Here is a 68,297-nt window from a genome sequence, read left to right as displayed (position 1 = left end):
GTCTGTGAACTGAGAGAAAACTCCCTGAATGAAGCAAACTCTGGAACATCTGCTGTTGGAGAAACAGAACTGCAGCACTGAGATTGGAGGAAGCAGATGGAAGAAGAATGGGAGGAGTTGAAGGAACCTGAAAAATGTTAAAGCCACAGAGAATGACATTTCAAACAGTTTTGCTGTTTCATCTCACAGAAGCTCTGGAGATCACCTGTTCCTGTCTTTGTCTTCACAGACTCACCAACTGTGGACTCTCAGAGACGGACTGTGGAGTCGTGGCTTCAGCCCTGAAGTCCAACCCGTCCCACCTGACCGAGCTGGACCTGAGCAAGAACCAGCTGAAGCATTCAGCAGTGGAGCTCCTGTGTGCCGGACTGCAAAGTCCAAACTGCAGACTACAGATTCTGAGGTCAGAAGAGTGAGGCGGCTGGTCGGTTCGTCTCTCAGAGGACCTCTTTCTCTAGCTTTTCTCCACACTCCTTGTTCGTCGGGGCGTGGTCTTACCCTGCTGACCTTTTATTTCTTCTGCACTCATTAACACAATCTTTGAAACCATCAAGGTGGGATTGTTCTGCTGTTGTCCCACCGCTCTGAAGACGTCAGCCTTCTGACAAAACTCCTGTCTGGAGAACTTCCTGTTTGCTGTCCTTCCAGAACTTCTGACTATCTTCAGCGGTTTCTCAGGTCAGACACCTTTCAGTCACCAACCAGGTTGTGACTCCTCAGCTCTTGACCTGTCATTACCCAGGTATTCTTGAGGACCAGAAAATATCACACAAAGGAATGTTGGAGTCTTGAAACCTGTGATCAGCTACATGGAGCTCCTCGCCTGGTTCCGATGGACCCGGATCTCCAAAGAGCTTTGATGGAAATGTCCTGAGAACCTCTCAGAGGACGTCTGCCTTCAGTCTGGAGCTTTGGCAGAGGTCCATGCTGGAGTCAGCTGAACTAATGAAGTCTTCTTCTGCAGCAGAAGAGCTCCACCCACAGTCAGAAGTGACAGCAGAACCATCAGAACTCTGCCGTCCGGGTCTGGCGTTTAAATGCTATCCTGCAGATGCCGAGCTGCTGGTGATCACCTGAACTCACCTGTTCCTTCACAGACCTTCTCTCTCTCTGCTTCCATCAGGTTGGAGCGCTGCAGTCTGCTGGAGAACAGCTGCGCTGCTCTGATCTCGGCTCTGAAGTCCAACCCGTCCCATCTGATCGAGCTGGACCTGAGAAACTGCGACCTGCGGGATTCAGGACTGATTCTCTTGAGTGGTTTGGTGGAGAGTCTTGACTGCAGACTGCAGACTCTGAGGTCTGTATTTGAGCTGGGGTTGTGATGATCAAACGTGTCTGAAGACCACCTCAGAACATTCTGGTCTGAATGCTCAGAGGTTCTGGATTTGACCGAGTGGCTCCAGAAACTTCTTCTAACTAGAGTGTTGTTCTGTGGTCAGGCTGGAGCGCAGCTCCTTGTCGGATGTCGGTTTTATCGCTCTGGGAACAGCTCTACAGAAGAACCCGTCCCATCTGACCGAACTGGACCTGAGCATTAACAAAAACCTGCAGGATTCTGGACTGGTTCATCTGTGTGGTTTCCTGAAGGACCCCCTCTGCCAGCTGCAGGTTCTGAGGTCAGTTGTCTGTTTGTTCCTGATGTAGGTTCTGCATCTTCTACATGAATGTCCCGGTGACGGTCAGAGGTGGGTACCAGCAGCCACAACTCTGTCAGTCTGCCCCAGTATGAATCAATGATGGACACATTGGAAAGACTTTGAGCATCTGGAAAAGCACATAAATCTAATCCATTATTATTATAATTATTATTAAAACATGTTCTGACTGTCATTTGTGCTGATGTGCCTCGTGGAAGTTCAGACTCTGGAGCAGGGGTGTTAAATCAAATCAAATCAAAACTTTGTTTCTAAAGCACTTTTACAACACGAGATACTCAAAGTGCTTTACATAAAAACCATAACATTTTTTAAAAGAAAGGACAAGACAAACAAATCCGTTGTTTGAAACCCGCACAATGCCCCCCCCCCCCCGCCCCCCCAACACACACACACACAAACACCATGATAATAAGAATAATATAATGTAGAGAGCTGGCTTTGTACTGAAGTGGGGAAACAGTGTTTTGGGGACATGTTCACATCAGTAGCCCCCACTCTAGTTCACAGAAAACACTACCACAGGACCCCCCAGATCTAAACAAAGAGCCAGACCAGGGAGATCCCACTGCAGCGACCTCGTTTACTGAGAAGGGTCTTCACTGATGTGGAGGATCCCCCTGAAGAAAACACTGGAGTTGCAATAAAATGGAAGAAAATACAAAAAAGTAAAATATTTTTAAAACAAAAAGGGACATAAATAAACCTTAATAGACATAAAATGGTAAATGTGAATAAATACATTAAAATAGCTAAATAAAAAATACAAAAAAACATAAAATAAGTAAGTGAAAATAAATAATATATACACATACACATAAATCAAATTGGTAAAAAGATAACATAAAAATGTCAAGTAAGTTCTTACATTTCAATTAAAAACTAGATTAAAAAGGTAAGTTTTGAGCCTTCCTTTAAAAACTTGAACAGTCTCTGCAGACCTGCGGCATGCTGGGAGGCTGTTCCAGAGGTGAGGTCCATAAAAACTGAATGAGGCCTGACCGTATGTTTTAGTTCTTACTTTTGGCAGAACCAAAAGGCCCGCATCTCTTCATCATCAGGAGACACAGCCATGTAGAGTTAAGTGTCATCAGCATAGCTGTGAAAACAAACGCCATGCCTCCTGATGACGTCCCCCAGTGGCAGCATATATAGATTAAAAAGAAGTGGGCCTAAAATTGAACCTTGGGGGACCCCACAGTTGATGTCAAAGACCTTTGAGGAGCAAGTATCCATACTAACATAAAATCTTCGATCTGTGGAATGGGAGTAAAACCACTTTAGTACCAGAGATGCCCAAACCTCTCAGCCTGTTGAGTAAAATACTGTGATCTACTGTGTCAAATGCAGCAGTCAGATCCAGTAATACCAGGACTGAGAGTTTCTGACAATAAAGGTTACATCTGAAATCATTTACTATTTTAACAAGGGCCGTCTCTGTGCTGTGGTTTGTTCTAAAACCGGACTGATATTTTCAAAGATGTTATTTCTATTTAAAAACGAATGGAATTGGATTTTCAATCAAAGAGTTTTTCAATCATTTTACTTAAAAATGGTCCGTGGGATACTGGATAATAATTGTTATAGTTGTTTGGATCTAGAGGCCTCACCACTGCCGTCTGAAGAGAGTCATTTACTGTATTTAAAGCTCAAACTCAAAGAAGTCCTAACATGTTTTCAACAAAGATGTGGGGATTGGCTCTAAAAGGCAGGTGGTTGGCTTCAACTGGGAGAAAACATGACCAAGTGCCACAGCATCAACCAGGACAAAACTTTCCAGTGTTTCCTCTGATAAATGCAATGCTATATATATATAGATTCATTCAAATCAATACCTTTTTGAATTAAAAAACTAGATCTACTAGCATTGATTTAACTCCTGAAGTGGTCTGCAAAACTCTCACATGTTCGATGCTGCTATGGAGGACCTCTGAGAATGTCTTTTAGTTAGAGTCTGTTGTTTTAAAGACAACTTTAGAGTCATTTTTGTTTTCTATAATTAAGTTTGAGAAGTGGAGGGTTCTACCTTCTTTTTATTTACGTGGTTGTAGATTATTTGCTGTTCGTTAAAACTGTTGGGATGTACAGTTAATTTAGTTTTTCTCCACTTCCTCTCCACTTTCCTGCATTCATGTTTCATGGCTCTGAAACGTGAACGTGTCAAACTCCAATTCACCGGGGGCCAAAAGAAAGCAGTGAAGTAAAGTCACGGGCCAAACTCAATATTTATTGAAAATTAACTGCAACTGAGATGTAATGTTTAACCTTCTCATATAGTGTCTTCTTATGTTATCTTTATGTTTGTGAACAGATAATTTACCTCCACCTGTCTTCAAAGCTCCTGTTGTCCATCTTTCTTTTGATCATTTTTGTGAAGGCTGAAATGAATTTTTCCGATGTGATTGGAGCATGGCCATCAGTGACTGTCAACGGAAAAAAGAAGCGCTTGCCGATTTAGACTGCGTGCCGTTATACTAGCAAAGCATTGAGGGATTTGCAGTGTTAGCGGTACCGTGTATACCGCGGGCTTTAATGCCCATTTGATATGATCTTGTGGGCCAATTATAATTACACTGCAGGCCAAACTTGGCCCCCAGGCCTGGGTTTGACCCATGTGCTCTGGAGATTCTCCAGCAGGACCACATGGTGATGGTGAAATACTGGAACACTTGACGACATCACTTCCTGTTTCTTCTGGATTCAGGTTGAGGGGCTGTGAGTTTTCGGCAGTCAGCTGTGCAGCTCTGGTCTCAGCTCTGAGGTCCAACCCGTCCCATCTAGCAGAACTGGACCTGAGAGACAACTTTTTGGAGGATTCGGATGTTCAGCAGCTCCAGGATCTGGTGGAGAGTCCAGACTTCAAACTGCAGACTCTGAGGTCAGTAGAGCGCTGGAGTCGGTCCGTCTCCTGTTGGCGGTTTCCTCCTCAGAGCAGCTGCATCACTGATGTCAGACCAACCGGCTGCGCAGATGTTTCGTGCTTTTTGGTCTTCAGCCGTAACCTGAACCTGCTCTGTCCTCTGAAGCCAGTTAATATGAAATCAATGATGCAGAGGTTTGTGAAGCTGCAGCTTCTCAGTGAAGCCCTGAAGAGAAGCTCCAGCATCTGAAGGAGACGTGAAGCTCCTGCTGGTCTTTCTCCTGCATCGCTGACTAACAGCAGAGGATGAGGACAAACCTTTGTCTTCTCTGCAGGACGGAGTCCTGGTGACAGCCTGATCCTCCTCCTCCTGGAGGAGCAGCTGAGATGTTCTGATGAACCGTTAGGAAGGAATGAAGGGATGACTGTCGATACTGGAGCGCCACATGGTGGACAGATGGAGAACTGCAGCTCATCGTCTGATTCTGATGTCAGGAAGCAGAATTCTCTCTGGCAGCTGATGTTAAAGGAAAATGTTAACTTTTATTTTGTTATATTACACATTTTAAAACATACTCTTCTATAAAGTTTTCTTCAGTGCAGGTATTTGGACATGTGTGTTTGCATGTGTAGTATGGCAAGTACAAAGGATCATTATACACCTGCTTGGAAAATGCTGGATTGTTTTAACATTTAAAAAAGGTGAATGTAATTTATATCACATGATGCACATAAGAAATTTTATTTACTGAAATGACCCATCATTTGCTGTTAAGTGTGTTTAAAAACGGTTCTATTGGAGTCAGTGTTCGAGCTCAGGACAGGCGGTCCGGCGTTTAACGTCAGGATGCTGCGTGTGTTCAGTGTTCAAACCCAACGGATGAGCAGCGGGTTTTGGTCCATCCGTTTGTTTTGGTGACTCATGAAGAATGTGTTTGATTTCTGTCTTACAAATATGACATTTTCAGAATAAATGTCATTTATTTAATCCTCTTTTTTTGTGGCCATCAAATCATTCGGTCTTCATGCTGTTAGAAGACAAAACAGTTCATCTGCATTTATACGTCGCTAAAATTCGTCTCCTGAAAGGAGAAAAAAAGAAAGCGAGACGAGCTCTCTCCTTATTGAGAGCATTTACTCCAATGAGTGACAACAAGGCGCGTTCGCCCCCTACTGGTCGTTCTAAGCACAAACAATCGACCGCTGAACAGCTCGAGAATTATTGACTGAGCATTCATTAGCAAAGGAGCATCCCCCATGCCACGTCGGGAGGGCCCAACGCGGGGCCCCGCCCTTGGAGAGCACCCCACTACCACCCAGGAGTTTTGAGCAAATTATTTTTCTGTGATATTAAAAGAAATATAGTCAAGTGTTTACTACACTCTCCTGCACAAAGAAAATGTTGCCCTCCATACAATTCAAAGTACAACAAATAGCTTCTGTAGGAAAGAATCTGTCCGCTTAGCAGATGTCTCCATGCGTCCGGAGTTGGGAGAAGAAAACCAGGATTCAAATGGATAAAAATACAGTTTTATTTCCCTAGCAAAAGTTCTAAAACTGATTAAGACAGATATTTCTGGGTTCTCAAGAAGTTTGTCTACAATGCACATGAATTACACGCGGCTGATCTGCAGACAAAAGCAAGAAGAACAAAAAAACTTCTGAATGTAAAGTTCTTATGTGGTGCTGCTCGGGTCTCCTCCCCCCGAGGGCACATGGCTCTGTCGTCAGCTCAGCCCACCTCCTTCGGTCCATATTTATGGTCCGCAGCAGCAGTCACTGACTGCAAGGACCATATTGTTTTCGCAGCTGGAACGACGACTTCGCCACCTTTCAGCGAGAATGTGACCCCCGCCACATGCTCGAAAAATGTCACCAAAACGTGCACACACCTGGGATAAATTAAAAAAATGAATTTTCCACAAAGTCAACGTCACCTGCCCCGAAGACGATGACATCACGGCCAGCGATCCCGTCAAAAAAATGAATGGGCCGAAAATCGCGTATGGGGCCGAACAAAATGTACTTCAGAATACAGTTGCGAAACCCAAACACACGTGTTGGGGATATCCCAAAGAAGTTTTGAAATCATTATGGGATGGCCACACGACCTATGGCCTGGCGGCCATTTTGTGGCGAACTCTGAGAATTGGCGATTTTTGTGTTTTCCCACGATATGGGAAAACGACACTTTTGTTTGAGCGATTTTCACGCAATTGCACACACTTGCTGCCAGCTCCAGTCTACAGACACCACAGTAGTGTCGTTGACCTTTGACCTCGGGAAAAGGTCGCCATCCTGGATTTTCTATAAAAAACACCTTTGCCACCTGATTCAAACGTAAACTTCTCGTTGGAATTTTCATCGATCGTCTCGAAACTTCTCGGGCATCAATGGCAAGCAACTGTGGAAAAAATGTTGGAATTAGAAGTTGTAGATTTTAAATGGCGTGCGCATGGTGAGCTAGCAAGGAGGCATACTGTTATAACTCCTATGTTTTTCAATGGACTACTGTGAAATTTGAATGCATGCATTCATTCCTGAAACTGAATACATTGAAAAACACTGGATATGGACATATAAGGAATGTGGGCGTGGTTAGCATAAAACCACTGTTGCTAAGGACAACAAAAAGTTTACTTTTGCCGATTTGTCTGAAACTGACATCGATCTGTTCGTCATCAAAAGGCGACCAAAACACAAAATGGTTGCTATGGAGATAAAATCAACAGAAAAGCAGCCATTTTGACATTTTTTTTTTTTTACTAACTTACATATAGCTCTCACCAATGGAGCAATGTGTTTTTCTGAGTCAGTTGATGATCCTGATCGCTAAGCTAGCACTTTTAGCTATGTTAGCATAACTAGCATAGTTAGCATAATTAGCATCTTAAACAATGTGTTTTTCTGAGTCAGTTGATGATGTTGATCGCTATGCTAGCAATTGTACCCACATTAGCATAGCTAACATAGTTAGCATTATTAACATTTTAAGTATTGTGTTTTTCTGAGTCAGTTGATGCTGATCGCAATGCTAGCACTTTTAGCCACATTAGCATAGCTAGCATAGTTAGCATAATTAGCATTTTAGGTAATGTGTTTTTCTGAGTCAGTTGATGATGCTGATCGCAATGTTAGCACTTTTAGCCACATTAGCGTAGCTACCATAGTTAGCATAATTAGCTTTTTTAATAATGTGTTTTCCTGAGTCAGTTGAGGATGCTGATCGCAATGCTAGCACTTTTAGCCACATCAGCATAACTAGCATAGTAAGCATTATTAGCATTTTATGTAATGTGTTTTTCTGAGTCAGTTGATGATGCTGATCACAATGCTAGCACTTTTAGCCACATTAGCATAGCTAGCATAGTTAGCATAATTAGCATTTTAGGTCATGTAATTTTCAGAGTCAGTTGAGGATGCTGATCGCAATGCTAGCACTTTTAGCCACATCAGCATAGCTAGCATAGTTAGCATAATTAGCAAATGCCCTTTTGACTAGCCTTTATCAAAAGTGGGCAGTGAGGGCAGTGAGGGCAGTGAGGGCGGTGAGGGCAGCGGTGGTGCTTAAAGTTGGGCGTGGAAGGCGGGTTGCGTCTGCAGGCCAAACAACGCCGCTTGCGGCTTTAATTGGAGTTGCAGGCTCTGGATTCGCTCTGTCTTAACGCCGGACCAAATTCGAAGGCGGACACGGTGCAACTATCAAAAGATTTCCCATCTGGACAACCGAAAACTCCATCACAGGCATTAGGGCAGGGGTCAGCTCCGTCCTCCACATGAGATCGTGAATCTGGACGGTTTCCCAGGAATTAGATCTTCAACCCAGATGGTTGAAATGTAGTCCATGACATATTTACTGCTTCTCTGCAGAACTCCCGTATGTACACACAGAGAAAATCCTGTCTCTTCAAAGGGGTTTACAGGTGTGGCATATTGACTAGTTATTGTTCATAACACTAAAGTCGGATTTTATTGTAAGGCCGTGAATATTGCACTGTTAAGGAGAAGCACGCGCTGCATTCTTGTTGTTAAAGAGTTGTAATAATGGTGGAATAAAGAGCCAACCTAAACCAACGTCTCATCATTGAAGATACTACAACAGGGGAGAAGGTTTGCCTGTTGCAGCCATAAACCAAAAGGAATGTCACAGGAGAATAAGTCTTCAGAGTTCAAAAAGAGTTCACTACAGACTAAAGATTAAAATCTCAAGTAATAAAAAGAATAAAATGAAAACATACATTTCTTCACTTCTTCAAACCATTCCAATTCAATGACAAAAAACAGTCAAAAACACTCGTCATCGTAGACCATTTTTCACCACATTTTTTTTCCTTTTCTCAAACAACAAGAACAACCAGTAATAGTACCCAATGCCTACACATAGTCCACCGCTCAATACAGTGTGTAATGTAATCATATTAACACAACGTGGAACTTTTTTTTTTTTTATACTTTCAGTTTATAGCATTTAGTATCCAGAGGGGGAAAGGTGGTGAGATGTGGGCACATTGTACAAGTGAGGCATAGATAGGCCAGTCCATGTAACATGAATGTGTGGCTCATTTGTAGCATGTTGGTGTGCCAAGAGTGTCATACGTGAAAACTTTAGGCCATCCATGAGGTCGCTCAGGTCTTTGATGACTTTCCTCACCACAAGAAGTCAAAGCGGGGGTGAAGCATGTCCTGCATGTTGGTCAACAGCAATATCGTCCTTTGTGTCTGGGCAGTGTTGGGTTTCACCAGCTCTTTCCGGGTCCTCCTCAAGTACAGGTAGTGTGTTCTCTGTTTGGTGTCTGTGTTCTGAGTTCTCAGGTGTAGGATCACAAGTTCCCGGTGTGAGCTCAAATGGATCACAGCAAGTTTCACCTGGCTCAAGAGGTATTGGGTTGTAGTCGTCCTCATCCTCAGAATTCTCCTCCTTGTCTTCACGTTTCTGCACGATTTTTCTTTTTGGTGTGATGGAACAGTAATATCTGCTGGTAGAGAGTCACAAGGCGAAAGAAGGTTTCTGTGTAAAGTTTTTAACTTTTTTGGACCTTTTTCAGGTTTGACTTCATATACAGGAACATCCTCATTTATCTGACGAACGACTGCATGTAGTATCAGTAGTACCAGTAGTATCCGGTGGTAAGAAGCCTACTATTACTATAAAGGAGATGGCTAACACTGACATAAACTTGAGTGATGTCGTGTGGTCATGCAGTTGTCTGAAGGAGACACAGAAATGACAACACTGGGGCACAGTTTGCAGAAATGATCAACTTTGAAAACGCCTCTGGTGCTGATGTTAATGAATTAGTAAACTCTGTTACTTCTAGCATTTGGAATGTTCTGGATGCCGTTGCCCCTATAAAGTTGAAAATCAGAAAAAGTAGACCGAAAGCTCCCTGGATGAACGATGATTTGTTCAGGGCACAGAAACGGCTGAGTCGCAGAGCTGAGCGAAAGTGGCGCAAGTCAAAACTCCAGGTTCATCATGAAATATATAAGGGGGAGTTGAACACATCAAAACCAAATCTTATGCAGAACAAGGGAAAAGTACTTTTCTGAAATCATTGGAAGTTGCAGCAGCAACTCTCGTGTCTTGTTCACAACAGTAAACAAATGAACAAAGCCTCCAGCTCAGCTGCCATCAGAACTGGTTTGCACATCTAAAGGTAATGAGTTTGGTGTATTTTTCAACGACAAGGTTCAGGGCATTAAAAAAGCCATAAACTTCACAACACAAATAATTACCCAACAGCCACCTAGTCGCTCTAAGCTGACTCACCTGTACCTGTAACTTACAAAACTGTCCAAAGATCATCACCTGTCTTAGCTCGTCTACATGCTGCCTTGATGCGTTGCCCACTAGATTTCTAAAGTCCATACTGAACATTTTGTCAGCACCAATGACTCAAATAGATAACATTTTGCTTCAATGTGAAAAATTGCCTTAAAAACTGCAGTCATTAAACCTCTGTTGAAGAAGAGCCATCCTGATGTCACAGTACTGAACAATTACAGACCCTTCTCAAATTTCCCATTTTTAGGAAACCCTTGAAAAAGTTGTCTACAAACAGCTCACTGACTTTCTCTTAATACACAATTCATTTGATGTTTTCCAGTCAGGCTTTAGACCCATCATGGCACAGAAACTGCTCTTATGAAGGTAACTAACAACATCCGCCTAAACACTGACGCTGGTGAAGTCTCTGTTTTAGCCCTTGTGCTATCTTAGATGCACCCCCCCCCCCTTCCATTGAGGTGTTCTCCCTACCATGACAAAGGTGGATAAAGGTGGAAACATTTCATGTAATCCATGGACACCAGTGAAGATCACAAATCATTGAAGCAAAAAGGTTCAGAGCACTGTCTAGTGGGTCTAGATGACCCAACTCCCAACGTTAAAGTGCCTAGGATAGCACTAGGGTTACTTCTGCTAGACCTGAGAGCTGCTTTTGACATTGTTGATCATAGGATCCTTTTACAAAGACTCCAAAATTGGTTCAGGTCCTATCTAGAAGACAGAACATATTTAGTTGAAATTGGGGTTTGTGTCTCAGACTGCATGGCCTTGCCCTGTGGTGTGCCCCAGGAATCACTCCTGGGACCCCTTTTTTTCAACCTTTACCTGTTGCCACTAGGTCAGATAATTCACAGTAATAACATATCTTATCACAGCTATGCAGACGATACTCTGATCTATGTGTCACTGACAGCAGGTGAATGTGGGCCAGTGGATTCCCTCAGTTGTTGCATCCAACAGATCACTGCTTGGATGCCAAACAACTTTCTCCATCTAAACTCAGACAAGACTGGAGTCATCGTCCACAGAAACAAATAGAAAGTGTCAACAGTTCCCTTCACATCAAGGACTCTGACCTGAACTTTAACAGTAACATCAGCAGCATTTTACCATCTAAAAAACATTGCCAAAAATCAAAACCATAGTGTCAAAGCCAGACCTGGAGATACTAATTCCTGCATTTGTCTCCAGTAGGTTAAATTACTGTAACGGCTGGCTCACTGGCCTCCCCAAACCAGCTGTAAAACAGCTTCAGTACATCCAGAATGCTGCTGCTCGAGTCCTGACTAGAACCAGGAAGTACCGTCACATCAGGTCTCTGCACTGGCTCCCTTTAGCTCAAAGAAACGACTTTCAAGCAGCTCTGCTTGTTTCCAAGTCTCTCCATGGCCTTAAAGTACATCTCTGACATGTTAGCGCCACATGAACCATCTGGGACTCTGAGGACCTCAGGGACCGGCCTCCTGCGGGGGCCCAGAGTCAGGACTAAACAAGGGGAATCAGCGTTTCAATACTCTGCAGCTAAAATCTGGAACCGTCTACCTGAGGCTGTGAGACAGACCTCTGCTGAAGGGGCCTTATCCCCACCTCTGTTCATTTTCCCTTTTCTTTCCTTTCTTTTGAAGTACCTTTTATAATGGTTATGTATGTTTTTCATCTTTTCACTGTTATGTATTGTGATTTTAATGCATTTTCCTGTTTTGGATTGTGCTACACAAATAAACTTGCCTTTCCTTGCCCAGAATCTGATTGATTCATGGAGAAGATGTGAGGAAGAAGAGTCTCCTCACAGATGTTCTTCCACGCTGAGGATGCTTCGTCTGAACATTTCTGCCCATATTTGGAGTTCAGAGGCTCATGCATGAACACATCCTGTCAGGTGACCTGTTGTTAGGGGGTGAAGCTAAGAAAGAGAAAGCAGTTTGCAGACGTGTTGCAGTTGTGTGTTGTTCTGCTGTGGAGTGTCAGATGTCTTTTTGTTTTTGTGCTTCCACACTGACCGATGAAGATGAGTTGCTCAGAGGAAGAGGAGGCACACAGCCGTGGGCTGAAGGAGGTGCAGCCATCTGAAGAAGGGCCTGAACCCTGTAGGCCTGATCCTGGATCCTGGGACTCACAGTAAGTTGGGGTTTCAGCAGAAGCTGCGCTCTCAGCCTGGTGGCTGCGCAGACGTCTTCTCTTGGAATGCAGACAGGAACCCTCAGGTTCTCCTCATGTGGTTCCTTTGGTCATCATGGTCTCCTCCTCTGACCTGTGGGAGGAGATCCGTGTATCAAATGACGCCTTGACATGATGATGTTCATACTCTTCCTCCTCTGAGTTTTGGGTTCCCGCTCCGGTCTTCTTGTTTCAAAACTCGTACCTGAGTTCCGGTTTCGGTTCCGGTTTGCTGGTCGTTGATTCGACTCAGAGTTCCTGTTCTGATCTTTTGGTTTCCGTGTGAGACGACAGTGTGAATTCTCAGACCTAACGGACCAATCAGGCTTCAGACCAGCTTCAGACGTTCCTCACAAATGTGTTTTTCTTTGTCCTTTTAGCTCAAATGTTCTCCTCTAAATGATAGCAGTTCTAATCCAGTTGATCATTTGAGGCACAAACAGCTTTGATTGTGTTTGTTGACTAAAACCAGCCGGATGTCATCGATGAGAAAGATTAGCGTCAGAAACCTGCTTCAAGGTGCGTTCAGGTGGGTTCATGTAAGGGATGATGCCTGACGAGGCGTCCATCACAGAAATGAACGGAGGACGCTGAAGCAGAGGACGGTTGCTTCTGATGATGGACACCTGGAAGGACATTTTCCCGCCTAAACCACGCCCACTTACTAAAAACATGTCAATTCCATCCATTATTCTTGTTCTTTTTTAGCTTTACATCACTTTTTCCCAAAAAGCAGACTGCTTGATGCGTGTTAGGACACGTTGTCACGGTAACGGCCGCCAGTGCAGCAGAGAGACCCCTCAGCCAATGAACTACACAGCCCAGGAGCCCCGCCCCCTGCACATATCTGGACAATAAAACTAAATAATTGGGGACATTTTTACTTTACTTTTTTGGGGTTGTCATTGATCAGAATATGATCTGTAATCCTTTTTATTGATTGATTTTGTCCTCTGGTCCTTTTTTTTAACTTTTCTGTGTGGTGTTTAGATGCCGTGTGTCTTTCCTCCTCTTTGTTAAGAAAGTTGATCAAAAGACGACAAAAAGACCCACCTGACCAACAAGAGCGGTTTCTGATGGAGCTGGGGGCGTGGCCTGACTCATGTCATTTAGAGACTTGTAACGAGTTCCTGAGTGCAGGATGTCAGCGAACGTTGATGTTTCAGGCCCTTCATTAGAATCATTTGAACAGAAATCTCTGATCTCATCTCTGATGATCTTTGATTTCTCTCCCCGTCACACTGAAAGCCCAGTTTGGTCTCTGTTCTCCCCTGGAGTCCTGATGAAAATCCATGAAGAGTTTCCAGGAATGGATTGGTGTGAGGAGACGGGGGACGTTCAGAGGACGACCATGGAAGCTGAGAGGAATCAGACCTCACCTCCTCTCTGATGTTTGTGTCTGCAGAGGTCAGACGCTCCCGTCTGCATCGTCCAGCTGTGGATCCATGAAGAGCAACAGATCCAAAGGTCAACCTGAAAACTTCAGTTCTGGATGTGGATCTGCAGACTCAAAGTAAACCTCAGACCCTTCCATCTAAGTTGATTTTTCATGTTTTTGGTTTTTAGACTCAGTGGTGGTCTTTGAAGGCCTCCCTCCGTTGGTTGAATATGCCCCCCCCCCCCTTGGTTGGATAAGTTTCTTCTGTTGAGTAAAGGTTGTAAATGTGTCTGCAGAGCTCCGCCCCTCACACTGGAGGACCGCCCAGCAGCATTCATCTGTGAGTCCTTGAAGAGCGACAAATCCAGAGAATACGTCATTAACTTCAAACATGGACCTGGACCCTTAAAGTCCAGGTAAGAACCAGTTCTCTGAACTGGTCCGAGCTCAGGCAGAACACAGTTCTCATGAGTAGTGAGTGATCATCAGTAGGTCCATTCCGGGGTTCTGTGTCTTTAGGGAAGTCTTCATGATCTTTATTTACTGTCTTTGCCTCAGTCTTCTCTTGGTGTCCACAGAGAGAGGAAGAGGAGATCTGTTAGTGAAGAGGAGCCGCAGTCCGGCTGCGTTTTATGTCAGGACGTCCTGAAGGATCCGGTCTCCACCAGCTGTGGACATTGGTTCTGTAGAAGGTGCATCACCTCTCACTGGGACCAGTCTGCTGCATCAGGACACCGGTCCTGTCCTGATTGTAGTTCAAGGTCCACACCGGGTGAGTTTGATCAGACTTTAGAGGAGCATCTCTGGAAAACGTTTCCTTCATCCCTTAAAGAATTCAAAAACGCTAAAACCACCAGAACCTTTAGGGATTTCAGAATCCGGGTTCTAGATCAATTCTTCTCTATGATGGTGAACCTGTGAGTTCCTGAAGAGGAAAAGTCTTTCTAAAAGAAACTGGAACAACTGGACTGTAGTATAAGAGAACTGGACTTAGTGACCCTTCCCCCTGGCGTTCCAAACAGGAAGTGACTTCTTTAGAGGACGTGTCTATGAAGACTCTCATTCAACCAGGTTGGTTCTGTTGTAGTAGGTTTTGGGGATGTCATCTGGACTTGGTTTTTAAAGTTAGAAGACGTTTCGCCTCTCATCCAAGAGGCTTTGTCAATTCTGAATTAGCTGGTCTAAGAGCTGGTATATATGCGCTCATGGGGGAGGAGTCAGACCTGAAACTGGAGGTATTGTCCACTTAGCCTACATGGTTTCGGGTCGTTAATAGTCCTTTGTCCTCAGCTGGGGGTTGGGGAGCCAGTGACTCACTCTCCAAATTGGTCATCTCTTTCAGCGGTTAACGACTCAGGTGGCACTGGTTTGGTCTGTTTAGGTTTCAGAACACTGCCGGAGATGGATGGAAGAATAAACCTGAGACCACCATTCTTATTAAGAGAAGGTTTATCAAATCAAATCAACCTTTATTAATATAGCACTTTTTCAACAACATATGTCACTCAAAGTGCTGTGCATAAGAAACAATAAAATTTAAAAACAAGATGACAAGACAAACCGTGCGACAACCCCCCGCCCCCCCGCAAAAACACACACACACACACTCCCACACACACACACATCAATAAATAAATAAATAAATAAATGAATAAATAAATAAAAATGTGATAAAATGATAGAATGTAGAGACCAGGCTTTGTCCTGACGTGGGGAAACGATATTTTGGGGACATGTCCACACCAGCGACCCCCCAACCCAAGTTCACGGAGAGCACTACCACAGAACCCCCCAGATCCGATCAAAAGAGTCAGACCCAGGAGATCCCACTGCAGCGACCCCGCTCACTGAGAAGGATCAGTCACTGATGTGGAGGATCCCTCAGAGGGAAACACTGGAGTGTAATAAAATGTAAAAGGAATAAAATTAAAATATATATAAAACATAAACAAAAAACAAATAATTACATAAACCTAATAGGCATATGAAATGGTAAGAGCGACTTAAAAATTAATAGAATAAATAAATAAATAAATGTATTTACATATACATATAAAACTAGTTAAAAGAAAAATAAATAAATAATTAAAGTATTTAAAATAATAATAATAATAAATAAAAAATAAATAAATAAATAAATAAATGATAATAATAATTTTAAAAAAAAAATTTAAATCCTAAAATTCAACTAAAAGCTAAATTAAAAAGGTAGGTCTTAAGGCCTTCCTTTAAAAACATGAACAGTCTCTGCAGCCCTGAGGCTCTCTGGGAGGCTGTTCCACAGGCGAGGTCCGTAAAAACTGAATGAGGCCTCGCCGTATGTTTTTGTTCTTACTTTTGGAATAACCAAAAGGCCTGTATCAGAGGACCTCAGGGTCCGCGAGGGCTCATACTTTAAAATCATGTCAGATAAATATGAAGGCCCGAGACCATAAAAACATTTGTAAACCATTTGTAAACCTGTCCATGGCCAAACCACCACCTTCCAATCTTTCCTCAGATGAAAGAAAGGCCTTGACAGCACTGGATAAGGACCACAGTATCAACATTTTACCAGCGGATAAGGGGAGATGTACTGTGATCCTGAATGCGGCAGACTATTAAGCCAAAGTTACCAACCTACTCAGTGACACCACCACATATGAAGCACTGAGAAGAGACCCAACCAGCGGCTACAAGAAAAAGGTTATAGGCTGCCTACAAAGACTGGAGAGAGATCAAATCATCGACAAGCCTCTTTATTACAGACTGTACCCGGAGAATACCCCTCCATGCATTTATGGCCTCCCAAAAATCCACAAGGAAGGAATACCACTGAGACCCATTGTCAGCAGCATTGACTCAATAACTTACAACATGGCTAAACACCTGGCTACTATTTTGGCTCCTCTTGTTGGCAACACAGAGCATCATGTTAGGAATTCACAAGATTTTGCAAACAAAGTCAAACATCTTCAGCTGGATTCTGCCGAGACGATGGTGTCTTACGACGTAACTTCCCTCTTCACCTGCATTCCCACCACGGAGGCAGTGATTTCAGTGAGGAAGAGATTACTGCAGGATTCTCAGTTACAAGACAGAACAAATCTGACACCAGACCACATCTGCGAACTGTTGGAAGTGTGCCTCAACTCCACATATTTCCAATTCAGGGGAAACTTCTACAGGCAGAGGCACGGCTGTGCTATGGACTCTCCAATCTCACCCATTGTGGCCAATTTGTACATGGAAGAAGTCGAGAGAAGAGCCCTGGACTCTTTCCCAGGTACTACTCCAAGCCACTGGTTCAGATATGTGGACGACACTTGGGTCAAGATCAAAAGCCAGGAAGTGGAGACTTTCACAGATCATATCAACGCAGTCGACAAGAACATCAAGTTCACCAGGGAAGACACAAAGGACAACACCCTAGCCTTTCTAGACTGTGCTGTGATCATTGGAGAGGACAGACAGCTCCAGGTTGAAGTGTACAGAAAGCCTACTCACACAGATCAGTACCTTTTATTTAACTCAAATCACCCTTTACAGCACAAACTAGGCGTCATCAGGACATTACAACACAGAGCCCAGGAGGTGCCCACAAGCTCTGACGGAAAGAAGAAGGAAGAGCAACATATCCACCAAGCCCTCCGAACCTGTGGATATCCCTAGTGGGCATTCACCAGATCCCAACATACAGGAAAACAAGACAAGAAGGAACAAGAGCCGAAACGGAACAGTATTTCAATTCCGTATATCTCAGGCCTGTCTGAAAAACTTAAAAGGATTTTCAAACAACATAACATCCCAGTTCATCTCAAACCAGTCAATACCCTCAGACAAAAACTGGTTCATCCAAAGGACAAAATTCCCAGCTACAAACAGAGTAATGTTGTGTACTCTATCCACTGCAAAGAGAACTGCAATGAACAGTATATAGGAGAAACCAAACAACCTCTACACAAGCGGCTTTACCAACATCACAGAGCCAACCCAGGTGGACCTGAGTCTGCAGTGCATCTCCACCTGAAGGCCACAAACCACTCTTTCGAGGACAGTGAAGTCCGAATTCTAGCCAGAGAGAAAGGATGGTTTGAGCGAGGAGTGAAAGAAGCCATCTTTGTCAAGAAGGATAAACTTTCTCTTAATAAGAATGGTGGTCTCAGGTTTATTCTTCCATCCATCTCCGGCAGTGTTTTGAAACCTAAGCAAACCAAACCAGTTCCACCTGAGTCGTTAACCGCTGAAAGAGATGACCAATTTGGAGAGTGAGTCACTGGCTCCCCAACCCCCAGCTGAGGACAAAGGACTATTAACGACCCGAAACCACGTAGGCCAAGTGGACAATACCTCCAGTTTCAGGTCTGACACTGCAAACACCACAACATCCAAAGTCCAAAATGAGACTGAAGATCTGCTGATGGACTCAGTTATGAAAACTAAACTTCTGTTTTGTTGGAGACTCATGACATTTTTTTCTCTGCTGTCTTTCTTCTTCAGATGTTGGACTGAAGGAACCATTAGATGAACATCAGATCAGTTTGAGGAGGAGATGTGAACATGCAACTGAAGAATCAGGAAAAGAAATGCCCCTGAACCGGATCTACACTGAGCTCTACATCACAGAGGGACTGAGAGAAGAGGTCCAGACCCAACATGAGGTGAGGCAGCTGGAGACCTCCTCCAAGACCAACAGGCGTCATGATGCTCCAATCAGGAACCAGGACATCCTGAAACCCTTACCTGACCAGCATGGATCCATCAGAGTGGTTCTGACCAGTGGCGTTGCTGGAGCTGGAAAAAGCTTCTCGGTGCAGAAGTTCACTCTGGACTGGGCAGAGGGCTCGGAGAACCAAGACATCAGTGCTGTGGTTCCTCTGTCCTTCAGGGAGCTGAACTTGATCAGAGACCAGCAGCACAGTCTTCTCTCTCTGATCCAGCTGTTCCATCCAACGTTCCAGAAGATCCCAGCAGAGCAGCTGTCTGTCTGCAAACTTCTCTTCATCTTTGACGGTCTGGATGAAAGCAGACTTTCTCTGGACTTCAGCAACAGTCCGGCGGTGTCTGATGTTACACAGACGTCCTCAGTCAACGTGCTGCTGATAAACCTCATCCAGGGACGTCTGCTGCCCTCAGCTCAGGTCTGGATCACGTCCAGACCTGCAGCAGCCAATCAGATCCCTGCTTCATGTGTGGACAGACTGACAGAAGTACGAGGCTTCAATGATGCTCAGAAGGAGGAGTACTTCAGGAGGAGGTTCCCAGATGAAGAGCAGTCCAGCAGAATCATCTCCCACATCAAGACCTCCAGGAGCCTTCACATCATGTGTGAGGTTCCAGTCTTCTGCTGGATCACTGCTGTGGTTCTGGAGAACATGGTGTCCACAGAGCAGGGAGCGGAGCTGCCCACCACCCTGACTGACATGTACTCCCACTTCCTGATGGTCCAGACAAAGAGGAAGAAGAACAAGTACCAGCAGGAACATCAGACAAGTCCACAAGAGCTGGCAGAGGCGGACAGGGAAGTTCTTCTGAAGCTGGGGGGGCTGGCATTTGAAAATCTGGAGAAAGGAAACATCATGTTCTACCAAGAAGACCTGCAGCAGTGTGGTCTGGACGTCACCGAGGCCTCGGTGTACTCTGGAGTTTGTACTGAGATCTTCAGAAGAGAGTGTGGAATCTTCCAGAAAGCGGTCTACAGCTTTGTTCATCTGAGCGTTCAGGAGTTTCTGGCTGCAGTCTACATGTTCCACTGTTACTCCAACAGGAACACCAAAGTTATGAAGGACTTCCTGAAGGATCAAAGAAACATCTCATCTCTGGATGAGTTTCTGAGTAGAGTCATGGAGAAATCCCTGCAGAGCAAAACTGGACATCTGGACCTTTGTGTTCGATTCCTTCATGGCCTCTCTGTGGAGTCCAACCAGAGGCTCTTAGGGGGTCTGCTGGGTCAGACGGACCAGAGTCCAGAAACCATCCAGAGAGTCACCAACAACCTCAAGATGGTACAGAAGGACGATGAGACACCAGAAGACTACTCTCTGCCATGGCAGATGATGAGTGGAGATCAAATCTCTCCTGACAGAAGAATCAACATCTTCCACTGTCTGATGGAGATGAAGGACCTCTCAGTCCATAAAGACGTTCAGGAGTTCCTGAAGTCAGAGAACAGAGCAGAGAAGAGACTCTCAGAGATCCACTGCTCTGCTCTGGCCTACATGCTGCAGATGTCAGAGGAGGTTCTGGATCAGCTGGACCTGGACGAGTACAACATGACAAACGAGGCTCGGCGGAGGCTGATCCCAGCTGTGAGGAACTGCAGGAAGTTCAGGTGAGTCCAGAAGTCCTTTGTGTGGAAACAAACCTGTTAAATCAAAGACACAAAGCTTTATCACGTCGGTAAAAGACTTTAGTGTGTGGCCTTGAACTGGAATAGAGCTTTGAAAGAAAAAGTCTGGAGCAGATTCACCAGATTTACGTCGCTACGACATTTCACACCGAGCCTCTTCCAACTGTAGGTACATCATGCACTAGTGCCGGGTCGCCACAGTCCTGCGTGAAGGTGCATCCCATGGGCGGTGTGAACGTGGCATCAGGGTTTGTCTGTATAACAGCAGCCTCTAGAAGCGACCCACAGGTTACATGGAGTATAGTCTGTGAACTGAGAGAAAACTCCCTGAATGAAGCAAACTCTGGAACATCTGCTGTTGGAGAAACAGAACTGCAGCACTGAGATTGGAGGAAGCAGATGGAAGAAGAATGGGAGGAGTTGAAGGAACCTGAAAAATGTTAAAGCCACAGAGAATGACATTTCAAACAGTTTTGCTGTTTCATCTCACAGAAGCTCTGGAGATCACCTGTTCCTGTCTTTGTCTTCACAGACTCACCAACTGTGGACTCTCAGAGACGGACTGTGGAGTCGTGGCTTCAGCCCTGAAGTCCAACCCGTCCCACCTGACCGAGCTGGACCTGAGCAAGAACCAGCTGAAGCATTCAGCAGTGGAGCTCCTGTGTGCCGGACTGCAAAGTCCAAACTGCAGACTACAGATTCTGAGGTCAGAAGAGTGAGGCGGCTGGTCGGTTCGTCTCTCAGAGGACCTCTTTCTCTAGCTTTTCTCCACACTCCTTGTTCGTCGGGGCGTGGTCTTACCCTGCTGACCTTTTATTTCTTCTGCACTCATTAACACAATCTTTGAAACCATCAAGGTGGGATTGTTCTGCTGTTGTCCCACCGCTCTGAAGACGTCAGCCTTCTGACAAAACTCCTGTCTGGAGAACTTCCTGTTTGCTGTCCTTCCAGAACTTCTGACTATCTTCAGCGGTTTCTCAGGTCAGACACCTTTCAGTCACCAACCAGGTTGTGACTCCTCAGCTCTTGACCTGTCATTACCCAGGTATTCTTGAGGACCAGAAAATATCACACAAAGGAATGTTGGAGTCTTGAAACCTGTGATCAGCTACATGGAGCTCCTCGCCTGGTTCCGATGGACCCGGATCTCCAAAGAGCTTTGATGGAAATGTCCTGAGAACCTCTCAGAGGACGTCTGCCTTCAGTCTGGAGCTTTGGCAGAGGTCCATGCTGGAGTCAGCTGAACTAATGAAGTCTTCTTCTGCAGCAGAAGAGCTCCACCCACAGTCAGAAGTGACAGCAGAACCATCAGAACTCTGCCGTCCGGGTCTGGCGTTTAAATGCTATCCTGCAGATGCCGAGCTGCTGGTGATCACCTGAACTCACCTGTTCCTTCACAGACCTTCTCTCTCTCTGCTTCCATCAGGTTGGAGCGCTGCAGTCTGCTGGAGAACAGCTGCGCTGCTCTGATCTCGGCTCTGAAGTCCAACCCGTCAAATCTGATCGAGCTGGACCTGAGAAACTGCGACCTGCGGGATTCAGGACTGATTCTCTTGAGTGGTTTGGTGGAGAGTCTTGGCTGCAGACTGCAGACTCTGAGGTCTGTATTTGAGCTGGGGTTGTGATGATCAAACGTGTCTGAAGACCACCTCAGAACATTCTGGCCTGAATGCTCAGAGGTTCTGGATTTGACCGAGTGGCTCCAGAAACTTCTTCTAACTAGAGTGTTGTTCTGTGGTCAGGCTGGAGCGCAGCACCTTGTCGGATGTCGGTTTTATCGCTCTGGGAACAGCTCTACAGAAGAACCCGTCCCATCTGACCGAACTGGACCTGAGCAGGAACAAAAACCTGCAGGATTCTGGACTGGTTCATCTGTGTGGTTTCCTGAAGGACCCCCTCTGCCAGCTGCAGGTTCTGAGGTCAGTTGTGTGTTTGTTCCTGATGTTGGTTCTACATCTTCAATCACCAATAACCCAAATGATGCGGTCCAGGCCGTTGTCGCCAAGGCGAACTCGTCTTTGGTGACAGGTCATTGACAAGAAGGCTTTGAAGCAACATTACCCTGAACTCTGGAGCCAAGCCCGGAAGAGGGGCTTATGGGTCACTCATGGTCTTGGAGGTTCTCGTTAGCTTTTCTGTCGAGTTCTGGACCAATCAGCAGGAAAAGATTGGAACGGTTACATCTTGAATCTTGACAGGGGAATTTTTCAGTTGCTCAGGGAACGAGCCGGTTGGGGACTACCTTTGGCCCCCCGGCGTTCTTCACAGCAGATGAGAACATTGAGGGAGTGGTTCCACTGGTGTGTCTATGTGTATGAATGTCCCGGTGATGGTCAGAGGGCCGTAGACGCCAACCGGCAGCTACGCCCCCATCAGTCTGCTCCAGAGCAGTTGTGGTACATCAGTAGTTACCATCATCAAGTAGGAAAGAATGATGGACACGCTGTAAGAACTTTAGCGTCTGGAAAAGCAGATAAATCTGATCTATTACTATCATTAAAACATGTTCTGACTGTCATTTGTGTTGACGTGTCTCATGGAAATTCAGACTCTGGTGTTAGGATCCTGGTCCTTCCCCACACCTACCAGGGAATCCTCATCACACCTGCCACCCATCACCTCATCAGCCTGCAGCCTTCTTATGGACTCCTCACCCATCAGGCGACGTCAGTCCGTCTGCTTCACGCGGAATCACCACCAGCTAAGCCTCCAGTCTTTTGATCACCGTTTGTCACTCTTCTGGACTCCAAGCAAGGTTCAATTCCGACATCCTATCAAACCCACAAAACATCCAAGCTTGAAGGCTCCACCACCACTGGGACTCAATAAGTATCACTTATCCAGCCACCTTCTGTTTCTGTCCTGCTTCTGGGTCCAGCCACCCTCATCATAACATCTAGAGATTCACACAGATCCGTGTTCCTCACAGATGCGTGTTCCTCACAGATCCGTGTTCCTCACAGATGCGTGTTCCTCACAGATGCGTGTTCCTCACAGATGCGTGTTCCTCACAGATGCGTGTTCCTCACAGATCCGTGTTCCTCACAGATCCGTGTTCCTCACAGATGCGTGTTCCTCACAGATCCGTGTTCCTCACAGATCCGTGTTCCTCACAGATGCGTGTTCCTCACAGATGCGTGTTCCTCACAGATGCGTGTTCCTCACAGATCCGTGTTCCTCACAGATCCGTGTTCCTCACAGATGCGTGTTCCTCACAGATCCGTGTTCCTCACAGATGCGTGTTCCTCACAGATGCGTGTTCCTCACAGATCCGTGTTCCTCACAGATCCGTGTTCCTCACAGATGCGTGTTCCTCACAGATCCGTGTTCCTCACAGATGCGTGTTCCTCACAGATGCGTGTTCCTCACAGATCCGTGTTCCTCACAGATGTTCCTTTTCAGTGAATGTGATTGAAGGTCAAATATCACCATGTTGCTCTGTTTCATCAAATCCTCTCTGTTCATTAGGCTCATTGGTTAGAAGGTGAAATACTGGAACACTTGACGACATCACTTCCTGTTTCTTCTGGATTCAGGTTGAGGGGCTGTGATTTTTCGGCAGTCAGCTGTGCAGCTCTGGTCTCAGCTCTGAGGTCCAACCCGTCCCATCTAGCAGAACTGGACCTGAGAGACAACTTTTTGGAGGATTCGGATGTTCAGCAGCTCCAGGATCTGGTGGAGAGTCCAGACTTCAAACTGCAGACTCTGAGGTCAGTAGAGCGCTGGAGTCGGTCCGTCTCCTGTTGGCGGTTTCCTCCTCAGAGCAGCTGCATCACTGATGTCAGACCAACCGGCTGCGCAGATGTTTCGTGCTTTTTGGTCTTCAGCCGTAACCTGAACCTGCTCTGTCCTCTGAAGCCAGTTAATATGAAATCAATGATGCAGAGGTTTGTGAAGCTGCAGCTTCTCAGTGAAGCCCTGAAGAGAAGCTCCAGCATCTGAAGGAGACGTGAAGCTCCTGCTGGTCTTTCTCCTGCATCGCTGACTAACAGCAGAGGATGAGGACAAACCTTTGTCTTCTCTGCAGGACGGAGTCCTGGTGACAGCCTGATCCTCCTCCTCCTGGAGGAGCAGCTGAGATGTTCTGATGAACCGTTAGGAAGGAATGAAGGGATGACTGTCGATACTGGAGCGCCACATGGTGGACAGATGGAGAACTGCAGCTCATCGTCTGATTCTGATGTCAGGAAGCAGAATTCTCTCTGGCAGCTGATGTTAAAGGAAAATGTTAACCTTTATTTTGTTATATTACACATTTTAAAACATATTCTTCTATAAAGTTTTCTTCAGTGCAGCTATTTGGACATGTGTGTTTGCATGTGTAGTATGGCAAGTACAAAGGATCATTATACACCTGCTTGGAAAATGCTGGATTGTTTTAACATTTAGAAAAGGTGAATGTAATTTATTCAATTCAATTTTATTTCTATAGCTTCATATTTACAACAACACTCGTCTCAATGGGCTTCATACCGGTGAATGCATAATAAACATGAATCGTAAAGAAGTCATAGAGTTCCATAGGTAATGGCTAAACTAAACTGGACATCCCTGCCCTTAGACCCCCCCCTTTACGGTGGGGAAAAACTCCTAAAAAAAACGGATTCCAGAAAAAAAAGAAGAAACCTCAGGGATGTCCACATGAAGGAGGGATCCTCCCCCAGGACGGACAGGGGAATGTAATTTATATCACATGATGCACATAAGAAATTTTATTTACTAAAATGACCCATCATTTGCCGTTAAGTGTGTTTAAAAACGGTTCTATTGGAGTCAGTGTTGGAGCTCAGGACAGCTGGTCCGGCGTTTAACGTCAGGATGCTGCGTGTGTTCAGTGTTCAAACCCAACGGATGAGCAGCGGGTTTTGGTCCATCCGTTTGTTTTGGTGACTCATGAAGAATGTTTTTGTTTTCTGTATTACAAATATGACATTCTCAGAATAAATGTCATTTATTTAATCCTCTTTGTAGCCATCAAATCATTCGGTCTTCGTGCTGTTAGAAGACAAGACACCTCATCTGTATTTCTTTATTTTTTTGTTTCATTCACCTTCTTCCGTTTGTCCCTTTCGGGGTCACGGGCTGCTGGAGCCTATCCCGGCCACTCGTGGGTGAAGGCGGGGGACGGCGTGGACAGGTCGCAGAGCCACAACCACACCCCCATGCACACCTAGGGGCAATGTAGAGTCACCAATGAACCTATGAAGCCTTTGTGTTTATACGTCGTTAAAGTCCCAGCATGAACAAATGTTTCATCGCTCGGCGTTTTTGTTTAAGTCTGAGGGATGAACTTAAAGTCGTTAATGTAAACCCGCTCAGTCACTGTTCATCTGTTTACATTCTGGCAAAAAGGTTTGAATAATAAAGTGGCTGGACCTGCAGGGCATCCAGAAGGACCTGGAGGTTTCACGTTGGTCTGGACGCCCTACAGGTCCAGCAGGGACCTTCAGAACCGGGACGGGTTCATGTGGTGAGGAGTAGAATCTGGTTGAGGATCCACAGGATCTCGGTGAGCGTCTTCTGCTCTAATGATGCTGGTCCAGGCAGAACCACAAGCTGAGCAGGAGAACGGTCTACAACACGCCGGGGGCATGGGGGGCATGGGGGGCATGGGGGGGTGGATAATGAAAATGAGCTCTTGTGAAAACGGTGAAACTTCTGCAGAACAAGAACAAACACACTCTGAAGCCCCCCCCATAAATCACATTGAGAGGCTCATCACACACACACACTCCACAGGTGTGTGTGAGTGTGTGTGAGCCTGGTTAATCCTGAGCGTGCCCCCCCACCCCCCCACCACCCATGGAGATGAACCAAAGGTGAGGCCAGACTGCAGCACACTCACACATGCGCACTCATTAACTACCCCCCTGAAAACACAAACATGGACTGACCCCCAACACACAAAACCCATGCATGATTTCACGTGTGGGTGCGTGTGTGCGTGTGTGTGTGTGTGTGTGTGTGCATGTGTGTGTGCATATGTGTGTGTGTGTGTGTGCATGTGTGTGTGTGTGCATGTGTGTGTGCATGTGTGTGGGTGCGTGTGTGCGTGTGTGTGTGTGTGTGTGTGTGTGCATGTGTGTGTGCGTGTGTGTGTGTGTGTGTGTGTGCATGTGTGTGTGTGTGCATGTGTGTGTGCATGTGTGTGTGTGTGTGTGTGTGTGTGTGTGTGTGGCCCGGCCCTCGTGCTGCTAAGCTTCTTTCCTGTCCAACAATGGCGGCCCGCTGAGCGCTCAGGACCAATTACAGCTCAGGGAAACAGACAGAACTCCCGCTGACGGGACTCGCCTGTGGTTCTGATCCGACTGAGGCGGGTCGACCAGCTGCTCCACATCCACTGACTCTGTGAGAAGTCTGGTTTTGTTTTGTCAGGTCTCTTTGCTGACGATGACTTTCCTCTTCATCTGGGTCACTAGAACCTGAACAGAACCTGGAAGTTCAGAGCAGAACCTCATCATCTAAAGTGACACGCGTGTGACGTGTTTCTGCGTGACCAAACCTCCTCCACCTGTGTTTGTTTCTCTCCACCTGGATCGCAGTGATGCTGACGGCAGCGACACACAACCTGTGTCCACCTGCTGACATCACCGCAGTGCAGCCCTGTCATTGGCGGAGAGGACTCCAGGTAGCGTTCAGGCCGGGACTCAGCTGAAGGCCGTCACTCTGGAGGAGACGTCTTCTCGCTTAAACCAGTGTTTTTCAACCTTTTTTGAGCCACGGCACACTTTAACCTTGACAAAAATCCCGCGGCACACCAGCATCCAAAAAAAAGAAAAGCAGTAATTCATGGTCTGTATTGATTGACAGCCCCCCCCCCGCAATCTCACATGCATTTTGTGATAATTGTGGCCGAAAAAGCAGGAAGTTGCGGCTGTTTTTTCTAAGACATGAAATAAAAGTTAAATTAGAAAATTTAGAAACTGTTTGTTTATTCGTTGAGGTTTCTAGACATTTTACGCGGATGACACGGGGACACTGGCCCTTTAAGCCAATGCATCATGGGAGATGTAGTGATGGCAGACAGACTCTCTTCTCTGAGCTTCATGGTTTTGTTCTCTTGTTCCACGGTCTGACACCGGATTCTGTGGAAAGCTACACCACTAAAGACGAGCTTTAGCTGGTATTTTTGTTAGAACTGAGCGACTTTATCAGCAGAATTAAGAACAAGGAAGTGAAGACATTAACCACTTCTGATTGGTCAGACTGATGACATGTGATTAAGCCTTCAACAATGATTGGCGGAGACAGTTAAAGGGGCGGGACTTTTCCGCAAACCACTATAGCTGCAGGTAAATCGCGGTACCGTATTCTTATCAAAATGTCTTTAATAGAATCAAATAAACACAAAGAAAAAAGTAATTTTAAGATCGTTTATATTCCTAACTACTCAGTGTTTTATCAGGGCCTGTTTGGATGAACAAAGAGCTGATTTCCTGGAGATGGAAAATGTTTTTAGATTAGTTAATGATTAATGAGGGCAATTTCCCACGGCACACTTGACCATCTCCCACGGCACACCAGTGTGCCGCGGCGGCACACTGGTTGAAAAACACTGGCTTAGACGACATGAGGTTGAGGGTTCAATTCTGTCTGCGGCGACGGACGCACAGCAGGAGGACCTCCTGAAAGACAAAGTTTCACCGTCTGGACTCTGCTTTTCTGTCCTGAATGATTCTTCTGGAAGTTGGACTGAGCTTCCTTTTCCTCCATCAGCCGATGTTCTGGATTCATCTTCATCGTTGCTGCAGTGAAGAAGCCAAACGGACAGATGTAAACAGCTGGACTTCAGTCTGTCTTTGCCCCCCTCCCCCGACTCTGGGACCCTGTCGGATGCTGTGCAGCAGAGGGGGCGTGGCCGCCGGCGAGGACCTCCAGTGGTGACCCGGCTGCTGGCTGACAGGCGGCCGCCGCTGTTGTCCAACAAAGCCCTCGGCCCCGCCCACCGTCATTAGTATCACAGCAGGAAGTAGCGGGGGGGGGGGGGGGGGGGCAGGATTTGACATCTGTCCCACTGAACCTGAGGTGGACCACCAGGTATCCCACCTATAGCCCCCCCCCTGCTGAGGAGAAATTATTTGTTTCTGCAGCCTGAAGGGTTCTGGGTAATTTACTGACCTATGAGGAAAGAAGAAACGAGAAAAAAACGGAAATTCTACGTCTGTCTACGATTCTTTTAACTTTTAGAAGAATTTTGTGTGATTTTAAGTCTTTAGTTTTCTTTCTAAGATCAAGGTAAAAAAAAAAGACGGGGAAACCAGAGGAGACCAAGACAGGAGCTCCTCAGGGAGCCCCACGAGGTGCAGGTTCTGGATTCAGACGTGGAGATCTTCAGGTGGTTCTGGACGAACCAGTGAGGCTGGAATCTGTCAGACGGGAAGCGGCTCAGACGGGACTGGGGGGGGGGGTTCTTGGTTCAGGGTGACGTCATCAGTCCAGGAGGACTGTGGAACCGGCTGCCTGGCTCAAAGGCTCCCCAGCAGGATCCTGTTTCATTCTCAGGTGAAAATTAAACAGCTGCCCCCCCCCCCCCCCCATGCTCTCTGCAGTTATTTGATGAGCAGCAGGTCCGCCGTGGGAGTAATTACCCCCCTCCCTGCCTCCCCCTCCCCTTAACCAGCCTCTGCTGAAGCTAATGGGGAAAGTCACATTTAATTACAGGTCAGCGTTCCCGGGGGACGGGGGGGGGGGCAGATTAACTTCAGATGGAGGTGAAGCTGTGGCACCTCCTTCATGAGCCTCCTCTTCCTCCTCTTCCTCCTCTCAGTCTTCCATGATTGTCGTTTTTTCTCAGGAGTCACATTTCTTTCCTTCTTTAAGCCTTTTAAAACATTTGACTTGATTTTATTCCCTCCTCTTCCTAATCTTCCTCTTCCTCGTCTTCCTCATCTCCCGTTCATTCTACCTGCCGCTCTTCTTCCTCCTTCTTCCTCTTCGGGTTAATCTGTCACTTTGCTGGTATGTCAGATTGTGATTTAGGTTCCTAATTGTTGCTGCATATTAACTGACCTGCTGTCAGATTACAGATTAACCTGGTGGGGGAGGGGGGTCGTTTAATCTGAATTCTGCAGAATCTGATCTGACCAGTTCAGGTGAATCTGCTTTGTCCTCAGATTCTGTAGACCGTGGTCCTGATCCGCACGTTGACCTCCTGACCTACAGCAGGAAGTTCTGCGTCTGAGTCTGCAGCTGGTTAAACGTCTGTCAGGTGAGAAGGGGCGTGTCTAGAAGGCGGGACGTCGGTACAAGACCGAGCAAATGATGGAGGGTTTGGAAGATGTCTGTCTGCGTGTCTGTCTGTCCATCTGCATGTCTGTCTGCGTGTCTGTCTGCATGTCTGTCTGTCTGCCTGCCAGGCTGTGTGTCTGCGTGTCTGTCTTAATCTATGTCCGTATGTCTGTCTGTGTGTTTGGCTGTCTACATGTCTGTCTGCGTATATATCTGCGTGTCTGTCTGCATGTCTGGCTGCGTGTCTGCCTGGATGTCTGTCTGCATGTCTGGCTGCGTGTCTGCCTGGATGTCTGTCTGCCTGTCTCTCTGCATATCTGTCTGTCTGTCTGTCTGCGTGTCTGTCTGCATTTCAGTCTGCGTGTCTGTCTGCATGTCTTTCTGTCTGTCTGTCTGCATGTCTGTCTGTCTGTCTGTCTGTCTGCGTGTCTGTCTGCATTTCAGTCTGCGTGTCTGTCTGCATGTCTTTCTGTCTGTCTGTCTGTCTGTCTGTCTGTCTGCGTGTCTGTCTGCATGTCTTTCTGTCTGTCTGTCTGCATGTCTGTCTGCGTATCTGTCTGCATGTCTTTCTGTCTGTCTGTCTGCATGTCTGTCTGCGTATCTGTCTGCATGTCTTTCTGTCTGTCTGTCTGCATGTCTGTCTGCGTATCTGTCTGCATTTCTGTCTGTCTTCCTGACTGTCTGCCTGTTTTTGTTCTTTTATGTACAATTTTTTAGTCTTTGCATAATTTCTGCAGAAATTGTTTTCAACACAGACAAAAAAAGTTTATTTTAACATTTTGCTGCTTCCAGCCTTGAACATTTGTGTCCACCATCAGTCACATGCACGCTCGCACGCACGTACCCGTATCATGCCCACAGAAAACCGTCTCTGCTGGTGACCCGGGTCCACCTGGACCCTGAGGAGGTTTGTAGCCCTGCGGCTGATTGTCGCCCCCGTCTGTCAGTCACCGCGCGCGCGCCCTCACGTGCACGCACCTGCTGCACGGAGCCGCTCTCTGACTCGTGTCTCAAACACAGGTGACGCTCAGCCGCGCAGGACGCGCCGTTTTCGGCAGAGAACGGCGGGATTTCTGCGCTCTTCCTCCGTCAGTTCTGGAGGTTTATCTGATGCAGGATTGAAGAGGAGCAGCTTCCGAGGAAGAACCTCTGCTGGGATCCTCCGACAGCAGAAACATCTGCAGAGACCCGCGGAGAAAGAGTCGCTTCCTGCTGTTGGACGATCAGATCCTTTCATGATTTTCTAACAAGTCCACTCAGTTTGGGAGGTGAGTTTTATGAACAGAAGTTTTTTTTTTATTATTATCAACTTTTATGCCAGAAAAATATTTTTTCCTAATTAAAAAACAAACAAACCAGAAATCCAAAGAAATGTTGAAAAGTTAAAAACAAACCAGCTTTTTTTGTCCTTCTACAACAACATTTCATCCAAACTTTAGGAAGAAATGAAATCTGTTCCACCAGATAGAACTTTAGTGAAAGGAGGATGAAGAGGAAGATGAAGATGGTTTGTTCTAATCATGAAAAAACATCAGGAAGGTTGATCTTCTCCTCTTTCCATCTTTAAACTTTATTGACAGAAACTTCTGATCTGGATTTTTTGATCTGCAGACAAAGAGACGCTTTGGTTCTGGGCAGAACCGTAAACAGCTGTTTGTGTTGGGCTTTTATTTTGGTAAAAACCTTCTCTGGTAACTTGAGCTTCAGCATCAACGTCCTGAAACAAACTGATAATTTCTGTCACAGCTTCAGTCCTGATCTGGTTCTGGGCTGATCCAGGTCTGGTTTCCTCCGATGGTCCTTTTGGTTCTGCACGTGTGAAAGTTCACCTGAACTCTGGTTTGGACCAAACGGGAGAACTCTGGTCCTCCTCGAGGGTCTCTGCTTTCCTCAGATGAACTGTGGTACGATTCACTTCAGAGTTTGAAAATGTATGCTGGATGCAGGAGGTACAATGGGGAGGAGCTGCAGGGGAGGAGCTGCAGGGAGGAGGTGATGCAGGGGGAGGAGCTGTTGGGAGGAGGTGCTGCAGGGGGAGGAGCTGCAGGGAGGTAAGAGCTGCAGGGGGAGGAGCTGTTTGGATGACGTCCCTTTTAATTCGTAGAAGTGCCAGTCGGTGGAGGATCATGGAAGAGAAATGAATAACGCGGTTTGTGTCCGGCTGGAGTCCTAGGACACCAAGTCTGTCATGTTATTATTATTATTATTATTTTTATTATTATTGTTATTATTAATATTATTTTTATCATGGAGCGAGATTCACCAGATTCCCACCGCTACTGCTTTTCACACCAAACATTTTCCATCTGTAAGTGGTGGACATGCGCTGGTTGACAGTAGCAGAAGCCCTGATGTGCGTCTGATGCGGTGTGAACGCATCCTAAAGGCCCGTACACGCCGGGACAAATATTCGCCAGCCGTTTTTCGCCACGTTTTTTGTGTTCACACGCAGGCGATTTTCGCTGACGGTGAGCCGAGCGAACATGCAATTTCCTTCCCTGACATTAGATGGCGCTTAATGTAAACAGAAATACTCCTGTACACAAGGTGGCGCTGCGCAACTTTACGCTTCTTAAAGTCGCTTTTCACTCAGAAGAGGAGAGCAAGTATTTACGCGCTTGTCAGAATCAAACAAAGAAAACATGAATATTTCAAGCACCAGTAGCTCCGCTCCAGTTCCAGCGATGAAGAAATTATTGTTCTGTTGAATGATGAAAGACGCCAGAAAAGACGCAGATTTTGGGTACATCCCATAGTTACGAGAAGAGAAGAACTTGGGAAGTTTTATCGACAGGTACAAGAGCTGAAAATGTATCATGAGCGTTTTCGGGGATATTTTAGAATGTCCGTCATTATTTCTTTGCGTCAGTGTAGACGCTACTTGGCGTCTATCTTCTTCGCTGGTATGTGTGCTCAGAAAGGCAGTTTTGTGTTTGAGCGCCCCCAAGTTGTGTTTTAGTGTAACTTCAGAAGCTCCAGACACGTGTGCAAAAGCGCCATTCTCATTGGTCGGATAGTTTTTGACGCGGCGCGTCAAACCAAAAAAACGAACCCGAGGCGTTTTGTAAAAAACGACGCTTTTATGCGTGGCGTTTTTTCGCGTCGGTGTGCACACTCACATTGGTGCCCTTTGTTTAGTCACGAGGCGTTAAACGTCGGCGAAAAGCGCGCGAAATTCCTCCCAGTGTGAACAGGACTTTAGAGGACCAGAGAGACGAGCAGCTGTCCTTCCTCCTGATGTTTTATGTTTTACTCAGAGTTTTTCACGACAGCAAACAACAAAACGACGAAAAACATCAAAAAGTTCTAAAACTTTTTATTTAAAGTGACATTTTTTAGACATTTTGACATGGAGATCAATGGAAAGTTGCTTCCCTCTGCAACCTGCCCTGTTGCTCGTTTGTTGCAACATTTATCCCCTCTGGGTTTCCTCAGGTGTGGAAACAGGAGGCGGGGCTTCATCTCTCTCATGAGTTAGATGTACCAACAGATTCACAAACAAACATTTCCTTAATCTCTGGGTTTACCTCTGTCTCGTCACCTGCAGGACCGTTTCCATGGCAACGCCGACCTCTGTTTGGGCGGGGGACGCCAGTGACCTCAACGAGAGAAGACACGAGCTGTGTGGTGAGCTGAACCGGTTCTTCCCCCGGCCCGGTTCTGACCCCGAACCATCGGCCAATCAGGACCCAGGCTTCATTGAGATGATCCTGCTGACTCAGCCTTTCACTCTGGGGGGGAGGGAGGGAGGTTTCTATAAATTCCCTGCAGATTCTACAGATTCAGCAGAGCACCACCCTGCAAACGGGGGGGGGGGGGTCATTTATCAAAACAGAACAGTTCTGTTCACGGCAGATGAGAGATTTTCAAATTCAGCCCATAGTTTTCTTTGCTTGGATGACCAGGGACCTCATTTCTAAAGGTTGCGTACGCACAAAAGAAGGCGTAGGCCACTCTCTACGCAATAGTTGAGATTTATAAAAAGCAAACTTGAGGGGAAAATGTGCGGTCCTCCACGCTCTGACCCAGGCGTACGCACAAAAACGGGTGAAATGAGAAACGGCGACGCCGTCGGCAGATGGAAGAAACACGTGAAAGTGAAAATGACAATACTGCCTCTCAGAAATAACATGAAGACTTCACAAAGCAAGTCTGACAATTAACAGCTACACCAACACCCGTTTGATCGATCAGCAGTGAAACAAATAAAATGCCCCATCACAATGCGTAATGACGCACAATGGCTGATCTACAGCATTTACGGCGTCTGCCACCGTCTGCCACTCACGTGCCTTTTTGGCATTAGTAATGCCCACACTGTGCCCTCCAAACAACACTTTTCTCCTCTTTTCCACCTCGCCAACGATAACTTCTACTTCACATTGAGTGAAGTTACGTTTTTTTCATTTCCTCTCTGTGTTTGCTATGGTTTCCCAATCAATGAATATTCATTTGTGGGCGTTTCACGGACTATTTATGGGCAACTATTGGCGTGTCATGAAGCCTCAAAAGCTGCGCTGCATTTAGAATCGGTTGTGATTTATTAAGGGAAAGATGCGTAGGATGTGTGTGCGCACGGTTTTATAAATCGGAATATTTCTGTGCGTACGCACATCCTATGTTTCATCCGTACGCCACTTCTGACGCAAATCCTACGCAAAGTTTTAGAAATGAGGCCCCAGATGTCAGCCTGCAGTTCCTCTGACGGCCACAGGAGGCCGCTGCAGCTCTGCTGTCAGGTTTTTCATTGAATCATGCGACAATCACATGTTTCATAACAGAAAAAATGGGGGGAAAAGAAAATGTATTTCATTATTTAAGAATTTTACTTTCCTTTTTATTTTTTATACAGACACATAAACGGTTTTGGGATCATTTTTAGAAGCTTTTAACAGAAAAAGTTTCTGGTTTGACGTTTTTTTTCTCGGGTCCATCAGACGGGTCCTCAGAACGGTTTTGTTTAAATTTGTTTAAGAAACATGTTTGAGATCAACTGGATTTTAAAAATAAAGTCTAAAAATAATATTTAATAGACCTGCTGATAAAAAACACAATTATGTGGTAAAGAACATCGTCGCTTTTTACATCTTTAGTGACTTTACATGAAAACATTTCACTGATTTCGTATCAAAAAGGATTTTATACTTTTTCTATTCATGTAAAGGTTCTCTGTGATTGATCATAAAAATATTCCTGATGTCTGAGGTCATAACATCTGGATGTGATGTCTCCTGTTCTTTAAACGGTTGTCATGCCCTTCAGGTGAATTGAGTGTGTGTGTGTGTGTGTGTGTGTGTGTTTCCATGCATCAGGGCCACCCTGTGTTTGGAGTAGTTCCCCCCCTGCTGGTTGGACGTGGGAGCAGCAGTTCTCTCCCCACCTGCAGAGAAACAAACAGGTACTGATGTTGACGTAGTGTCATTGAACGCATCGCAGGAGCTTCAGCAGCTGTAGTTCAGGTTGAGACTGAGGCAGGTTAAGCAAATTGAATCGATATAAACCGTCATAAAATCATTTCAAAATGAGAGAAATCATAACCAATCTGGAAGATACCATCTGGATTGAGGTACGGGAGGTTTAAGTTACTTTAACCCTTGTGCTATCTTAGATGACCCCCCCCCTTACATTGACGTGTTCTCCCTACCATGACAAAGGTGGATAAAGGTGGAAAGATTTCATGTAATCCATGGACACCAGTGAAGATCACAAATCATTGAAGAAAAAAGGTTCAGAGCACTGTCTAGTGGGTCTAGATGACCCAACTCCCAATGTTAAAGTGCCTAGGATAGCACGAGGGTTAATGTAAAACCCACCAATCACAGCAACAACACACGTGTGATGTCATTAAACGCATCAGTCCATCATTCCAATGTGTGGACAGACTTTGAATAAAGTCATGTGACCATCCATACGTGTTTCCTTCACACTTGATGATCTGGAAGAAATCTGGAAAACTGTTCAGTAGCAGGAATTTCTGTCCGAGTCTCACTGCTGGAAGTTTGGATGAAGGTGATCTGGATCCACTTTAGGTCAGAGAACCGGATTGTTGTTGAAAGGAACCGTTCCAGCCTAGAAACTATGTTAGGAATGTTTTGGAGGAAGTTGGGAGTCATGGAGGAGGAGGAGCGTGTAGAGCTTATGGAGGAGGTTCTGCATGTGGTCCATCTCTGAGGTCTGGATCAGACTAAGTGTTCCTTCTGGATGTTGCAGCTGCAGGACGCTCTGCTGCAGAGGGAGGAGGAGCTGGCCCGCCTCCAGGAGGAGAACTGCAAACTCAGGGAGTTCCTCAGCTCCTCCTTCGTGAGGAGCCTGCAGGAGAAGGCGGAGGTGAGCACCAACGTTTACAGAGACGCCTCAAAGCCAGTCAGACGTTCTGTCGTTTGACTCAAACGGATCTTAGGACCTTCCCGTTGATGGACCGTGACTCAAATCAGAACCAGGTGGATTTTTTACGACTCTTCTAAGATCAAAGCTTTATTCTGTCCCCCCTCCCTCCACAGAAACTGGGCGTGGCCAGCCGGGTGGCGCTGAAGAGAACTCTGATGACCAGGGACGTCGAACCCCCCCGGCTCTCTACCCATCGCCTCCTGCCCTCCAAGAAAGTCAGCAAGAGGGTCTGCAGGAACCTCATGGCCGAGTTCTGCTCAGAGACCCAAGAGTCCCCCTCAGAACCGAACCTGGACCTGTGGGTCCTACGGACGCTGGGCCTGAAGGACCGGGACACCATCGACACGTCCAGCCAGTCAGCTCCAGACTTCAGCATCTGGGAGGGGGATTCCTCCGGTTACACCCCCGACTCCACCTTGGACTCGCCCGTCTCCACGGCGACGCCTTCATCGGTTCACAGCTGCTGCCGAGGAACCGCATCCGAACCGGACCACGGGTTCTCTGCAGATCCAGAGACTTCGGAAAAGTCCAGCGCATCTGCAGGGATGGCCCCCCCCCCAGGATCCGGGATCAGGAGCTTCAGCACCTGGACCACCTTCCAAAGACCGGACCTCTGTTCCATCACTGGCTCAAGTCCGGCCCACAGTCCGGACAGGGACCCAGCAGGGCTGTCGTTCTGGTCTCCACCTCCTGACAGGTGGACTCCCCCAGAAAATGTCCTCCCACCCCCCCTCCTGACTTCAACTCCAACCTCCAACCAACCCTGGGCGTCTCCTGGTCCCTGGAACCGCACGAGTCCATCGGATCATCCTGAAGTCCGGACGCCCCGCAGGTCCACAGACGTGGCCTTCAGCATGTTCCTGCGGCCGTCCAGCAGCGTCAAGACCCACAGCTTCCCCCAGGGCCAGGCCTTTGTCAGGAGGGACACAGGGGGGCGCTGCAACTTCACCTGGGTGCCCAGACAAGAACCCTAAAGAAGGACTGCCAGAAACCTCCAGGAAGGAAGAAAGATGCTGCCGAGGAGAAGAAACACAGCTTTGTCTGGCTGCTGAACGGTACACTGGATCTGAGTGGAGCCTGACGGACACAGATCCATGAAGTCCTCAACTGGACCTGGACAACATCAACAGTTCTCTGGGATCAGTGACACCCACTGGGCTCCAGCCTGCAGACCTTTGGTCCTGGGATGACACCAGGCGTCTGCAGATCCTGTGGACTCGTCCATGTTTCCATGTCAACCATGAAGCCAGACCAAGACCACACAAACATCTACCAGGACTGAGGTCTTCCAGGAAGCCTTAACCTGGATTTAACAGCATGAACCGGATCTGAGAAGACCTGATCTCCTAATGATCATCTGGAGCAGAATGTGTAGTAAATCCTGATCCAGAACAAGTCCACATCATCAAACTTCCACCGCCATGCTTTAGAAAGAACTTTGATCCAGAAGTCTTGATGTTTGTCTGGAGGTAGTTTGGTGAACGTCCTGTTCTTCTCTCTTCTTCTGCCTCTTTTGTCTTCTGAACTTTCTGAGATGCTGGTTCTGTCCTTCCCTCCGAATGATGGACGGGTTCTTCTTTCTCTTCACGCTGATGTGGAGGAACAGGAGGGTTCTTCTTCTCTTTCTTCATCACTCTTTCATTGTCAGAAACCACAAGGATCAGCTTTGATTTTTAGGCTTTAAGAACATTTTTTTCAAACAAGTTTTCTCACGAGCTGAAAACAGCAGATGTGAAAACGGGGAACCAGAAGAAGTTCACCTGTTCAGGTGTGATGAAGCTGCGACAGAACTGAACCTGTGACGGGTTCCTGCCTCTGATGGAACAAATAAAACTTGCTTCCCACTTAAACCTGTTTTCGTGTCTTTAGTTTCAGTAAATCAGAAACTCGTCTGCCGGAGAACCGAAGAACATCCTGAAAGGGTTAAACCATGGAGGTTCTGTTTGGATGCCGGTGCAGAACCACAGCGGGAACCAGGATCCATCATCAGCACCTCCACGGTCAGAGGAAGACCTGACTAGACAGATGGACTTGAAGGGAACCCAGGAGCAGCTCTGGTCCAGGTCCAGTCCGGATCAGGTCTGGGTCTGGTCCAGATCTGGTCTCCTGATGGTCCTCCTGGTCTGGCTGGTGTGAAACCTGAACTGAGGTTCTGCCGGATGTTCTTCTGGGTTTTCATGTATTCCAGAACAAACTTTGTCATCAGAACTTTTCCTCGTTTCTGCTGAACTTCTGTCTTCGGAGCAGAAAACCTTCAGAACTCCTGAACATCTTCATCTTCATCTCGGTTACCAGGTAATCCGGTCAGACACTGCCCCCCCCTCCTCCTCCTCCTCTTCCTCCTTTCTCACCCTCGTCTCTTCAGAGCAACAAAGCAAAGTCATCAGAAAGCCCCGCCCCCACGTCCTCCCCCCAGTTCCGGCCCACAAAGATGGTAGGTTTCATTTCCTCCCTCGGGCTTTCCCAGCACGGGGTCCCCCCCCCTCCTCCCCGGGTCCCTGGAGGGCTGCTGTGGGGGCCGGGGGGAGGACTTGGGGTCCCTGTCTGTGGCGGGCGGACCGAGCGGTGTGTGGCTAATGACACGGTTGGACGGGCCGCAGATGTCTGACAGATTGGGGGTGTTTCATGGTGGGGGGACCCGGAATCAGGCCGGAATGTGAAAGGAGGGCCGGTTTGGATCACAGGCTCCGGGCCCCGGACCGCGGAAGGGGGTCATTAAGGAGGCCGGCTGAAACTCAATCCTCAAACGTCCTCGACATCTGCGGCGCCGGAGAACCGCTAATGAGCAGAAAGCAGGGGGCGTGTTCCTGCTGGTCCTGCTGCTGGGATCAGCCGCGCTCAGAACGCACAGAACCGGACTCAGATAAGCGGTCATGTGACCACGGGGTTCATCTGGACCCGCTTAGGGAGAACCTTAAACCTCCTCCGGTGCTCCTCAGGGCTCTTGACTTCCTTCTCCTCTCCGTCCAGAACATCTCTGAGATCCATCGTTCAGTTCTTCTGGTTCCGTTCAGACCGATGACCCTTCCTGACCTCAGTGCCTGACCTTTGACCTTCATGAAGCAAAGCTTCTCCATGAAACCGTGGACCACCGCTCTCCTCCAGCTCCCAGCATGCATCTCTGCTGCCCCCACCATCAGAAGAGCAGAGTCTGTCTGTTTCTGCAGATCTTTCCGTCTTCCTGGTCGTCTTCCTGGTCGTCTTCGTGGTCGTCTTCGTGGTCATCTTCCTGGTCGTCTTCGTGGTCGTCTTCGTGGTCGTCTTCCTGGTCGTCTTCGTGTTCGTCTTCCTGGTCGTCTTTGTGGTCGTCTTCGTGGTCATCTTCCTGGTCATCTTCGTGGTCGTCTTCGTGGTCGTCTTCCTGGTCGTCTTCGTGGTCATCTTCCTGGTCGTCTTCCTGGTCGTCTTCGTGGTCGTCTTCGTGGTCATCTTCCTGGTCGTCTTCGTGGTCGTCCTTGTGGTCGTCTTCGTGGTCGTCTTCCTGGTCGTCTTCGTGTTCGTCTTCCTGGTCGTCTTTGTGGTCGTCTTCGTGGTCGTCTTCGTGGTCATCTTCCTGGTCGTCTTCGTGGTCGTCTTCGTGGTCGTCTTCCTGGTCGTCTTCGTGTTCGTCTTCCTGGTCGTCTTCCTGGTCGTCTTCGTGGTCATCTTCCTGGTCGTCTTCGTGGTCGTCTTCGTGGTCGTCTTCCTGGTCGTCTTCGTGGTCATCTTCCTGGTCGTCTTCCTGGTCGTCTTCGTGGTCGTCTTCCTGGTCGTCTTCGTGGTCATCTTCCTGGTCGTCTTCCTGGTCGTCTTCGTGGTCATCTTCCTGGTCGTCTTCGTGGTCATCTTCCTGGTCGTCTTCGTGGTCATCTTCCTGGTCGTCTTCCTGGTCGTCTTCGTGGTCATCTTCCTGGTCGTCTTCGTGGTCGTCCTTGTGGTCGTCTTCGTGGTCATCTTCCTGGTCGTCTTCCTGGTCGTCTTCGTGGTCGTCTTCGTGGTCATCTTCCTGGTCGTCTTCGTGGTCGTCTTCGTGGTCGTCTTCCTGGTCGTCTTCGTGTTCGTCTTCCTGGTCGTCTTTGTGGTCGTCTTCGTGGTCATCTTCCTGGTCGTCTTCGTGGTCGTCTTCGTGGTCATCTTCCTGGTCGTCTTCGTGGTCGTCCTTGTGGTCGTCTTCGTGGTCGTCTTCCTGGTCGTCTTCGTGTTCGTCTTCCTGGTCGTCTTTGTGGTCGTCTTCCTGGTCGTCTTCATGGTCATCTTCCTGGTCGTCTTCGTGGTCGTCTTCATGGTCATCTTCCTGGTCGTCTTCGTGGTCGTCTTCGTGGTCATCTTCCTGGTCGTCTTCGTGGTCGTCCTTGTGGTCGTCTTCCTGGTCGTCTTCCTGGTCGTCTTCCTGGTCGTCTTCCTGGTCGTCTTCCTGGTCGTCTTCGTGGTCGTCTTCGTGGTCGTCTTCGTGGTCATCTTCCTGGTCGTCTTCGTGGTCGTCCTTGTGGTCGTCTTCCTGGTCGTCTTCCTGGTCGTCTTCCTGGTCGTCTTCCTGGTCGTCTTCCTGGTCGTCTTCGTGGTCGTCTTCGTGGTCGTCTTCGTGGTCGTCTTCCTGGTCGTCTTCCTGGTCATCTTCGTGGTCCTCTTCGTGGTCGTCTTTCTGGTCGTCTTCGTGGTCGTCTTCGTGGTCGTCTTCGTGGCCGTTTTCGTGGACTCCTGCAGGAGGAACTTGTCTGCTGTCGTCTCTGAAGCTTCTCCTGGAATCTGAAGTTCTGCAGCATCTGAGGAGTTCCTGAAGGACCAAAACGTTTGTTCTCTCTGTTCTCATCTGATTCTTCAAAAGAACCGATGTTCTCCAAGAACCAGAACTCATCAGGAACCCCTTGAGAACGTCTTTGATGAGAACGTCCATCAGAGAGTCTCAGACCTTTGGCCTCTGATCATTTCAGGGACGTGGAATGTTCTGCTTGTTCCTGAAGCTTCTCTGCACGCCGTCACAGTTACACAGTGACCGGCGGCGGCGTGCCTTCATGCTCCAGCGTTTCGGTTAATGCGTCACGTATAAGTGAGGGGGGGCTGCTGACCCCTGACCTCGCATGGAGTATTCAGTGAAGGAGAAAACCAGAACCGGGGATTTCTGCGGTGTTCCTCGTGTCAGGAGGGGCTCCTCTGTGACCTTTTTCTGACCGTCTTTGGGGTTTATTTCATCCACGTTTAGAATCCTGAAAGAAAATCTGCAAAAGGCTGCTTAACAGGATCTGAAACAAACTTTAGTTCAACTGCAGCTGCTGGAGAACCGAAGACCCCAAGCGGACCCCTGAGGACCATCTGCATCAGGAGGAGGCCCCGGGGTCCACGCACATCAGAAATACAAAAGCCTCTGACTTCAGTCCTTCTCTGCAAACACGGCGCCATCGGGATCGGTTTCACGTTGTTTGAGTCCTGATGGATTCTGGGAGAAGATAAGTCATTTCTCAATAAAAGCAGCAGATTCAGTTCAACAATTAACTCACACACACCAACACACATAGACACATATATGTAGAGACACACACATGCAGACACACATGTAACCCTTGTTCTATCCTAGGCACTTTAATGTTGGGAGGTGGGTCATCTAGACCCACTAGACAGTGCTCTGAACCTTTTTTCTTCAATGATCTGTGATCTTCACTGGTGTCCATGGATTACATGAAATCTTTCCACCTTTATCCACCTTTGTCATGGTAGGAAGAACACCTCAATGGAAGGGGGGGGGGGTCATAGGATAGCACAAGGGTTAATGCCGCCTGAACAGGGACTCAAACCAACTGCCCCAGGCAGAACCATGGCCAACCACTACCCCCTGGTTCCGAGGTGTCCGATTCAAGGTCAGAGCTTGAGCGACCTAATTCTGCAGACATGAGTCCACAATTCTTCCTCTATGGTCTTCCTGTGGACACACAGCGCCCCCTGCTGTACGGAGGATGGAACAGGCTGAAGGTGCAGAGAGAGTCCCCCCCACCGCCCTGAAAGGATCTTTTACTGTAAAACCCATCAATCACAGCAACAACACACGTGTGATGTCATTAAACGGATCAGTCCATCATTCCAATGTGTGGACAGACTTTGAATAAAGTCATGTGACCATCCATACGTGTTTCCTTCACACTTGATGATCTGGAAGAGATCTGGAAAACTGTTCAGTAGCAGGAATTTCTGTCCGAGTCTCACTGCTGGAAGTTTGGATGAAGATGATCTGGATCCACTTTAGGTCAGAGAACCTAGGATAGAACAAGGGTTACATGACATAGATAGATCAGGAATGTTCTCTTTGGGGTGAATTCTTATGAACTTTATTGTTTTATTTGATGTTTTAGAGCAAACCTACATAAACTGCAGTCTGGGTTTGGTGTCCAAACCGTGGCTGCATGTTGAGCTACGACGGCCTGGTGACCCCACTGCCCCCCCCTCTATGAGCCCCTAAGGCAGGGGTCGGGAACCTTTTTGGCCAAGAGAGCCATAAACGCCACATATTTTGAAATGTAATTTCCAAAGAGCCATACAATAATGTAGTGTCCCTTTCCCACACTGAGGCACGGAGACTTAACCTCTTTTAAAGTTCTTTATTCCGATTACTGCAGACCACAACAAACGCCGTACAATTAATTCAGCAACTCCTGAATGTCTCCCGCCGAGACGAGACGAGAGCGCTTCTCCCAACTTTATATTCACCTGCTCCCGCTCCAGCCCTCCCATTTCCCTTATTCGGCCCATAGCTGAACCCCATTGGTCCAAACTACCTAACAACAGGCTGAGCGACAGAACTAAGAGCCAATCAGATCTCTGCTTGATGCGATCAATGAACTCCAGAACTTTTAACGCGGCCCAACAGCCATCCAACTCAGTCCGCGACAATATGTTTAAAACTAAATATACAAATGAATGTGTGCATTTGATGTAATTTCAACATTTTTAAAGTACAATAAGTCTGTGGATTCTTTTTAATAACATTGTTATTCTGTTGCTAATAAATGATCAGTATTTTTCGTGGTAGTTTTGCTGATGGTCTAGTCTGGTTGATCCGTGGTGAGTTTCTGCTTCATACAGGCGTTGAGACTTTAAACGTGATCATAGGTCTGAATGTTCTGTAGATGTGAGAAAGACTGATCACATGCAGACGGGGAGCCAAACACACACTCATACGCTGCAGTGAGTGACGGGAAGCGGGTTTTACGTTTTTACAATCCCTGCGCGATTCACCTGCTGCCTGTCCCCACAACCCCTCACCCCCACCCTCTGCTTTCTCCCTCACACATCCCGTCCCCGCAACTGCGCGCTCTTTCTCAGAGACGGGAGCGCGCAGTTTTAGGCACGGCAATTCACAGGTTTCCGGGTGGTACAAACTCTGTGAAATAATAGATAATTGTAAACTTATAGCGCTGGCGCAGATTTCTCTCTCTAAGCACTGCTACTACTGCGCGCCTCTGGCATCGCCCAGCGCCCGAGAAGGACTGGTCTAATGAAAAAAAAACCTATAAATAAAGATTTGTCTGCGAGCCACATGTGACCATCAAAAGAGCCATATATGGCTCGCGAGCCATAGGTTCCCGACCCCTGCCCTAAGGTCACCTTCAGTGACCCCTGTGACCTTACACACGCCAAAGTCTGTGTGGAAAGCTGACGTGCAGGTGGGTGTTTCAGCATAAGCCCCGCCCCTTTTCCTCAGTCACAAACAGCATGTCTGAAGCAGATCTGTTGCTGCTTCTGGTCTTGCTTCCTGCAATCCTGCAGACCTTTGGGGTGGGCGGTGACAGGAAAAGGGGCGTGGTTAGGGCTGCCTCCAGCACCTTTGGACGGCATTGGGGCGGAGTCTGTTTCTAAAGCTGCCGTCTTGTCTTCGTGATGCGCCGGTTCGGTTTTAAGCTCCGCCCCTCTGTCTTCCACTGCCCCTACGAAGCCTTGGCAGCCGGAGCAGTTGCTTTGGTGCGGCAGCACCTGCCCAGCAGGTGTTCCAGTCCTCAGACTGCCCCGCCCCCTGACCGGAGCCCTGTGATCTCTGTGGCTCAGGCTGGAGGAAGCTCTCCGGTGGCTCTGATTGGCTCTGCTGGCGTGGTTGCAGCTCTGTCTCCGCTGCACCTTCTGCAGGGCCAAAGCTGCCAGGTCGGAGTGGGAGGAGGTGCTGTCAATCATCCTCCTGCCAAGAGCCAGCGGCCTCACCGGCAGCGCCAGCCGCAGGCGGAGCCAGAACCGAGAGCTTCTGGGTTCCGATCGAGCGCCGCGCCACCTGACGGTGCAGGTGCAGACCTGACGCAGCTGCGAGACCTCCACGCACGCCAGTTTACTGATGGAGCGGTAAACCACGCCCACGACGGCAGCCTGGCGCCCCCGCTGGAGGTGCAGAGCCAGACGGCACTCCAGGAGGCTGAAGCTCTTCTCCATCAGGAAGCTGGGGCTGAAGACGAAGAGGAGGCGGCGGCTTCGCTGCATCGCCTGCAGGACGGCGTCCGACGGATCTGAGGGTCAAAGATGGAAAAGAAACGTAGCTGGATGGACGGACGGACAGATGGAGGACGGACGGATGGATCTGATGTCATGAAATGGACACTACCAGCATCACATACATTGTTGATGATTGAACTTCATGCTGTTTTATCTCAAACAGCAGAATCATTTTATAATTTTCTGCTAATTCTAACGTTTTCTTTTCTTTGGTTCTTCCCATCTGACCCCCTTCAGGAAGCATCAGAACTTCTGCCGCTCCAGAACCTGGTTCTGGTTCTTCTGGCATCACTGAAGCTCCTTTCTTCTGCTCATTTCAAGAAGAAAACAGACTCCAGAAATATTTAAATAAGGATTTATTATGAAGATCATTTACATTCATCGTCCGACTTCAGGATGTTCCTTAAAAAGGGAAGAACGGGACGTTCTTGAATAAAACCGTTTCCTGTCATGAAGCTGATCTTCATGCTGCAGATGGATGAAGACGATGGAGGACGACCTCCAGCTTTTCCACGCCGGAAAGCTTTCTACCTCTAGACCACATCGACGGAAAACGACTGAAGACTTTCCTCCACAACAGAGACGGCTGCAGAATCGAACAGCGGCGTCTCGCTGCCGGACGCTCCTCCAGAGCTCCAGGCATCCTGCTGAGCACCAGTCTTTAGGTCAGCTTCAGTCTCCCAGATTGGCTGACGTGAAGCCCCGCCCACCTCTGTTAAAGAGCGCCAGCAGCTCAGGTCGGTCCCATCCAACTCAAAGGAGTCCTGCAGTGGCCCCGCCCACTGAGGCGGGACCCTCGTGGAAGCTCCGCCTCTGCTCGCTCGTCACGCCGAGCTGATCAGGCCCGTTTGGGAGTTGGTGCTGTTCTGGCTGGTCATTCTCAGCAGCGCCCCCTCGGTACCGCTGGCCCCCTCCCCCTTGCGCGTCCCCCTCCTCATGGGCAGCTCCACCCTCAGCCTTTTCCAGAACCGGGACGACAGCTCTTTGGACTTCTCCCCCTGCCATCGGACCAGCGCCAGAGCCACTTGGGCCTTCCTCAGCTCCCGGACCAGGTCCTGCCTCTGGACAGGCTTGTACTGGACCAGGATCACCCTCAGGTGCCCCCCCAGGGCCATGCCCTGCAGGCCAGCCTTCAGCTCCAGCAGAGCCTGGGAGCCCCGCGAGGCATAGCCGGGGCTGACGACCACCAGGAGGCGGCGACTGCGAGACACGAAGCTCAGCGTCTCGTCTGTGATGGCTGCAGGGGGGGGGGGGGGGGGGGGGTGAACGGATGGATGGATGGACGGATGGATGAGGTGCAGGCGATACTCACTCCCCCCAGGAAGACTGTCCCTGTCGAAGATGCAGACCGAGTACCCGAACTCGTTCTCCAGAACCCCGCGGAGCGTGTTCAGAACAAACTGCTCCTCCTCGCCGTTCCTCGCGTACGAGATGTACACGTCAAAGTCCTTCTCGTCTGAAACAGAGCGGGAACGCGTTCAGGATCCCTGCGGGTCGTTGGGCGGCGGCGCCGGCGCCTCACCTGTGAACCGCTCGTCCGTGCCGAACCAGGAGCGATAGAGCAGCAGCAGCTCCAGCCAGAAGACGTGGTAAACGACGAAGAGGAGCAGCATGAGCACCAGAGTGACGCCGAGGCCGCAGCCCAGCTCCACCGACGGCAGCGACGCTGCAGAGACAGAGACACGCCGCGTTCTGACCCGGTTCTGCTGCCGCCGCTCCAAACAAAGCAGCACCTCACAATCTGGTGAGGAAGATCTGCAGGAGGTCGCGGTTCGAGACGAAGGTCGCCTCGGAGCGATCGGAAGCTTCCTCACCCTCCTCGCTCAGCAGCGCTCGGCGGCTCTCCGAGCCTCTGGCGTTCTTCACGGAGCAGTTGAAGCGGCGCCGCAGGTCGTCGGACCGGAAGTCCTGGATCAGCAGGAGGTTCTCCACCGTCAGGTCCATGTGGTCGTCCTTCAGAACCCTGCAGACACACAGACAGGTTCTAGAGTCGGTTCCAGTTCTGCCTCCTTCAGAACCATCAGGATCATCAGAACCATCAGGATCATCAGAACCATCAGGATCATCATAACCGTCAGAACCATCAGGATCATCAGAACCGTCAGGATCATTAGAACCATCAGGATCATCAGAACCGTCAGAACCATCAGGATCATCAGAACCGTCAGGATCATCAGAACCGTCAGAACCATCAGGATCATCAGAACCATCAGGATCATTAGAACCGTCAGAACCATCAGAACCGTCAGTATCAGTCAGTCTTTTGAACACGTCCCAGAAATAAAAACCCTTTAGGCTCCGCCCCCCAGAGGTCAGATGAATATCTACAATAGAGCAGAAATGTGGGTGTGGCCTGTAGATTAACATGTGAATTAAAATTTTAACTTGGTTGACATGAACGACATATCAATGGGTCACATGACCATGAGGGTCACCACATAGGCAGACGCCCTGTATTTGGGGGCGGAGCCTCCATTTGAAGTGCATCCCTTAGAGAATCTGAATAAAGTTGAAGTTCTGCTCCAGACACGGAGCTTCACTGCAACCACGCACAGCCGTGACGGAGCCGTTGCTATGGTAACCAAATGAGGGAGACTGGAAGAGAAGCTGCTTTCCTCTCACCTGTTGCTCTGGGAGAATCTCTGGTCGCTGAGTTTTTCCAGCGTCTGTCCGTCCACCGTCCACCAAACGTCCCAGGAGGGGTCGTCCACGACGAAGGGGACGGTCGCCCGGCACGCCAGAGCGGCCCTGGAGTCTGACGGGGTGAGACCAGACCAGACCCACGTGAGATGAGGTGACGTCAGAGCTGGAACTGATGCCGGCTCACGTTTGATTGATGACGGACAGTTACGGCAGAAACGTCGTCTATGTCTGAACACCGGAAGTGAGTTTGTGACGTGAAGGCTCAAAACTTTACTGTTGTAGGAAGACGAGAAGAGTTTGGGCGCCAGCGTGGCCCCGCCCCTTCGACACGCTGGAGAAATGAAGGTCAGCCTCCACTTCTCCTTCATCTCTGCCCATCGCTTTGTGTGATCATTTCCGATCGATACCCAAATGTTGCAGTGATCAGCATGGATCACTCCATCACCGTGACAACCGCATCCTTCAGGCGCCATCTGCACGGGTCGATGCAGACTCGCATTAACATGCAGCAGTTTGACAGGCAGGAAGGAGGGACCCTGCGTTTGGATCCAGAGCAGAGCTTCAGGGGTCTGCAGAGACCTGGATCTGGTCCTGGAAGCCGGAAAAGCTGCGTCAGGCGTGAAGGCCCCGCCCTTTTGCATTTGTAGGAAAATCTGGCCCCGCCCCTTTGCATATTTAAGAGAAGCTGGAGCTTTTATGATGTCATTTTCCACCGACCCTGGAGCTTCCAGCAGCAAACCTTTGGATGTCTCTGTGGCCATACGTCCAGTAGATTTAAAAGCCCCTCCCCTCTTGGAGCCAAGCTGGTTTTAGTCTCAGGTTTATCTCAGTTTAATGCGTTTCCTTACAGTTACTGTAAGAAATGTCATAAATCTGATTTATTTGCTTTATGTTATTCAAATATTTATACTGGGTAGTTTAGGCTACAGTCACATTTCCCACAATGCCCCAGCGCGGCTACCTAGATGCAAGTTTTCCAGTTCTGAATTTGTAACTAAAGGTGAACATCGGGCGGCGCCATCCGTCACGGTCGTGCGGCGGCAGTCCAGTGGCAGGTGGGGATGACGCCATTATAAAAATGTAGCGACAGCAGGGCGGAGCGCCAGCCAGCAGCAGTGTCAACGTCTCCAGACGGCGACCGTCCACATCAGCTGCCGCCAGCCGGGGGTATTTAAACCAGGGGTAGGTAAAAAGTGGGCCCTTCTGCACGCCGGACAACACGCCAACGGTTCTCAAAAGGACTGGGCGGTGGCCTGAAGTCTTCTAGAGTCTGCGGCGGCGGTTGCATTTGTGACCGCAGCGTTTTTATCTTTAACAGTTTACTTTGGTTTCAAAGATCATAACTGCAGTTCAGCGTAAACCTGTGTCTGTCAGCTACATTAATATTAAATAGAAACACTTTTCTATTGATCAGCAAAAACTGATCAGAAAAATACTCAACTCCACATCAAACAACAGTTTTTCACAAAAGTTATTTTTACTATAAAGTAATTCAGTTACTTTTTGGAATAGTAGTGAGTAATTATAGCCAATTATTTTTTTAAGTACAACACTACAGAGTAGCTGTGGGGGAGGGGCTTGTGAGAGCGGCGCTCTGCGGGGGACTTACTGGATTTGACCTGGAAAACCTGGTCTGCGTGGGGGTGCAGGATCACGGGGGTTTTGGACATGCGGGTGGGATCTGTGGAGACAGGAAGTGATTACCTGGGCAGGTGTGTGCATGGGGGCGTGTCCGGCGGCGGCGACTGGACTCACTGATGGCCGTGACGTTGACGGCTCTGGTGAAGTTGAGCTGCCTGCCCCCCCGCTGGAAGTGCACGGTGCAGTAGTAGAGCCCCTGGTAGTGGTCCACCATGGTGTAGAAGCGCAGGCTGGACCCCCACGGCTCCCGGTCGGAGTTCCAGAACGGGGGGCCCTTACACTTCTGCAGACCCACCAGAGGGGGCGTTAGAGAGCCTCTCACTGAAGGATCGTCTTTAAATGCCCCACCACCGGCCCCAGCTGCCCCACAACAAAAGCGCCCCCCCACCAGGAACATGGCCGACCTCCAGCTCTCAGCACCCGGACCAGTTTTAAAGAATGGTTCTAAAGTGGACTCTGATCTCTGACGGGTTCTAGATGCGTTGGTTCTTTCAAACTTCCCTTAAACCGGTCCAGGTTCTACAGGACGGAGGTCCAAAGCTTCCCCAAGACCCCAAAGAAAACCCCCCTGACACTTTGTCCCTAGTGCGGCGTGCACGCCGCCACTGGCAAGGCGCCTTCAAGCGACCATTTCCAGCAAAAAGTCCATGAAAACGTTGATTTCCCCACAGACCCTGAAGTGTCTGGAAAGACGGACTTCCTCCATCAAACGCGCATCTACGGCTAAACCAGCTGGACTTTGACCAATCAGGTTCGGTAGACGTACGGATGGCGATCCTTTCAATTCACAGAAGTCCCAACCTTTTGAGAATTGATTTTAATTTTGGTTTGTTCCGGTGCTGTAATTCTGTGACGTCAGGTAGGCCTGCGCAAAAAAATCGCAAATTTATCGTTATCGCAATATCAAGCTGTGGAATATGCAGATCGCATACGACATAAACGTTAACTTTATTCTGTTTTTGTTGTTTGTTCATGTATATCGTAAGTTACATCATCATTGTAACTTTTCCTCATATTAGTCATATAAGTCTGTCATATATGGGACTAGAGCTGTGAAAGCCTGAACAGATTTACACGGCTGTGACGTTTCACACCACGACTCTTCCACCTGCAGGAGACGGACGGACGGACATGCTAGCATCGGGTTGCGACAGTCCAGTGTGAACGCCACGGGCTAAATGCCGGTTCAGCAGAGCCCCTGGTGAGTGCGGCCTCAGAAGTCAGGACGTGAAAGAGGCGGCCTTACGTGGGACCAGCTCACGGTTGGCGGGCTGTCAGACATGGAGGTGGCGTCCTTCAGGTCTGGACAGTCCAGGGTTTTTCCTTCCTGCAGGGGGATGAGCGCCGGGGTCGGCAGCGTCGCCACCGGAGGCTCACAGCTGCCGGCGGGGGTCACCTGATCCCTGCGAAGGACCTTCAGGCCCATGGCGATCTTACTGCAGGACGACTTGTTTCTGGAGGCCAAAATAATAGCAGATGTTCAGAGAAGCAGAGACCGCCCCCAACCTCCTGGGCGGAGTTGATGCTGTCAGAGACTTTGGTGAGAAACCAGGTCGGGTTCAGGATGGTTCTGCTGTCATCTCTCTACCTGTTCTAAAAGTTCTAACTTTTTTGTTTTCTACCAGCTGAAAACGTCTCTGGTTCCTCCACATCTGCCCCCCCCCGAAAGAACACGCATTCTACAAGCCACCATCCCTGCGACGGGATGTCTATATTAGACTCAACCTTGACATTTCACACCAAGACTCCTCCAAATGTAGGCGGCGGACATGTGCGGTAAAAAGCAATAAAAGAAGAAGCCCCTCCCTGCTTGTGCAGTGGGACATGTGACCCCCATTCTTGAATGGGGGTCACATGTCCCACGTGAACGTAGCCTGAAGACGCCATACATAACTTCTGATGTGGCTCTGACAATTGGATTAACATTTTACTTAAACCATCCTGATGATTTTAACAGCAAACTAAAATCAGCCATTGATGCTGTAGCTCCACCTACAACAACAACTGCCAAAGCTAAAGCTGAATCTTAGTCTTCTCCTACCCCTCTGGCGACTGCCTCCCTCTACATTTAGCCCCCCTAAATGGAGGACAGTTATGGAAAAATAGTGCCTTCAAATTTGGAGGTCACTACCACGCGATGACATCATCCATATTCGCCAATCATCCGCATTCATAACTTTAATTAAATGTAAACTTCAGAGCACGCCCACATGAAGACATCCCCCTAACCAGAGTCCCCAAGTCACTGCGGCTCCCCCCTCAAAAAAAACTCTTCCGGACACCACTACAGCTTCAAGTCCCCCTACACTCGGGACAATAGGGAGGAGCCAGAGGGGTGGGGAGCAATTTGGATTCGGCCTAAAGCAAAAGCCAAATGAGAAGTTCAAAGGTCACAAGCATGAAAGCATTTTCAAAAGCATGAAAAGAGATTGTTGGGGCGCTGAGGGACGGCGGCGGAAAACACACAAGAACCCATCCTATACACTAATAAAACAGTGGAGTTTAGTATTTTTAAACTAGAACTACATTACACCACTCATGAAATACAATCAATGGAGTTTGATCCAACATCCAACAGGGGCGGCCGTGATGCAGCGGTAGGGCGGTCGACCCATGATCGTAAGATTGCAGGTTCGATTCCCGCTTTGCACGCCCATGAGTCGAAGTGTCCTTGGGCAAGACACTGAACCCCACCTTGCCTCTGGTGGTAGGCGGGTGCCTGTGTTTGGCAGCGGAGCTGCCACCAGTGTGTGAATGTGTGAGTGAATGTGTGTGTGAATGTGTGAGTGAATGTGTGTGTGACTGGGTGAATAGGTCTGTGACTGTAAAGCGCTTTGTCCTTGTAGGAAGAAAGGCGCTATATAAGTATACACTATTAATCTATAAAATGTTGACTTTTCATTTCTGACAGGTGGAGGGGGAGGAAATCGCCGTTTGGCTTTCCCCAACAGGAAGCTGCAGCTGACAAACAGGAAGCGAGCCGCCACCTTCATCAGATCTGCTGCTCCCCGCCGGCTTCCTGTGCGGCTCGTCTGCTTCAGAAAGCTGCTTCCCCTCTGAGTGTGAGAGCTCCTTCACACACGGGTCAGTGAGGCCGGCAGAACCTGGAACCCGTCCAGAACCGGGGTTCCCGCAGACCTTTCAGGCGCCACTTTGGCTGATTGAGTTTGGAAAACTGGACTGAAGCTAAAAAGTCGGATCCAAAGTGACTCCAGGCCTGGTCTCAGAGGCCCCGCCCCTTTCTCTGATTCACATGAACTTACTTTTGTTTCTTGATCCCTGTTTTTCTTTTCTTTTCACTTGGACACTTTTCTGCTGCAGAGTTCAAACTTTAGGAGTTCTGGAATGTGCTGCACACAGATGAAGCTGGACTGTGATTGGTGCACTGGACCGTCTCTTAAGGTTCTGTCCAGACCACCTTCAGAACTTTGGTCTACTTAGACCAGGGCTGCTCATGACGTCGATCGCAGGCCAGCAAAGATACCAAAACAATCAAAAGTACTTCTAAAAAATCCTCACCGAGAATTAGGCGACTTGATTGACATGCAGAACGGCCAATCGAACATCCTCTGATACATACGTCACTGCACATGCGTGTTCTAATCCACTGAGCCCAAATTCTGTCATGAGAAAGTCGCTACTTAACCCGCGGCACGTCAAGTCCCGGGCAGAAGACCACTCCGGCCCACTGGAGTGCCCCCCCCCCCCCCCCCCCCCATCCCGTGATTCGTGAGTCTCCTCCTGCTCTGTAGAGCCCCCCCCCCTCTTTCCGCAGCACGCGGTCCTCACCGAGCCAGCAGGTTTATAAGCCCCCCCATTGCCCGGTTCACAGGAGAGCATGACATACGATATTCGCTGCTTTCTGTAATAAAACGCCTCATCTGTTAATACAAACGTATCTTTGTGTACTCTTACTGTGTAGTTTTTGAAGTATCAGTACATAAACAATGTAATGTATTGATAGTTCATAACACTATGTTTATTAAACAGTATTTTAGTCTCAAAATGCCACATATACACACATAAATATACATCTATACACAAATATATATATAGGTAGATCTTCAAGACATTGTCGTCTCAAAAGTAGCTCTCGTGCCAAAAAGGTGTGAGCCCCCCTGACCTCCAGGAAAAGGCTCTGGGTTCTGTGTGCCGACTCACCGCAGGAGGCAGATGTACTGACCCGAGTCCTCTGCACGGGCCGGCAGCAGCCACAGCCGCTCCCGCTGCTTGCTGAGGCGTGAGCTGTAGAACAGAACCACGGTCAGAACCTCCGCTCAGGAGACAGAACAGCCAATCAGAGCAGTCCTGCGGGTTACCTCTGCCGGATTGGCTGCTCCAGGTCTTGCCCCTCCGGGATCTGGTACCAGAAAAGGTTGTGACCGGCGCTCTGGGTGGAGGAGTAGTTGTAGACGGAGGGATGAGAGAAAAGAGGACAGGAGAGCCAGACTGCCTCCCCCTCCAGAACCGAGACTGCCCCTTCATTGGACTCGCCCCAGTCGTAGCACGTGGGGTCTGAAAGGGTAGACAACAAAGTTCTGGTCCGTTCTTGGAAAAACATTTGTCTTTTCAGAATCTTCAGAATCCTTGAGGGAGATAAACATTCGAGAGCCTTTTCCACTGGAACGTTCAGAAAGACACGACCCGAACTATCTGAGGGATTTCTGCAGATAACGACATTCAAGACAATGACAGATGAAGGAGGACAGGCGTTCCCTTCAAAACAGGAGTTCCAGGTCAGAACCGGGCCGAGCCAGTCTGACGTCCCCCCCACTAAATCAATCCACTTTGGTCGCCATTTTTTGTGATATGGATACCGGCATGTTGGACCCGGATGTCATCAGTGAGCAGTGATTGGTCCAGGTTGGTCTGAGTCATCGTTTCCGTAGCAACCACTCTCACCAATCAGGAGTGAGCTTGGAGGAAGGCCACACCCCTTTCACTTGAGAGCAGGCTGTACAAAATCTAATCAAACGTTCTTAACGTTGACCGTGGGGCCAACAGGCTCCACCTACCTTTATTCAGGCGTCTGATTGGTCAGTTTACAACTTAAATACCCTGAAAAAATGAGGATTATTAGGAAGACGTTCAAAGTATCAAAGCCAGGACGGTTCTTCTGACCAATAGAATGACTGAGAAACAGCTGGTTGTTTCTCTATAGACGTCTGTGGGATTTTGTTGAGCTGTGCTTGAGGATTTTTTCCATTTGTGTGACCGGACAAACACTCTGAATTCAAAAGAAACGAGATGGTCGGATCCTAAATCCGTTTATATCTCAATGCATCAAACCATCATTTTCTATAAACGGTTAAGGTTTTATCAAGAGAAAAACCTTTTCCAGAACAGATTAAAAAGAACCTCAGAAGCTAGTTTGTCCCAAACACCAGAACTGGTCTGGATCCAGGAAGACAATCCTGTTCTTATAGAGTTTGGTTTGAATCTGATCGTGTTTCCATTGTAGATCAAAGCAGAAGTCAACTAAAAGAAAAGGCTGCAGAGAGGCGGTTCTTCTGTGAAGCCACCTGTGAGGCCCGATCCGGCACAGATCTAAAGAGCATCGGCCTGTGACGGATGGAGGAGCGGGTCGTCTCGGGAGACATTAACGGGACCACCGTGAAGTTCAGAGAAAGCGCTGAGGCAGCAGGAAAGCAGACTGTGATGAACGTCTGAGGCGGCAGACGAGAGATGTTTCAGCTGCAAAAACAAATCAATGAAGATCCATCTCTGCAGAAACGATGCAGAGGCGGGAAAACTGCTCGACTCTGTCGAACCTGAACTCAAGGATCTGGAGAACCTGAAGAAAACCACAACAGGAAACAGGAAGTTCTTCAAATCAATGATCAGTGGGGTATTTATGAGCTCAGAAGGGAAAAGTAAAGGTTTCAGCAGAAGAAGCGCTCATCCATCTTCAGAATTGGAACAGCTCATTTCCGTCTGATTGATCATCCCGATGCGTTTAACCCGGCGATCGATCAGGTCTGGATGAGGAAGGCCTGGTTCACCACGGTTAATGAATAAAGCTGGATGCTGAAGGTCAAAGCAGAAGGGGCTGATGGGAGCTCAGATGATAGATGCTGGAACCACGGCAGGAACTTCACATTGCTTTACCGTGCTTTAACTTGTTTTACCATGTTTTATAGCTTTAAATCATGTGTTAACATGTTTTACAGTGCTTTACTGTGTTTTAATGTTTTACCGCGCTTTACCGTGTTTTACAGTGTTTCACCGTGATTTAGTATTTTATCAAGCTTTAACTTGTTTTACCCTGTTTTTTTGTGTTTTACAGTGCTTTACCCTGTTTTACCGTGCTTTAGCGTGTTTTACCGTGTTATAAAGTGTTTTACTGTGTCTTCCATACTATAACGTGTTTTGCTGTGCATTAACATGTTTTACGTTTTGTAGCTTTAAACCGTGAGTTAACGTGTTTTACAGTGCTTTACTGTGTTTTAATGTTTTACCGCGCTTTAACTTGTTTTACCATGTTTTATAGCTTTAAACCATGTGTTAACATGTTTTACAGTGCTTTACTGTGTTTTAATGTTTTACCGCGCTTTACCGTGTTTTACAGTGTTTCACCGTGATTTAGTATTTTATCGGGCTTTAACTTGTTTTACCCTGTTTTTTTGTGTTTTACAGTGCTTTACCCTGTTTTACCGTGCTTTAGCGTGTTTTACCGTGTTATAAAGTGTTTTACTGTGTTTTCCATACTATAACGTGTTTTGCTGTGCATTAACATGTTTTACGTTTTGTAGCTATAAACCGTGAGTTAACGTGTTTTACAGTGCTTTACTGTGTTTTAATGTTTTACTATGTTTTAATGTGTTTTACCGTGCTTTAACTTGTTTTACCATGTTTTATAGCTTTAAATCATGTGTTAACATGTTTTACAGTACTTTACTGTGTTTTAATGTTTTGCCGCGCTTTACCGTGTTTTACAGTGTTTCACCGTGATTTAGTATTTTATCGGGCTTTAACTTGTTTTACCCTGTTTTTTTGTGTTTTACAGTGCTTTACCCTGTTTTACCGTGCTTTAGCGTGTTTTACCGTGTTATAAAGTGTTTTACTGTGTTTTCCATACTATAACGTGTTTTGCTGTGCATTAACATGTTTTACGTTTTGTAGCTTTAAACCGTGAGTTAACGTGTTTTACAGTGCTTTACTGTGTTTTAATGTTTTACCGCGCTTTACCGTGTTTTACAGTGTTTCACCGTGATTTAGTATTTTATCGGGCTTTAACTTGTTTTACCCTGTTTTTTTGTGTTTTACAGTGCTTTACCCTGTTTTACCGTGCTTTAGCGTGTTTTACCATGTTTTATAGCTTTAAACCATGTGTTAACATGTTTTACAGTGCTTTACTGTGTTTTAATGTTTTACCGCGCTTTACCGTGTTTTACAGTGTTTCACCGTGATTTAGTATTTTATCGGGCTTTAACTTGTTTTACCCTGTTTTTTTGTGTTTTACAGTGCTTTACCCTGTTTTACCGTGCTTTAGCGTGTTTTACCGTGTTATAAAGTGTTTTACTGTGTTTTCCATACTATAACGTGTTTTGCTGTGCATTAACATGTTTTACGTTTTGTAGCTATAAACCGTGAGTTAACGTGTTTTACAGTGCTTTACTGTGTTTTAATGTTTTACTATGTTTTAATGTGTTTTACCGTGCTTTAACTTGTTTTACCATGTTTTATAGCTTTAAATCATGTGTTAACATGTTTTACAGTACTTTACTGTGTTTTAATGTTTTGCCGCGCTTTACCGTGTTTTACAGTGTTTCACCGTGATTTAGTATTTTATCGGGCTTTAACTTGTTTTACCCTGTTTTTTTGTGTTTTACAGTGCTTTACCCTGTTTTACCGTGCTTTAGCGTGTTTTACCGTGTTATAAAGTGTTTTACTGTGTTTTCCATACTATAACGTGTTTTGCTGTGCATTAACATGTTTTACGTTTTGTAGCTTTAAACCGTGAGTTAACGTGTTTTACAGTGCTTTACTGTGTTTTAATGTTTTACCGCGCTTTACCGTGTTTTACAGTGTTTCACCGTGATTTAGTATTTTATCGGGCTTTAACTTGTTTTACCCTGTTTTTTTGTGTTTTACAGTGCTTTACCCTGTTTTACCGTGCTTTAGCGTGTTTTACCGTGTTATAAAGTGTTTTACTGTGTTTTCCATACTATAACGTGTTTTGCTGTGCATTAACATGTTTTACGTTTTGTAGCTTTAAACCGTGAGTTAACGTGTTTTACAGTGCTTTACTGTGTTTTAATGTTTTACTATGCTTTAATGTGTTTTACCGTGCTTTAACTTGTTTTACCATGTTTTATAGCTTTAAATCATGTGTTAACATGTTTTACAGTACTTTACTGTGTTTTAATGTTTTGCCGCGCTTTACCGTGTTTTACAGTGTTTCACCGTGATTTAGTATTTTATCGGGCTTTAACTTGTTTTACCCTGTTTTTTTGTGTTTTACAGTGCTTTACCCTGTTTTACCGTGCTTTAGCGTGTTTTACCGTGTTATAAAGTGTTTTACTGTGTTTTCCATACTATAACGTGTTTTGCTGTGCATTAACATGTTTTACGTTTTGTAGCTTTAAACCGTGAGTTAACGTGTTTTACAGTGCTTTACTGTGTTTTAATGTTTTACTATGCTTTAATGTGTTTTACCGTGCTTTAACTTGTTTTACCATGTTTTATAGCTTTAAATCATGTGTTAACATGTTTTACAGTACTTTACTGTGTTTTAATGTTTTGCCGCGCTTTACCGTGTTTTACAGTGTTTCACCGTGATTTAGTATTTTATCGGGCTTTAACTTGTTTTACCCTGTTTTTTTGTGTTTTACAGTGCTTTACCCTGTTTTACCGTGCTTTAGCGTGTTTTACCGTGTTATAAAGTGTTTTACTGTGTTTTCCATACTATAACGTGTTTTGCTGTGCATTAACATGTTTTACGTTTTGTAGCTTTAAACCGTGAGTTAACGTGTTTTACAGTGCTTTACTGTGTTTTAATGTTTTACTATGCTTTAATGTGTTTTACCGTGCTTTAACTTGTTTTACCATGTTTTATAGCTTTAAATCATGTGTTAACATGTTTTACAGTACTTTACTGTGTTTTAATGTTTTGCCGCGCTTTACCGTGTTTTACAGTGTTTCACCGTGATTTAGTATTTTATCGGGCTTTAACTTGTTTTACCCTGTTTTTTTGTGTTTTACAGTGCTTTACCCTGTTTTACCGTGCTTTACCCTGTTTTACCGTGTTATAACGTGTTTTAATGTGTTTTCCATACTATAACGTGTTTTGCTGTGCTTTAACATGTTTTACATTTTGTAGCTTTAAACCGTGAGTTAACGTGTTTTACAGTGCTTTACTGTGTTTTAATGTTTTACTATGCTTTAATGTGTTTTACCGTGCTTTAACGTGTTTGACCATGTTTTATAGTTTTTTACATTGCTTAACCGTGTTTTACAGTGCTTTACCCTGTTTTACAGTGCTTTAACGTGTTTTACCATGTTTTACAGTGCTTTACCGTGCTTTAGTGTTTTCCAATGCTTTAATATGTTTTACCGTGTATTAAAGTGTTTCACAGTATTTTATAGTGTTTTACCAGGTTTTATAGTGTTTTACAGTGATTTAACGTGCTTTATCAATGCTTTAACGTTGTTTTACGGTGTTTTAGTGTTTTACAGCGCTTTAACATGTTTTACCGTGTATTAAAGTGTTTCACAGTATTTTATAGTGTTTTACCAGGTTTTATAGTGTTTTACAGTGATTTAACGTGTTTTATCAATGCTTTAACGTTGTTTAACCGTGTTTTAGTGTTTTACAGCGCTTTAACGTGTTTTACAGTGCTTTAGCTTGTTTTACCGTGTCATAACTTGTTTTACTGTGTTTTCCGTACTTTAACGTGTTTTGCTGTGCTTCAACATGTTTTACCATGTTTTATAGCTTTAAACCGTGAGTTAACGTGTTTTACAGTGCTTTACTGTGTTTTAATGTTTTACCGTGCTTTAACGTGTTTGACCATGTTTTATAGTTTTGTACAGTGCTTTACCCTGTTTTACAGTGCTTTAACGTGTTTTACCGTGTATTAAAGTGTTTCACAGTATTTGATAGTGTTTTACCAGGTTTTATAGTGTTTTACGATGATTTAACGTGTTTTATCAATACTTTAACGTTGTTTTACCGTGTTCTAATGTTTTACAGTGCTTTACCATGTTTTACAGTGCTTTAGCGTATTTTACCGTGTTATAACGTGTTTTACTGTGTTTTCCGTACTTCAACGTGTTTTGCTGTGCTTTAACGTGTTTTACAGCTTTAAACCATGAGTTAACATATTTTACCATGTTCTACAGTGTTTCACCGTGATTTTGTGTTTTACTGGGCTTTACCGTGTTTTACAGTGCTTTATCATGTTTTACACTGCTAGTGAGCTTTAGTGTTTTACAGTGCTTTAACATGTTTTACCACGTTTTAGTTATCTACCGTGCGTTTTAGTGTTTTACAGTGTTTTTCTGCGTTTTAGTGTTTTACCGTGCTTCAACATGATTTACCATGTTTTACAGCTTTAAACCGTGAGTTAACGTGTTTTACAGTGCTTCGTCATGTTTTACAGTGTTTTACCTCACTTTAACGTGTTTTACCATGTTTTATAGTTTTTTACCGTGCTTTACAGTTTTTTACCGAGCTTTTACATGTTTTATGGCTTTAAACCGTGATTTAGTGTTTTACCAGGCTTTAACGTGTTTTACCATGTTTTATAGTGTTTGCCGTACTTTTCCGTGTTTTATAGTGTTTTGCCGTGCTTTGACGTATTTTACCGTGTTTTACAGTGCTTTACCGTGTTTTACCGTGTTTTATAGTGAACTACTTTTGATTTTGTATCCTGAAAGGTGCTATACCAATAAAGTTTATTAATATTATAAATCCTGAAGAACCCTGAAGGCCAAGGAAGGTCTGGAGACAGAAACTCCTCTTCATCAGCATTTTCCACTCCTTTCCCGCGCCGATCATCCTTTGATCCGTCGTCAAAACGTTTCCAGTGGTCTTTTCATTATGACGCCCCAGGAACACGTTAAATCATCATGTTCATCAGAGCGGGGCCTTCAGTCAGAATCGGTTCTGTGTCAGGTCCAAACCTCTTGACTTCTGGAGCCAGAAGAACAGAAAGAGGTTCGCCCTCTATAAATCTCCCGCAGGAAGCGGCTGGTGTTCAGGACCGGTTCAGGTCTGCTGACTCTCAGGATCCAGGATTGATGGAGGCCCTCCTCCTTCTGCACAGAACAGTGGTAATTGACCTGTCACGTTTCCACGGCGACAGCATTAGTCTTTCTATTAAAGGCTTATCCGACATCCACCTCCTCCTCTCACTCATCCATCTACAGCAGGGGTGTCAAACTCATTTTTACCAAGGGCCACATCAGTATAGTGTCTGTCCTCAAAGGGCCATGTGAAGAATAGTTAGAAACTGCCTTTAACTTTTATTACACTAATGGTTTAAACTTAATTCACTGAGCATGTATTGTCATCTCAAAATTATATTACATTTGAAGAAAGCACAGCCAAACTATTGTTCTAACAGTTTCTTCTCATACTCCCTCTTTTCTGTGCATGTGTGATCTGCTGAGCAGGCCTCAGACTTATCTTCACTTTAGCCTTGGAGCTTCTCCCCAGCAGTAACCTGTGGGCGTGATTTACCAACCCCATCCCTGAGCTCGTTGGTTCGGACTTTGAATGCACCATGTTCATCTGTCTGTCCCCTTCGTGTTTGTGCGTAGTAAAACCTCCACAAAAGCTAAGTTTTGTCTCTGAGTCATTATTCATTATTTCTGTGTGCAAGAAACTGACGGGGTTACGAACTGATACAATACAGTCCTTTCTAGAAAATCCAGTTTCTTCACAGGCCAGATATAACTTATACATGCGACTAAATGTAGTGGAAAATAAATGTAACTACTCCTTAATGTTAAATAACTCATTATTTATTCATTATAACTTTTAAAGTGACAATTGCAGTTGCATAAAAAAACATGGCCTTGAGTTTGACACATGTGCTCTTCAGTAATACCCCCATCCCCCCCGGCCACGCTGTGGGAGCCCCCCAGACCGCTCTGATGTTTCCCATAAACACAGAAGAAACTTTTCTAGAACTTATTTTGAGTTTTTTCTACTTTTGAGAGGAAATAATGAGAAAGCTCAACCACACCATCCGTTTCTACACATCCTCTCTCACAGACTTCCAGGTTGAAGCCCGATAGAAATCAAACTCACGGAGCCAGGTCCGTTTCACGGCTCAGGTAACCGCTCAGAGGAATGGAGGAAGCGGCAGAAAAGACCGTCAGCCTTCAGCTTTCATGTCTGTGGAAAGTCTCCACTGAAAGAGGAAAAATGTCCTTTTTCTGCTGTTGTGTTAACAACAGACAGATGTTAACATGGGTGGGGTCTTTTCTCTCTGGGGGGGGGGGGTCCAGAGGCCATATAAAAATCAAACTACAGTCTTGGAGCCGACAGAACAGCTGCAGATCTTCTGCAGAGCTGCGCTGGATTTCCTCTGAGCATCGTTAAATCTTAATTACCGCCTTAAAACCTGCTCAGTGGACCGGGGGGGGCGGGGTGGGGGCAGATTTTCCACCTCCAGGAGGCTTTAAAGAGACAAACAGAAACAGCAGCACTCCGCCTCCAAAAGGATTCCTGCCAGCCTACCCCCCGTCCCCCACCTCCATCCATCTCCCCTTATGACCCTGTCCCCCTCTGCTGAGCCCCCCCACCCCAACCATTATTGACCGTTTCCAGCGCTGGCGTTGGTCGCACGTTAATCCCAGTCGATCCTGACAGCTCGCCACTGAAATGCTACCAGGCTTTTATTTTGGTAAGAATCTTTGGAATCTTTAATGAAATAAGACGTGAAGCTGAAATGCGGTTAAGTCTTGTCAACAGAAGGTTCACACGGATCTCCCACAGAGGCCCCGCCCCCTCCTGTGATGGAGGGAGGTCAGGTGAGTGTGGGACGTTCAGATGCTCCTGCATTCCTTCAGAGGGCAGGAGACCCGGGGATTTCAGGAAGGGGGTTTTGACCTTGGCGACGAGAACTTCCTGTCTGGTGTCATGTGACAGGAAACCGGCTGTGCTCAAAAATTGGACAACCCCGCCCCCTGGACCAATCAGCTCCCTTCAGAGCGCTCTAACTTCCTGATTATCCCGGCGTGCAGAAGGCGGAGCCACCCCGAGGTCCAGACAGTCCACATGTAAAATCCCCCACTTGCAGGAAATGACATCATCAAACGCCCACCGTTCCATATATGGGCGGGACAGACGGGACTGAAAGTTGACGGAGCACGGCCAAGGTCGTTCTAGGCCACGCCCCCATCTGAGGTCACCCCCCCACAGACACACAACCAGTAAATGGGAGTTTGTCCATTTCCGTTTGACAGGAAGTGGGATGACACCTATTTGGTTTTCTAGAAGCCCTGCTGGTACTTCGTGAAATGACCTGCTCCACCTTTGACCTTTGACCTCCGAACAACAACCAGAGGCGTTCAAGTGCGAATTGTTACAATCTGACTGTAAAAAAGACATAAACTTTGCTTTAAGGATCAGAAGTTTCTCCGTTTGCGGTTCCAGGCAAATTTCTGAAATAGAATCTTCTTCTGTGAGGTTCTGACTGTAACTGTTCTGAAGAAATGCTTCAAACCCCAGACACCGACCCGTGCCCCCCCGGCACCCACGTACCTGCCGAGTCGATGGACTGACTGACAGATGGACAAGTCCCGCCAATCAGTGTGAAGAGGAGCAGGACGGCGGGAACGAAGGGCGCCCTGGGGAGAGATTGACAGAGTCAATGATCAGCTGGTGTTTACAGCTGTTTCAGGGGGGAGGGCCCGAGGAAACGCAGGCGGGGGCCGCTCAGATCTGATCAGACCACCGTTTCCACTGAGCTTCAACCGCAGATTCAGGAATTTTACTTTCATAAACAACATCACTTGTGATTTATTGTGCATTCACCTGGAAGATGAATGGCTGCTCGCCCCGGCGGGGGAGGCGGGGGCCATAACTCATCCAGCCTCCTTCACAGGCGCTCTGTAGCCCGTTAATTAAGTCTGCGTGGCTCTTTACGAGAGGCCGCTCAACAATCCTCTGCTTTCAGCAGCAAAGTGTGCGCTCTGCAAAACCTTCTCGTCTGCTTGAAGGTGTTTCTGAGGACAGTGGGGAAATTATGGGATGTCCTCAGGTAAAGCACAAAAAACAGACCAAAAAGAAACGCCTTTCAGAGCAGAACCTCAGGTTTTACTCAAATCCATAGTCACCCCCATAGTCACACAGAAATGTTGGGTTGGTTTTTGGGGGAGCAAAACCATATTTCCACTATCTTAAACTTAATTATTCCATCACTGCGAGTTACCACGGCAACAGGAGAACCATTTTTGGGAAAGCAAATAAAGTTCTGAACGGAAAAGAACAACAGATGTTCCCATGAAAAAGGAACAGCTGCTACAGATGTTCTCCAACTGTTCTCCATCTTTTACTTCACTCAAACGACAAAAAAGTTTCTACCTCAAATTCACTAAGAAAAAGCCACACCTGCTACAGATGTTCAGATGTTCCCGCTAAAACCACACCTGCTACAAATGTTTCCCTAAAGCCACACCTGCTACAGATGTTCAGAGGTTATCGCTAACGAGACACCTGGTACAGATGTTTCCTATAAACCCACACCTGCTGTTTCCCTAAAGCCACACCTGCTACAGATGTTCAGAGGTTATCGCTAACGACACACCTGGTACAGATGTTTCCTATAAACCCACACCTGCTGTTTCCTCTAAAGCCACACCTGCTACAGATGTTCTCGCTAAAGCCACACCTGCTACAGATGTTTTTTTCTAAAGCCACACCTGCTACAGATGTTTCTTCTAAAGCCACACCTGCTACAGATGTTCTCGCTAAAGCCACACCTGCTACAGGTGTTCTCGCTAAAGCCACACCTGCTACAGATGTTCTCGCTAAAGCCACACCTGCTACAGATGTTCTCGCTAAAGCCACACCTGCTACAGATGTTTTTTCTAAAGCCACACCTGCTACAGATGTTTCCTCTAAAGCCACACCTGCTACAGATGTTTCTTCTAAAGCCACACCTGCTACAGATGTTTCTTCTAAAGCCACACCTGCTACAGATGTTTCTTCTAAAGCCACACCTGCTACAGATGTTCTCGCTAAAGCCACACCTGCTACAGATGTTTCCTCTAAAGCCACACCTGCTACATATGTTTTTTCTAAAGCCACACCTGCTACAGATGTTTCTTCTAAAGCCACACCTGCTACAGATGTTTCCTCTAAATCCACACCTGCTACAGATGTTTCCTCTAAAGCCACACCTGCTACAGATGTTCTCCCTTAAGCCACACCTGCTACAGATGTTTCTTCTAAAGCCACACCTGCTACAGATGTTTTTTCTAAAGCCACACCTGCTACAGATGTTCTCGCTAAAGCCACACCTGCTACAGATGTTCTCGCTAAAGCCACACCTGCTACAGATGTTCTCGCTAAAGCCACACCTGCTACAGATGTTTCTTCTAAAGCCACACCTGCTACAGATGTTCTCGCTAAAGCCACACCTGCTACAGATGTTTCTTCTAAAGCCACACCTGCTACAGATGTTCTCGCTAAAGCCACACCTGCTACAGGTGTTCTCGCTAAAGCCACACCTGCTACAGATGTTCTCGCTAAAGCCACACCTGCTACAGATGTTTTTTCTAAAGCCACACCTGCTACAGATGTTTCTTCTAAAGCCACACCTGCTACAGATGTTTCCTCTAAATCCACACCTGCTACAGATGTTTCCTCTAAAGCCACACCTGCTACAGATGTTCTCCCTTAAGCCACACCTGCTACAGATGTTTCTTCTAAAGCCACACCTGCTACAGATGTTTTTTCTAAAGCCACACCTGCTACAGATGTTCTCCCTTAAGCCACACCGCATTTTTCCACGTCATCAGGTCATTCATATAGCCACTGCTCCTCTGTAACCAGTGGGAGGGGCTTATAGCAGCAGAGAAATGGAAAGTATAGAGTCTGACCTCCCCTGATTCTCGTATTTTTTAAAATGTTTTTCTCAAAATGCCCTGTCTCTTTGATTTGCAGGCTTTTCTCACGAGGCCTGTGAAAAAACTCCCAGAATGCACCTGAAGCTTTGTTTAGTGCTGCACAGTTTCTGAGAAAAGCCAGTTCTGCCACTAAGTAGGTAAATCCCAGAGATGAGTGAGAAAAAGAACATTATGCTGTAAATGTTGCACAAAATGTGAAATTCTCATTAATTCAGTGTCAAAAAACTCAAAAACGTGTTCTTACAAGAAGATTTAGGATTTCTGTGGCTGAAAACATGTTAGAAGGATGTTCTGTTTGGATGGATATCAATGGATCCATAAGGACTGCTAATCATCATGATCATTACTGTAGCAGTGTGTGGTTTGGTTTGGGGGGATTTGTAGTAAACGGCTCCTTTGTGGCCCTTCATCCCCCTCAGACCCCATAACAGCCCTCATCCTCATAAAGGTTGGGGGTCCGGGTCTGCAGAGACCCTCCTGAAAGTTTTTGGCTGTTTCTTCTTCATCTTCACTTTGTTTCAGACGAGCATTTGCTGATGAGCTATGGTGATGATGATGATGATGATGATGATGATGATGATGATGATGAAGTGGATGACGGTGATGAAGATGATGAGGAGGAGGGGCTCAGGCAGACTGCAGTCCGGCTTTGTGCTGATCTCAGTAAAGTCAATCTGACCTGATTGCCTGTAATCTGATTATCGGAGCGGATCGATGGGGGACACTCGGGCTGGTCCCGGACCAAAACCATCATCAGGCTGATGAGGAAAACGTGAAACTTTTCTGTGAAACAGAAATGATGTGGGATCGACGCGGAAATTCACTCAGATTCTTGGAAATGCAGGATTTTTCATGGAGATTAGTAGCACGCGTCTGAGACCGACCGGGTCAGAACCGAAGCGAAGCCGGTTTCTTTTGAAACTAACGATGAGAAAGGCGGCGGCTCCAAACTGGACTCCTGACCGAACCCGAACTAAGTTCCGGATGAGGAGGGCGGGAACTTACATGGGTCTGAGGACGGTTCGGACGGTACCAGAACTTCAACCAGGACTGAGCGGCAGACTCCGCTGGTTCCGGACTCCACTGCGGTTGTCAATCGTCGTTTCAGTCCGGTTCGGTTCGTGAAAGTGCTCCACGCAGAGAGGCGGCGCGTGAGCCCGACCGGCTGATTGACAGCAAATGGCACGCGCCCGACTTCTGACACGCGGGCGGGAAAACGGTCCTCCCCCCGCGACGAACAGCCGGGGTCGGGAGCGGGGAGACCGGCGGAGCCACAGCGGGGCCGCGGAGGCTTCATGAAGGAAGTCCGAGTCAAAGTTCCAGCCCGGATTCCGGTCCACGCTCCTCCCCCCGGCGCGCGGGCTGCGGCCAATCACAGCGCAGCGCGTGCGCGCCAAGCCAGGCAGACTTTAGAGAAAGAGGAAGACGCAGTTAACATGTCAACAAACAAGCGAACGCGTGAATAAACAAGCTAAACAAACAAGAGCACATGTAAACAAATAAATAAATAAATATGTCGACAAACAGGGCTTTCTCCTTTACATGACACACAAATACTTTCATCTCTAAGGATCCACATGTTTCTTTTACATTTAAACTCATTTTCTAAACAAACCTAAGAAATGACTAAAACTGTTGTTTTTGTTCATCACGTTTCCATTAACTCATTTATTCTGTTTAATCATTTGACCCTTCTCACTCTCCGTACTTCCTGTCTTTACTCTTTTATGGTCATAAATGTTAAAAAAACAGCTGCTTTATTGTTTTGGATCCATTTCCTTTAAATGTTTAAAGATTCAAACAGCTGTTCACAGATGTTACAGTGACTCATTCTGACTGGTTCTTTTCCAAAATGACCTTTTAAAGGTCAAAAAACTCCCAAAAAATAAACTTTACTTTTTCCTGTGCATAAAGTCATTGAAGCTGCTTTAGTTTAGTCATGTTGTAAAAACGTTTTCCGGTCCGGTTTGACGGTAAACGGCGGAAACGTCTGCTCCTGGCGTTCCCCGGGTCCTAGCGCCCCCTGCTGCCGGTGCTTCCCATCACTCAGCCCGCGTCATTCAGTCTGATTCTGAGTTCTCTGTGGTTCTGACAGAACCACAGAGAACGGGTCCACGTGGAACCGCAAACGGGTCGACGGGTCCACGTGAGTGCAGGTCACAGTTTTGGCTCTGTTCGGGTTCTGGTATAACATAGAGGATTCACTCTGAGCCGGAACCGGAACAGAGAACATGAAATGAGAAGAAACTGGAGGAAAACACAAAGACGTTTCACACCCTGAAGGTGTTGTGACTTTATATGATGTTGCTCTGAGTTACCTTAGCGTGGGTGTTATCAGCGGGGGCCTGTTTCAGAAAGGAGGTTAAGTGTAAACTCTGAGTGCGTTAACCCTGAAATCAGGGAAACCCTGGGTTTTCCGTTTCAGAATGGGAGGTTTGTTAAACCAGAGAAAGCAGAGTAAGTCAAACCCGTTTCTGAAAGAGAGGTAACTTATACTCTGAGTCAGTGTCCATGGTTACTTATGCTGTGAACCTAACCTGGTCGGGAGCAGGTTTTATTCTCTAAACTCAAGGTTTCTGCCGGTCCCCTCCCCTTTTTAAAGACGAAGCGGTATTTTTTGCTGTTTTTGTTTGAGCGTTACCGTTTTTCGTTGCAGTCAATTACATATATACAATGAAAACAACATTAGATATGTATTGCTATGTTGATGTTTCATATGTCAAATATTGTCAACAAAGCCTACATCCATGACATGCTCAAATTTACCTGATTGAATTATGTTTTTATACTTCATTTTTAGCTGCTGCCATGTTCTTTTAATTCCTGCAGGATTGCATCTACATGAAAATGAAATCAGGGACATTGAATTACATTAATGTAACAATTACTTTTTGGAAACACAATTTGCTAGCACTGCTTACTTTCTTAATCCCATATAAACCTATACCACTTGATCAATACAAGGGTAGTGTTGCAGTGTGTGTGTGCTGAGCGGGGTGCGATTGCATGTGCAGATGGGGGGGGGGGTGAGCACGGAGCGAAGGTGTGTGTGTGGTATATATTGTGTGTTCGGAGGACGGAGCTCTTAGTTAAATAAAGAGAAGGTGTCATTCCCAGAATAACTGTTTTGGAGTCGTTCTTAATCCGCTCTGGAGGTTGAGGGTTTCCAACGGGAAGTGAACCCCGAAGGAGAATTCCCTTCGGCCCTGAAGGAAATCTCCTCTGCGCTTCTGACCACGGTCGGAAAGACGAGAGAAAAGAAAAGAGAAGTCTTCGCGCAGCGAAAGGTTCAACAGTAGACAAAAGTTCACTTTTAAAAACACAATTGCATGGATTAATATTAAACTGACCAACGTTTGCAAGAGGGGAAGGTTAACAAAAAAGTCCTCTAAACATTACCGACGTTAAATGCATTTTTCCCCCCAGATTGGTTCTGAACACTATGCAGCATTTCATGCATTTACACCAGGAATAACACTTCAAAAGTACACCTAAATATCGCCGTTTTTATTTCACACCTTACGCTATTTAAAAACTTATTACAGCCAATATTTTATAACAATGATTTAAATGCAAACTTAGGCATTAACTTGAGCAGCTATGTTTTCCACTCAAACTGTCTCTGTTTTGCAGATGCAGCGGTGTTGCTTTTCTTCTGGAATATGTGCTCATATTCACTGTAACTCTGCAGCAGCATGTCAAGT

General features: G+C 46.9%; 5 protein-coding genes and 2 long non-coding RNA genes across 16 annotated transcripts in view; 5 read left to right on the top strand and 2 right to left on the bottom strand.

Annotated features, from left to right (window-relative positions):
* Positions 1–5,508, top strand: part of LOC101172555 (NLR family CARD domain-containing protein 3) — a 12,745-nt gene extending 7,237 nt beyond the window's left edge. Inside the window, exons 7-10 of the mRNA XM_023961398.1 lie at positions 1,124–1,297; positions 1,440–1,616; positions 4,360–4,533; positions 4,851–5,508. Coding sequence (XP_023817166.1) covers positions 1,124–1,297; positions 1,440–1,616; positions 4,360–4,533; positions 4,851–4,866 — 541 coding nt within the window. The 3' untranslated portion in view covers positions 4,867–5,508. The remainder of the gene's footprint in view (positions 1–1,123; positions 1,298–1,439; positions 1,617–4,359; positions 4,534–4,850) is intronic.
* On the top strand, positions 8–1,117 carry LOC111948415. The gene is made up of 3 exons (XR_002874409.1): positions 8–136; positions 230–403; positions 555–1,117. It is a non-coding gene; the product is annotated as an uncharacterized LOC111948415 (long non-coding RNA).
* A 6,522-nt stretch (positions 5,509–12,030) lies between the features above and the next one.
* On the top strand, positions 12,031–25,125 carry LOC110014157 (NLR family CARD domain-containing protein 3-like). 7 transcript variants are annotated; one of them, XR_002874407.1, is made up of 10 exons: positions 12,031–12,421; positions 13,866–13,973; positions 14,135–14,254; positions 14,417–14,610; positions 18,318–20,148; positions 20,699–20,872; positions 21,593–21,766; positions 21,909–22,085; positions 22,715–23,583; positions 23,703–23,819. XR_002874407.1 is itself a non-coding variant. In XM_023961399.1 (10 exons), exons 1-10 carry the CDS (start codon positions 12,306–12,308, stop codon positions 24,207–24,209), a joined length of 3,084 nt encoding a protein of 1,027 aa, XP_023817167.1. In that variant the 5' UTR covers positions 12,033–12,305; the 3' UTR covers positions 24,210–25,125. The 7 variants fall into 7 exon arrangements, 4 of the variants coding, with proteins under 4 accessions (XP_023817168.1, XP_023817170.1, XP_023817169.1 ...); XR_002874406.1 differs by having other exon boundaries at positions 22,715–22,921; positions 23,045–23,813; XR_002874408.1 differs by having other exon boundaries at positions 22,715–22,921; positions 23,703–23,808.
* A 4,997-nt stretch (positions 25,126–30,122) lies between these two features.
* On the top strand, positions 30,123–37,631 carry gmnc (geminin coiled-coil domain containing). Of its 2 annotated transcripts, XM_020701047.1 has the most exons (6): positions 30,123–30,301; positions 30,415–30,662; positions 32,942–33,021; positions 34,707–34,792; positions 35,605–35,721; positions 35,895–37,631. In XM_020701047.1, exons 3-6 carry the CDS (start codon positions 32,952–32,954, stop codon positions 36,753–36,755), a joined length of 1,134 nt encoding a protein of 377 aa, XP_020556706.1. In that variant the 5' UTR covers positions 30,123–30,301; positions 30,415–30,662; positions 32,942–32,951; the 3' UTR covers positions 36,756–37,631. The 2 variants fall into 2 exon arrangements, with proteins under 2 accessions (XP_020556706.1, XP_020556707.1); XM_020701048.1 differs by lacking the exon at positions 30,123–30,301 and having other exon boundaries at positions 30,369–30,662.
* Positions 37,632–38,917: 1,286 nt separating this feature from the next.
* LOC111948482 (high mobility group nucleosome-binding domain-containing protein 5-like) lies at positions 38,918–40,570 on the bottom strand. Its single transcript, XM_023961803.1, has one exon. It carries the CDS (start codon positions 40,568–40,570, stop codon positions 38,918–38,920), a length of 1,653 nt encoding a protein of 550 aa, XP_023817571.1.
* A 2,738-nt stretch (positions 40,571–43,308) lies between these two features.
* On the bottom strand, positions 43,309–65,936 carry il1rap (interleukin 1 receptor accessory protein). 3 transcript variants are annotated; one of them, XM_023961637.1, is made up of 12 exons: positions 65,599–65,874; positions 62,225–62,310; positions 52,827–53,022; positions 52,669–52,752; positions 49,754–49,961; positions 48,622–48,790; positions 48,476–48,547; positions 46,846–46,978; positions 46,038–46,186; positions 45,746–45,889; positions 45,536–45,679; positions 43,313–44,237 (listed from the first exon to the last, which is right to left on the bottom strand). In XM_023961637.1, coding segments are annotated over exons 1-12 (2,178 nt in total). In that variant the 5' UTR covers positions 65,601–65,874; the 3' UTR covers positions 43,313–43,446. The 3 variants fall into 3 exon arrangements, with proteins under 3 accessions (XP_023817404.1, XP_023817405.1, XP_023817406.1); XM_023961636.1 differs by lacking the exon at positions 62,225–62,310 and having other exon boundaries at positions 43,309–44,237; positions 65,599–65,936; XM_023961638.1 differs by lacking the exons at positions 43,313–44,237; positions 62,225–62,310 and adding an exon at positions 44,563–45,460 and having other exon boundaries at positions 65,599–65,930.
* On the top strand, positions 49,942–52,513 carry LOC111948440. The gene is made up of 3 exons (XR_002874452.1): positions 49,942–50,047; positions 50,133–50,283; positions 51,419–52,513. It is a non-coding gene; the product is annotated as an uncharacterized LOC111948440 (long non-coding RNA).
* Positions 65,937–68,297: the final 2,361 nt, after the last annotated feature.

Source organism: Oryzias latipes, chromosome 13 (assembly GCF_002234675.1).
Source record: "Oryzias latipes chromosome 13, ASM223467v1".
NCBI lineage: Eukaryota > Metazoa > Chordata > Actinopteri > Beloniformes > Adrianichthyidae > Oryzias > Oryzias latipes.
Note: the sequence above shows the minus strand (reverse complement) of the source record. Positions and strands in the feature narration are given on the sequence as shown.

Coding starts and splice junctions, on each gene's coding strand:
- LOC111948482 (XM_023961803.1), bottom strand. CDS start 40,570: ATGAGAACAGAGAGAACAAACGTTTTGGTCCTTCAGGAACTCCTCAGA.
- gmnc (XM_020701047.1), top strand. CDS start 32,952: ATGGCAACGCCGACCTCTGTTTGGGCGGGGGACGCCAGTGACCTCAAC. Junction 33,022..34,706: donor GAGAAGACACGAGCTGTGTG/GTGAGCTGAACC, acceptor TCCATGCATCAG/GGCCACCCTGTGTTTGGAGT. Junction 34,793..35,604: donor ACCTGCAGAGAAACAAACAG/GTACTGATGTTG, acceptor TGGATGTTGCAG/CTGCAGGACGCTCTGCTGCA.
- il1rap (XM_023961636.1), bottom strand. CDS start 65,890: ATGAAGCCTCCGCGGCCCCGCTGTGGCTCCGCCGGTCTCCCCGCTCCC. Junction 52,753..52,826: donor GAGCAGCCAATCCGGCAGAG/GTAACCCGCAGG, acceptor TCTGTTCTACAG/CTCACGCCTCAGCAAGCAGC. Junction 45,680..45,745: donor CACGGACGAGCGGTTCACAG/GTGAGGCGCCGG, acceptor GCTCTGTTTCAG/ACGAGAAGGACTTTGACGTG.
- LOC110014157 (XM_023961399.1), top strand. CDS start 12,306: ATGAAGATGAGTTGCTCAGAGGAAGAGGAGGCACACAGCCGTGGGCTG. Junction 14,255..14,416: donor CCTGGACCCTTAAAGTCCAG/GTAAGAACCAGT, acceptor TGGTGTCCACAG/AGAGAGGAAGAGGAGATCTG. Junction 14,611..18,317: donor TAGTTCAAGGTCCACACCGG/GTGAGTTTGATC, acceptor TTTCTTCTTCAG/ATGTTGGACTGAAGGAACCA.